This window comes from Coregonus lavaretus, assembly GCF_964263955.1.
Source record: "Coregonus lavaretus genome assembly, contig: HAP1_SCAFFOLD_1993, whole genome shotgun sequence".
NCBI lineage: Eukaryota > Metazoa > Chordata > Actinopteri > Salmoniformes > Salmonidae > Coregonus > Coregonus lavaretus.
This window is the reverse complement of record NW_028158413.1, coordinates 28,758-91,653: the sequence shown is the minus strand read 5'-3', so window position 1 is coordinate 91,653 and position 62,896 is coordinate 28,758. Positions and strand designations below refer to the sequence as shown.

Below are 62,896 nucleotides of genomic sequence, written 5' to 3'. Positions count from 1 at the left end.
GGAGATGGATGGAGAGAGAGGAGAGAGAGAGAGAGGAGATGGATGGAGAGAGAGGAGAGAGAGGGAGATGGATGGAGAGAGAGGAGAGAGAGGGAGATGGATGGAGAGAGAGGAGAGAGAGGGAGATGGATGGAGAGAGAGGAGAGAGAGGGAGATGGATGGAGAGAGAGGAGAGAGAGGGAGATGGATGGAGAGAGAGGAGAGAGAGGGAGATGGATGGAGAGAGGAGAGAGAGGGAGATGATGGAGAGAGAGGAGAGAGAGGGAGATGGATGGAGAGAGAGGAGAGATGGATGGAGAGAGAGGAGAGAGAGGGAGATGGATGGAGAGAGATGGATGGAGAGAGAGGAGAGAGAGGGAGATGGATGGAGAGAGAGGAGAGAGAGGAGATGGATGGAGAGAGAGGAGAGAGAGGGAGATGGATGGAGAGAGAGGAGAGAGAGGGAGATGGATGGAGAGAGAGGAGAGAGAGGGAGATGGATGGAGAGAGGAGAGAGAGGGAGATGGATGGAGAGAGAGGAGAGAGAGGGAGATGGATGGAGAGAGAGGAGAGAGAGGGAGATGGATGGAGAGAGAGGAGAGAGAGGGAGATGGATGGAGAGAGAGAGAGAGGAGAGAGGGAGATGGATGGAGAGAGAGGAGAGAGAGGGAGATGGATGGAGAGAGAGGAGAGAGAGGGAGATGGATGGAGAGAGAGGAGAGAGAGGAGGGAGATGGATGGAGAGAGAGGAGAGAGAGGGAGATGGATGGAGAGAGAGGAGAGAGAGGGAGATGGATGGAGAGAGAGGAGAGAGAGGGAGATGGATGGAGAGAGAGGAGAGAGAGGGAGATGGATGGAGAGAGAGGAGAGAGAGGGAGATGGATGGAGAGAGAGGAGAGAGAGGGAGATGGATGGAGAGAGAGGAGAGAGAGGAGATGGATGGAGAGAGAGGAGAGATGGATGGAGAGAGAGGAGAGAGAGGGAGATGGATGGAGAGAGAGGAGATGGATGGAGAGGAGAGAGAGGAGAGAGAGGGAGATGGATGGAGAGAGAGGAGAGAGAGGGAGATGGATGGAGAGAGAGGAGAGAGAGGGAGATGGATGGAGAGAGAGGAGAGAGAGGGAGATGGATGGAGAGAGAGGAGAGAGAGGGAGATGGATGGAGAGAGAGGAGAGAGAGGGAGATGGATGGAGAGAGAGGAGAGAGAGGGAGTGGATGGAGAGAGGAGAGAGAGGGAGATGGATGGAGAGAGAGGAGAGAGAGGGAGATGGATGGAGAGAGAGGAGAGAGAGGAGAGAGAGGGAGATGGATGGAGAGAGAGGAGAGAGAGGGAGATGGATGGAGAGAGAGGAGAGAGAGGGAGATGGATGGAGAGAGAGGAGAGAGAGAGGAGATGGATGGAGAGAGAGGAGAGAGAGGGAGATGGATGGAGAGAGAGGAGAGAGAGGGAGATGGATGGAGAGAGAGGAGAGAGAGGGAGATGGATGGAGAGAGAGGAGAGAGAGGGAGATGGATGGAGAGAGAGGAGAGAGAGGGAGATGGATGGAGAGAGAGGAGAGAGAGGGAGATGGATGGAGAGAGAGGAGAGAGAGGGAGATGGATGGAGAGAGAGGAGAGAGAGGGAGATGGATGGAGAGAGAGGAGAGAGAGGAGATGGATGGAGAGAGAGGAGAGAGAGGGAGATGGATGGAGAGAGAGGAGAGAGAGGGAGATGGATGGAGAGAGAGGAGAGAGAGGGAGATGGATGGAGAGAGAGGAGAGAGAGGGAGATGGATGGAGAGAGAGGAGAGAGAGGGAGATGGATGGAGAGAGAGGAGAGAGGGAGATGGATGGAGAGAGAGGAGAGAGAGGGAGATGGATGGAGAGAGAGGAGAGAGAGGGAGATGGATGGAGAGAGAGGAGAGAGAGGGAGATGGATGGAGAGAGAGGAGAGAGAGGGAGATGGATGGAGAGAGAGGAGAGAGAGGGAGATGGATGGAGAGAGAGGAGAGAGAGGGAGATGGATGGAGAGAGAGGAGAGAGAGGGAGATGGATGGAGAGAGAGGAGAGAGGGAGATGGATGGAGAGAGAGGAGATGGATGGAGAGGAGATGGATGGAGAGAGAGGAGAGAGGGAGATGGATGGATAGAGAGGAGAGAGAGGGAGATGGATGGAGAGAGAGGAGAGAGAGGGAGATGGAAGGGATAGAGAGGAGAGAGAGGGAGATGGATGGAGAGAGAGGAGAGAGAGGGAGATGGATGGAGAGAGCAGATGAAAGCAGATGGGAAGTGTTTGAACTCCAGAGGGAGAGAACAAGACGGAGACGAAGAGTTGGTCCTGTGTGGGAGGGGACACCGTATGTACCTACCCATCATGCATTGCGTCACCCCTATCAGCCCACTCATGGTTTTCGGGCCATCGCTGTTCTTATCACGTTACCATGGATATGATAAACCCCCATAAGAAACCAACAAAAGGTTACAGAGTTTTTTGGGGCGTGGAAACCAGTGGTAAAGTTATATAAATCCAAATTTGATATGACGGCATAGCTTGCCCAAAATTGAGATTATATATTGAGTAAGACACAATTTACACAGCACAGCGAAACGCCCTACAACCATGGTCTGGTGAAGGTTTTATAGTTTTCTCTGATGCACACTTTGCTCCCATGACAACATGCCAGAATACTGCCAGAATAGGAGTCATTTTAGGAATCACATTGAATTTAAGTTATATTATACAGTACAGAAACACCGGCTTCTCTGGCATTATCACTTAATTATACCATGGCATTGTTGAATACTCCTTTCTGATTAGCTTGTAGGACATTCTAGAGTGTGCATTATTTCCCTATAACGCACGGTATAGTTGCACGGTAGAATTCAATGGCTATAGTTAATTTGTACATGTTTTGTTTGAGCTGCTTTTGAAAGCAAAGGTAGAATTGAAAACAGTATTGGTATTGTTGAATTCGATTTTCATAATAGCAAGCTAGGACTGATGGTTACCACAGCAACTACTGTAGCTATCTAGTAAACTTGCTAGCTACGTCAGTGGATGTTGAACACATTTCTACTGGAAAATGAACATATTGCTAGTGGCAAATGTGTTAAATTATAGCCATGGTATAAAAGGGATAATCAACTCGGGGCTCTATGCGTTCTCTGGAAAATAATGCAACTCTGTGGAAGGTCAGTTCCACTCCACTAGCGCGTCGTGGAATACACCTTCCACGTCGTTCATTATTTTCTATAGAACGCATAGCCCCTCATTGATTATCCCTTACATGTAGTCCACAGAGAGACTTTCTTCAGGCTTTACTGTATATGAATTTCTATTCCTAATGTGATTAGGTGATTGCGGACCACAGGGATTCAGCCTGGAGGGCCTCGAGCTTAATGATGAGCTTGGAGGGTACTATGGTGTTGAATGCTGAGCTATAGTCAATAAACAGCATTCTTACATAGGTATTCCTCTTATCCAGATGGGCGGTGTGCAGTGTGATGGCGATTGCATCGTCTGTGGATCTATTGGGGTGGTAAGCAAATTGAAGTGGGTCTAGGGTGGCAGGTAAGGTAGAGGTGATATGATCTTTAACTAGCCTCTCAAAGCACTTCATGATGACAGAGGTGAGTGCTACGGGGCGATAGTCGTTTAGTTCAGTTACCTTTGCTTTCTTGGGTACAGGAACAATGGTGGCCATCTTGTAGCAGACTGGGATAGGGAGAGATTGAATATGTCCGTAAACACACCAGCCAGCTGGTCTGCGCATGCTCTGAGGACGCGGATAGGGATGCCGTCTGGGCCGGCAGCCTTGCGAGGGTTAACACGTTTAAATGTTTTACTCACGTCGGCCACGGAGAAGTAGAGCCCACAGTCCTTGGTAGCGGGCCCCGTCAGTGGCACTGTGTTATCCTCAAAGCGGGCGAAGAAGATGTTTAGCTTGTCCGGATTGTCTGTAGAGCCTGCCACATTCGTCTCGTGTCTGAGCCGTTGAATTGCGACTCCACTTTGTCTCTATACTGCCGTTTTGCTTGTTTGATTGCCTTGGGGAGTGAATAACTACAGTGTTTGTATTCTGCCATATTCCTAGTCACCTTGCCATGGTTAAATGCGGTGGTTCGCGCTTTCAGTTTCATATATCCACGGTTTCTGGTTAGGGTAGGTTTTAATAGTCACAGTGGGCACGACATCTCCTATACACTTCCTGATATACTCAATTACCATATCGGTGTGTTTGTCAAAATTATTTTTACAAGCAACCCGGAACATATCCCAGTCCGCGTGAGCAAAACAATCCAGAAGCGTGGATTCCAATTGGTCAGACCAGCGTTGAATAGTCCTTAGCACGGGTACTTCCTGTTTTGAGTTTCTGCTTATAGGAAGGGAGAAGCAAAATGGAGTCGTGGACAGATTTGCCGAAAGGAGGGCGGGGGAGGGCCTTGTAAGCATCGCAGAAGTTTGAATAACAGTGGTCCAGTGTTTTAGCAGAACGAGTAATACAGTCGATATGTTGATAGAACTTCGGCAGCCTAGTCCTCAAATTTGCTTTGTTAAAATCCCCAGCTACAATAAATGCAGCCTCAGGATATGTGGTTTCCAGTTAGCATAAAGTCCAGTGAAGTTCTTTGAGGGCCGTCGTATTATCGGCTTGATGCGGGATATAAACGGCCGTGGCTATAACGGAGGAAAATTGTCTTAGGAGATAATACGGTCTGCATTTTATGGTTGGTTTTGGCACTCCACCGTGATTGTCAATCTGTCCTGGTATTAACATACTTTAGTGTTTAAAAAAATAATAATGTATATATAGAGGGTGAAAGATAGGTTGGGTTAGGGGGTTGAGAGGTTTAGGGGGAGGCTGGTTGTACGAGAGGTGAAGTAGAGATGGAGTTCTCCCTCTCCAGGGGAGATGTGACAGGCAGACTGTGTTCGTGTTCCATGAAGACTGTCTGCTCTGCTCTGCTCTGACCTCTGTAGATTACTACACTATGAGGGGGATAGGGTAGTGGTTATTTGTGTGTAGTAGGGCTATATAATGGTTGACCTTGCATGCAGGTTCTGACACGTGAAGAGTTCATTCATGGACACACGCACACATGCACACATATTATCCTCAATACGGCAGGACACATGTGGACATGTTATCAGTAAGGGGGGTGTGTCTTGTGGTGTTCCTCTCTGGCTATAGCTGCTAAGGAAGAATGTTTAATTGCCAGGCTGACTGATGAACCAGCAGCTCTTAAAGTAAATCAAATATTTTACATTGTTGAACTTTGTTTTAGCTCCAAGTATCTTTGGGCAGAGTCTGTGTTTATCTTTGCCTTGGGTGGAGACAACAAAGTAATTGATTTAAAATGCTAATCCCCTCCTCTACAGTCTGTCCTATCGATATTCAATCCATCCCAACTGAGATAGATGGGTAGAGAGGCCATGAAGGACAAAACTCTCTCCATCTCTACTCACTTTTCATTTATTTCTCTCAGGCACTCTTATATTCTTCTCTAGTCAAGCACTACAGGACTATATCAAGTTAAATGTGCTTATGTAGTGGATGTGGATGACCTATTACCTATAGGCTTTAGCTCAATGGGCTAACATGGTCTTGAGGCCCACAGATGACCTAGGATTGATACCCAGTCTGTGACAGTTTCTCTACTTTTGGAGTGTCTTTTCATATTACCTCACGGGCAATTCTTACTCTGCCGTCATGGCTGTCTAAGCTAGTTCACTGAATCAACTTGACTGCAAATGACTCAATTCTTCTCTTTCTCCATTGATTGGACTGTGAAAGTGTAGCGGTTCACCTCTCCATCATCTCTCTCTCTCCTTCTTCTTTTTCTTCTTCTCTCTTTCTCTCTCTCCAGGGTGTATCATGTTTCAGTCCAAACATCAATTGTTCGGTCTGTGTTTGACTAGCGGGTGGCATGTCCTCAGCTCTGAGTGCCTGATATTCAATGACAATGGCTCTTTTTCTCCAGCCGTAGTGGAATGTTCGAAACACTGTCTTTGATACACTTCATCTTGTGTAAATATTGTTGAAGCTGTAGGATCTTCCCCTGTGTGTCATAGTCAGAATAGCTTTTAGAACAGACTCTGTTATACCACAGCATGTATGTCACGTTCGTTTAAGGATGGGTCACACCAAGGCGCAGCATGAAATGCGTACATGTTTATTTCACCGATAAACACACAAACAAAACAACAAACCAATGACACGTGAAGTCCTAAGGCTAAACACAATACAAGCCTAACACGGAACAAGATCCCACAACTAATGCATGCCAACAGGCTGCCTAAGTATGATCCCCAATCAGAGACAACGAGCGACAGCTGCCTCTGATTCCATGTACGTTGGTTGTATTTTTCAACCACAGTAATGTCCCCCTTTACTACTCTCTCCTTCATACTTCTTTATTTTCCTCTATTCTGTAGCTAAGGAATCCCAATTTGGGGCACTTTCCAAATCCATGTACATATATGTCTCATACTGTATATTGTTGCAATAGGAAAGTTTGACACAGTAGGAGAATATGGTACCACAACGGGAGAGTCCCAGTCAAACCAAGAGGGTTGTGTTGTGCCCCTCACCTTCGTTTTCCAGTTAATGGGACTTTAAAAGAAGCAACACTGCTCACAAGTCTGACACCACGAGCACTCCCTTCTGTCAACACACTAGCTACTTCCTCTTTCTTCAGACTACTGTGTGTGCACGTGCGTTTGTGTATTTGCGTGCGTGTGCATTGTATTTCAGGCATTTCATTCATTCTCTAGAGAGCAAACAGGGTGTTTGGGTAAGATCCTCTGACCCCACATGGGGGAGCAGCCTCAGATTGTAATGGAGGGGGAGATAGATTGTGATCTATAATAGGAGACATGATGTAATATAGATTGCTAGTGTAAATGATGATATGATATTGATTTGTAGTTTACTTTATAAGACACACACACACACATGCACACATACACGCGCGCATGCACACACACACGCACACGCACACACATAAACACACACATACACACACACACACAAACGCACACACACACATGAATGATGCACTATTGATTTCAGTCCTGTCTGGGGATAGACAGACACTCTTTCTCATAACAGCACACAGTACATTGGGTATTGTTGATGTATTAGAGAGTGTTATGTGTTATATTGCACATTTCTGACCACCCCTCACAATGGGGAGATGAACAGATGGAGAGAGGAGTGTAGAGGCGTTTAAAGGAGAGAGGATCCATGACAGATGCTTTCATCAGCAAGAGACAGTATGTGTACCTTCTTCTCTCTCTATAACTCTCTCACGCTCTCAAAATCACTCTCCTCTCCATACTCTCCTTCCCACTCACTCTTTCTTTTCTCACTTCCTCATGCAACAGTGGGGAGTAGCCCCCTGCCAAGTGAAAGCAGACCCAGTGTTTTCAGATGTTTGTATGAAACCATAATAAATAAGCGAGGACCGGACGATCTGACTGATGGAACTGAAACATGCTGTTGAATAGCCTCCAGAGCCTAGAGGATTCATGTTACAGACATACACCTACTGTACACACACACACACACATACACACACACCAAGAGGATTAGAATTTTGAGTTAGAATGTGAATTATAGAAAAGTAAATAGAATGGAATTCTCTTTGAGTTGGGTAGCAATGGTTCTTCGGCTGTCCCCATTGGACAACCCTTTTCGGTTCCAGGTAAAACCCTTTTTGGTTCAAGGTAGAACCATTTTGAGTTTCATGTAGAACCCTCTGTGGAAAGGGTTCTACTTGTAACCAAAAGGTTTCCACCTGGAACCAACAAGGGTTCTTCAAAGGGTTTTCCTATTGGGACAGCCGAAGGACCCGTTTAGGTTCTAGATAGAACCTTTTGTGTAGTGCTGCTCCTGAAAGGCACAATGTGTAAATTGTGTTGGTTGATTTGGTTGGTTAGTGAGCTAAGTGATCTGGCTCTGAAGTTAGGGTTATAGTTCATTTGGATGTCTCTCTCTCTCTCTCTCTCTCTCTCTCTCTCTCTCTCTCTCTCTCTCTCTCTCTCTCTCTCACTCACACAAACACACAAAAAGTAGAGAGAGAGAGAGAGAGAGAGAGAGAGAGAGAGAGAGAGAGAGAGAGAGAGAGAGAGAGAGAGAGAGAGAGAGAGAGAGAGAGAGAGAGAGAGAGAGAGAGAGAGAGAGAGAGAGAGAGAGAGAGAGAGAGACTGTTTCTCATTAGGACAGTAACCCTAGTCTATGTTTGTCTCATGTGATCCAACACAGGAAGTTAGGGGTCATCTTTCAGACATCCCCTAGCAGACTGGACTGCACTTTCATGTCTCTCTCTCCCGCACAAACACACACACACACACACAGACTTCTGTTTTAAGGTTCTCCTCCCCATACATGTGCCCCATATCATGGCCTTATTGGATTTCATGGCCCACAGTACCCTGCTAATTAATGTCAGAACCTTTCTCTTCTGTCTCCTCCCTCTCCTTCTCTCCATATTTCTCTACCCCTCACTAATATTCTACCTTTCTCTCACTCTTATTCTCCCTCTTAAGGACAAGACCACCAACACAAACATTGGCTGTGCACAGCAGTTGGCCGTCCTATCGCCTCTTGACCAAAGAACATTGGCCGTCAATTTATTTTAAGTTCCCAATGATTCTACATTTCGTCGACACACAGAAGATGATCTACTGCGCACGGACCGCTGATCCTGAACGCACGGCGACGTTCGCCATTTCTCTCTATGTCTGACACACAGACAGACTCACCGCTGTTACCCTGCTACAGAGGACAGTAATTGCATTAACCCTGCACCCCAAGAACCACAACACTTCATTTGTTCACTCAGCGAGATGCCAGATTGATTGACATGTTTCTGCTCTCCATCTCCTCCTCCCCTCTATCAAGCTCCCTCTGACCTCTAGCAGAACCCACAGACACAGACCGCTTTTAGAGTGACACGTACCTATAGGGGAGAGAGGGGAACAGTAGGACAATCAGTCAGTCAATCAACCAATCAATCCATCGATCAAGGACAATCAATCACATATAGAGATAGACAGAAGAGGGAATTTGATATTTAGCCGATTTCAATATGTAGAGTGTAACTGACTGGATTTTAAACCCTGGTCGCCAGTGTGACTCAAACTTGAGAGAAATTTCTACAACTGAATCCCGGCCTACACTGCAACAAAAAATTATATGTTGATTCAACATACAATTGTAAGGCAACCAGCTGCAATAGGATTGTATATTTGCTCAACATTTGGGCATGTATCTGAACCAACATCCATTCTCAAGTTGAAATTAATGTTCACTCAACTTAGAATTTTAGGTTGAGTGAACTTACAATTTAACTTGAGAATGTATTCTACCTTATTTGCAAATTTCGCAGTGTGCCTTGTCTTTGGAGTGAATTGTAGTTACCACCCATATTTTACTTGCACATGCTTCGTAAACAACAGGTGTAGACTAACAGTGAAATGCTTACTTACTGGTCATTTTCCAACAATGCAGAGTTAAAGATAAAGATAGAATTGTTAGGTTACAGCCTTATTCTAAAATTGATTAAATAGTTTTTTTCCCCTCATCAAACTACACACAATACCCCAAAATGACAAAGCAAAAACAGGTTTTTAGAAATGTTTGCTAATTTAGTCTTTTTGGAAGGTGAACCTTCGCCCCAGTCTGAGGTCCTGAGCACTCTGGAGCAGGTTTTCATCAAAGATCTCTTTGTACTTTGCTCCGTTCATCTTTCCCTCGATCCACAGCATGATTCTGCCACCCCCATGCTTCACCGTAGGGATGGTGCCATGTTTCCTCCAGATGTGACGATTGGCATTCAGGCCAAAGAGTTAAATCTTGTTTTCATCAGACCAGATAATCTTGTTTCTCATGGTCTGAGAGTCTTTAGGTGCCTTTTGGCAAACTCCAAGCTGGCTGTCATGTGCCTTTTACTGAGGAGTGGCTTCCGTCTGGCCACTCTACCACAAAGGCCTGATTGGTGGAGTGCTGCAGAGATGGTTGTTCTTCTGGAAGTTTCTCCCATCTCCACAGAGGAACTCTAGAGCTCTGTCAGAGTGACCATCGGGTTCTTGGTCACCTCCCTGATCAAGGCCCTTCTCCCCCGGGCGGCCAGCTCTAGGAAGAGTCTAGGTGGTTCCAAACTTCTTCCATTTAAGAATGATGGAGGCCACTGTGTTCTTGGGGACCTTCAATGCTGCAGAAATGTTTTGGTACCCTTCCCCAGATCTGTGCCTTGACACAATCCTGTCTCGAAGCCCTACGGACAATTCCTTTGACTTCATGGCTTGGTTTTTGCTCTGACATGCACTGTCAACTGTGGGATCTTATATAGACAGGTGTGTGCCTTTCCAAATCATGTCCAATCAATTGAATTTACCACAGGGGGACTCCAATCAAGTTGTAGAAACATCTCAAGGATTATCAATGGAACCTGAGCTCAATTTAGAGTCTCATAGCAAAGGGTCTGGATACTTACAGTTGAAGTCGGAAGTTTACATACACCTTAGCCAAATACATTTAAACTCAGTTTTTCACAATTTCACATTTAGTCCTAGTAAAAATTCCCTGTCTTAGGTCAGTTAGGATCACCACTTTATTTTAAGAATGTGAAATGTCAGAATAATAGCAGAGATAATTATTTATTTAAGCTTTTATTTCTTTTATCACATTCACAGTGGGTCAGAAGTTTACATAGACTCAATTAGTATTTGGTAGCATTGCCTTTAAATTGTTTAACTTGGGTCAAAAGTTTTGGGTAGCCTTCCACAAGCTTCCCACAATAAGTTGGGTGAATTTTGGCCCATTCCTCCTGACAGAGCTGGTGTAACTGAGTCAAGTTTGTAGGCCTCCTTGCTCGCACACGCTTTTTCAGTTCTGCCCACAACTTTTCTATAGGATTGAGGTCAGGGCTTTGTGATGGCCACTCCAATACCTTGACTTTGTTGTCCTTAAGCCATTTTGCCACAACTTTGGAAGTATGCTTGGGGTCATTGTCCATTTGGAAGACCCATTTGCGACCAAGCTTTAACTTCCTGACTGATGTCTTGAGATGTTGCTTCAATATATCCACATAATTTTCCTTCCTCATGATGCCATCTATTTTGTGAAGTGCACCAGTCCCTCCTGCAGCAAAGCACCCCCACAGCATGATGCTGCCACCCCTGTGCTTCACGGTTGGGATGGTGTTCTTCAGCTTGCAAGCATCCCCCTTTTTCCTCCAAACATAACGATGGTCATTATGGCCAAACAGTTCTATTTTTGTTTAATCAGACCAGAGGATATTTCTCAAAAAAGTACGATCTTTGTCCCCATGTGCAGTTGCAAACCGTAGTCTGGCTTTTTTATGGAGTAGTGGGTTCTTCCTTGCTGAGCGGCCTTTCAGGTTATGACGATATAGGACTCGTTTTACTGTGGATATAGATACTTTTGTACCTGTTTCCTCCAGCATCTTGTTGTTCTGGGATTGATTCGCACCAAAGTACGTTCATCTCTAGGAGACAGAACGCGTCTCCTTCCTGAGCGGTATGACAGCTGCGTGGTCCCATGGTGTTTATACTTACGTACTATTGTTTGTACAGATGAACGTGGTACCTTCAGGCATTTGGAAATTGCTCCCAAGGATGAACCAGACTTGTGGAGGTCTACAAATTTTTTTCTGAGGTCTTGGCTGATTTCTTTTGATTTTCCCATGACGTCAAGCAAAGAGGCAGTGAGTTTGAAGGTAGGCCTTGAAATACATCCACAGGTACACCTCCAATTGACTCAAACGATGTCAATTAGCCTATCAGAAGCTTCTAAAGCCATGACATCATTTTCTGGAATTTTCCAAGCTGTTTAAAGGCACAGTCAACTTAGTGTCATGTGTCATGCACAAAGTAGATGTCCTAACCGACTTGCCAAAACTATAGTTTGTTAACAAGACATTTGTGGAGTGGTTGAAAAACGAGTTTTAATGACTCCAACCTAAGTGTATGTAAACTTCCGACTTCAACTGTATGTAAATAAGGTATTTCTGTTTTTCTTTTTTAATACATTTGCAAAGATTTCTACAAACCTGTTTTCGCTTTGTCATTATGGGGTATTTTGTGTAGATTGCTGAGAATTTTTATTTATTTAATCCATTTTAGAATAAGGCTGTAACGCAACAACATTTTGAAAAAGTAAAGGGGTCTGAATACCTTCCGAATGCACTGTACGTATGGTCACTGTTGGGATGACGTCGTCGGTGCACTTATTAATGAAGCCGGTGACTGATGTGGTAAACTTCTCCCGGAACATATTCCAGTCTGTGCTAGTGAAACAGTCCTGTAGTTTAGCATCCGCTTCATCGGACCCTTTCTGTATAGAGCGCGGCACAGGTACTTCCTGTTTGAGTTTTTGCTTGTAAGCAGGAAGTAGGATGATGGATTTATGGTCTGATTTGCCAAAGGGAGGGTGAGGGAGGGCCTTGTATGCATTTCTGTGTGTGGAATTAAAGTGATCTAGAGTTTTGTAAAACGGATTTCAGTTTCCCTGCAGTAAAATCACCGTCTACGAGAAACGGCGCCTCTGGATGTGTATTTGTTAGCGACAGAGACATGGTTGTTGTATTCAATGGCTTTCAGTCCTCTAGCCTTTACCAAATGAGTGTCTAAGTGAATATGTTATCATTAAAATGTAACTCTTTATGACAAAACATTACATTCAGTATAAGGCCTAGTTACAGGGCAATTCCATGACAACGTAGGCAGAAAATATTATTGGTATCTCAGATTATTCTGGCAACTCTCACATAGAAACTTAATTGTGAGGAAGAATGTTTGACATGCTATTTGCATTAAATCACAAACAATGTTTTTGAAAATCATTGATGAAAGTGGACATTTTAGGCCCTTTTTAGACCTATACATGCCACCTTTAAGACCTTATAATCTGTGAACAGTATACAGACAACATCTTGGTGTCATTATACTCCTTATATTATCCTCTAAATCCAACTACTAACAGATTAAATGAGTTTAGAAAAATGTATCTTATTTATGTGTGGCATAAGATTAATCAACCAATCAATGTACAGTGAGGGAAAAAAGTATTTGATCCCCTGCTGATTTTGTACGTTTGCCCACTGACAAAGAAATGATCAGTCTATAATTTTAATGGTAGGTTTATTTGAATATTGAGAGACAAAATAACAACCAAAAAATCCTGAAAACCGCATGTCAAAAATGTTATGAATTGATTTGCATTTTAATGAGGGAAATAAGTATTTGACCCCCTCTCAATCAGAAAGATTTCTGGCTCCCAGGTGTCTACTATACAGGTAACGAGCTGAGATTAGGAGCACACTCTTAAAGGGAGTGCTCCTAATCTCAGTTTGTTACCTGTATAAAAGACACCTGTCCACAGAAGCAATCAATCAATCAGATTCCAAACTCTCCACCATGGCCAAGAACAAAGAGCTCTCCAAGGATGTCAGGGACAAGATTGTAGACCCACACAAGGCTGGAATGGGCTACAAGACCATCGCCAAGCAGCTTGGTGAGAAGGTGACAACAGTTGGTGCGATTATTCGCAAATGGAAGAAACACAAAAGACCTGTCAATCTCCCTCGGCCTGGGGCTCTATGCAAGATCTCACCTCGTGGAGTTGCAATGATCATGAGAACGGTGAGGAATCAGCCCAGAACTACACGGGAGGATCTTGTCAATGATCCCAAGGCAGCTGGGACCATAGTCACCAAGAAAACATTTGGTAACACACTACGCCGTGAAGGACTGAAATCCTGCAGCGCCCGCAAGGTCCCCCTGCTCAAGAAAGCACATATACAGGCCTGTCTGAAGTTTGCCAATGAACATCTGAATGATTCAGAGGAGAAATGGGTGAAAGTGTTGTGGTCAGATGAGACCAAAATCGAGCTCTTTGGCATCAACTCAACTCACCGTGTTTGGAGGAGGAATGCTGCCTATGACCCCAAGAACACCATCCCCACCATTACACATGGAGGTGGAAACATTATGCTTTGGGGGTGTTTTTCTGCTAAGGGGACAGGACAACTTCACCGCATCAAAGGGACGATGGACGGGGCCATGTACCATCAAATCTTGGGTGAGAACCTCCTTCCCTCAGCCAGGGCATTGAAAATGGGTTGTGGATGGGTATTCCAGCATGACAATGACCCAAAACACACGGCCAAGGCAACAAAGGAGTGGCTCAAGAAGAAGCACATTAAGGACCTGGAGTGGCCTAGCCAGTCTCCAGACCTTAATCCCATAGAAAATCTGTGGAGGGAGCTGAAGGTTCGAGTTGCCAAACGTCAGCCTCGAAACCTTAATGACTTGGAGAAGATCTGCAAAGAGGAGTGGGACAAAATCCCTCCTGAGATGTGTGCAAACCTGGTGGCCATCTACAAGAAACGTCTGACCTCTGTGGTTGCCAACAAGGGTTTTGCCACCAAGTACTAAGTCATGTTTTGCGGAGGGGTCGAATACTTATTTCCCTCATTAAAATGCAAATCAATTTATAACATTTTTTACATGCGTTTTTCTGGATTTCTTTGTTGTTATTCTGTCTCTCACTGTTCAAATAAACCTACCATTAAAATTATAGACTGATCATGTCTTTGTCAGTGGGCAAACGTACAAAATCAGCAGGGGATCAAAAACTTTTTTCCCTCACTGTACATACACAAACACAGGTATTGAAACAAACAATTCTGAAAAGCAACCTGCAATAGAGCATAGTGGGAAATATGATAATGATGGGCATAGTTTAGAGTGGTTTTGAGCAAACATGAATTTGTAGTTTTAAATTCAGTTCACTTTGAGCTTGTTCAATAAACAAACTTTAACAAATTAGCTCAAATTCTTGTCCATTTGAAGTCCAGTCAACTCACAGAATAACCCATAACTCTATACTCCTGATAGAGTCACTTCTATGCTCGCTTCGAGGCAAGCAACACTGAAGCATGCATGTGATCACGCTCTCTGTAGCCGATGTGAGTAAGACTTTTAAGGAGGTCAACATTCACAAGGCCACAGGGCCAGACGGATTACCAGGACATGTACTCCGAGCATGCACTGACCAACTGGCAAGTGTCTTCACTGACATTTTCAACATGTCCCTGACTGAGTCTGTAATACCAACATGTTTCAAGCAGACCACCATAGTCCCTGTGCCCAAGAACACTAAGATAACCTGCCTGAATGACTACCGACCGTCTGTAGCCATGAAGTGCTTTGAAAGGCTGGTCATGGCTCACATCAACACCAGTATCCCAGAAACCCTAGACCCACTCCAATTTGCATACCGCCCCAACAGATCCAAAGATGATGCAATCTCTATTGCACTCCACACTGCCCTTTCCCACCTGGACAAGAGCAACACCTACGTGGGAATGCTATTCATTGACTACAGCTCAGCGTTCAACAACATAGTGCCCTCAAAGCTCATCACTAAGCTAAGGACCCTGGGACTAAACACCTCCCTCTGCAACTGGATCCTGGACTTCCTGACGGCCGCCCCCAGGTGGTAAGGGTAGGTAACAACACATCTGCCACGCTGACCCTCAGGGGTGCGTGCTCAGTCCCCTCCTGTACTCCCTGTTCACCCATGACTGCATGGCCAGGCACGACTCCAACACCATCATTAAGTTTGCCGACGACACAACAGTGGTAGGCCTGATCACCGACAATGATGAGACAGCCTATAGGGAGGAGGTCAGAGACCTGGCCGTGAAGTGCCAGGATAACAACCTCTCCATCAACGTGACCAAGACAAAGGAGATGATTGTGGACTACAGGGAAAAAAAGAGGACTGAACACGCCCCCATTCTCATCGACGGGGCTGTAGTGGAGCAGGTTGAGAGCTTCAAGTTCCTTGGTGTCCACATCACCAACAAACTATCATGGTCCAAACACACCAAGACAGTCGTGAAGAGGGCACGACAAAGCCTAGTCCCCCTCAGGAGACTGAAAAGATTTGGAATGGGTCCTCAGATCCTCAAAAAGTTATACAGCTGCACCATCGAGAGCATCCTGACTGGTTCCATCACTGCCTGGTATGGCAACTGCTCGGCCTCCGATGCAAGGCACTACAGACGGTAGTGCGTACGGCCCAGTACATCACTGGGGCCAAGCTTCCTGCCATCCAGGACCTCTATACCAGGCGGTGTCAGAGGAAGGCCCTCAAAATTATCAAAGACTCCAGCCACCCTAGTCATAGACTGTTCTCTCTGCTACCCGCACGGCAAGCGGTACCGGAGCGCCAAGTCTAGGTCCAAAAGGCTTCTTAACAGCTTCTACCCCCAAGCCATAAGACTCCTGAACAGCTAATCATGGCTACCCAGACTATTTGCATTGCCCCCCCACCCCACCCCAACCCCAACACCAACCCCAACACCAACCTCCTCTTTTACGCTGCTGCTACTCTGTCTATTATTCATGCATAGTCACTTTAACTCTACCCACATGTACATATGACCTCGACTAACCGGTGCCCCTGCACATTGACTCTGTACCGGTACCCCCTGTATATAACCTCCCTACTGTTCTTTTATTTTACTGCTGCTCTTTAATTATTTGCCATTTTTACTTTTTTCTTGAAAACTGCATTGTTGGTTAAGGGCTTGTAAGTAAGCATTTCACTGTAATGTCTACACCTGTTGTATTCGGCGCATGTGGCAAATACAATTTGCTGTGATTTGATTTGATTTGATTAAGTAATTGGTTAAGTTGGCTTTTTTACAGTGTACAGTTCTATTAGCCTGTTAGCAGTTGGCTCACAGAGGACACAGACAACAAAGAATAGAAGACTCACACACAATTAGGACACTACACACACACGCACGCACACACGCACATACACACACACACACACACACACACAATGGAGGGGTGTATCTGGTGGCAGATGGGGAGCAGTCTGGTACCTTGGCAGGTCAGGAGAGAGAACCCAAATTTCTCTACCAGAATCAGTGGACACACTCACGGACAGAGGGAGAAGGAGAGAGAGAAGGAGAGGAGGAACCTGCACTGTATCATTGTGCACTGGACCGGACAAATACAATACAGAGTCAGCAGCATCTCAAATCAAATCAAATTACATTTTATTTGTCACATGCCTCCAGGGGTGAAAATATAATTCATTTCTTCCCGGTACGGGACCTCCTATATCAAATCAAATCAAATCAAATTTTATGTTTAGCAGATGTTATTGCGGTTGTAGCGAAATGCTTGTGTTTCTAGCTCCAACAGTGCACGCAATTGTGTGATTACATATAGAATCCCTATTAATTAAATCAATGTATTACCTTTTATTGTGGCATAAACACAACCAGTCATGCTGTTTTCATCTGATTGTCAAATAATCACTTCAAAGGGCTCATTTACTAGGCTACTAGCGCACGTTCATCTACTTGTAACATACAGTGCATTCAGAAAGTATTCATACCCCTTGACTTAATCCACATTTTGTTGTGTTACAGCCTGAATTCCAAATGGATAAACTATTTCACCCATCTACACACAATAACCCATAATGACAAAGTGCAAACATGTTTTTAGACGTTTTTGCAAATGTATTGAAAATGAAATACAGTATTTACACCCCTGTTAGAATCACCTTTGGCAGCGATTACAGCTGTGAGTATTTCTGGGTAAGTCTCTAAGGGCTTTGCACACCTGGATTGTACAATATTTGCAATTTTTCTTTTTTAATTATTCAAGCTCAGTCAAGTTGGTTGTTGAGCATTGCTAGACAGCCATTTTCAAGTCATGTCATAGATTTTTAAGCCGATCAAAACTGAAACTAGGCCACTCAGGAACTTTCAATGTCGTCTTGGTAAGCGACTCCAGTGTATACTTGGCCTTAAGTTTTAGGTTATTATACTGCTGAAAGGTGAATTTTCTTCCCAGTGTCTGGTGGAAAGCAGACTGAACCAGGTTTTACTCTGTGGTTTTGCCTGTGCTTAGCTCTATTCCATTTATTTTATCCTCAAAAACTGTATTAAGGACATAGAGTAAATTACTTTAGTGCCTTATTGCAAACAGAATGCATGTTTTGGAATATTTTTATTCTGTACAGGCTTCCTTCTTTTCACTCTGTCATTTGGGTTAGTATTGTGGAGTAATTACAATGTTGTTGATCCATTCTCAGTTTTCTCCTATCACAGCCATTAAACTCTATAACTGATTTAACGTCACCATTGGCCTCATGGTGAAATCCCTGAGCAGTTTCCTTCCTCTCCGACAACTGAGTTGGGAAGGACACCTGTATCTTTGTAGTGACTGGGTGTATTGATATACCATCCAAAGTGTAATTAATAACTTCACCATGCTCAAAGGGATATTCACTGTCTGCTTTTTTACGCATCTACCAACAGCTTCCCTTCTTTGTGAGGCATTGGAAAACCTCCCAGGTCTTTGTGGTTGAATCTGTGTTTGAAATTCGCTGTTCGACTGAGGGACCTTACAGATAATTGTACATGATATGTACAAAGGTATGTGGACACCCCTTCAAATTAGTGGATTCGGCTAGTTCTGCCACACCCGTTGCTGACAGGCAGAGATGTTCACAAGTCTTTGGGGTAGAGTCCAAGTCAAGTCTCAAGTCTTTTAGGGCCAAGTCTAAGTCAAGTCTCAAGTCTTTTAGGGCCAAGTCTAAGTCAAGTCTCAAGTCCCTTTTGGTAATGGCTTTCTGCTTGCTGTGGGTTAGGTCTATAAACCTTGTAAATTATTTGAAGGGACTCCCTTCATTAGTCCATACTTGTATGAAAGAAAGCACATCAGGCACTATTTAAATCAAAATAAATTTCCTTTTAAAATGTAGACAGTTTACATGAATAAAAGTAACTGTACCAGATATAAAAAAAAGCTAACATAACATTTTAAAGTGCATGGTATTTTGTGGCAGACATTGTCTATATTTCACTTCATTCTGTCACACAAACAGAACATCTGGAGGTGAGGGAAGATAAATGACAAGTATAAATGTAAACTAAAATGACTGACAGATGTTCAATAACTGCACTACTGAAGTGTTCTATATACCTAAAATATACTTACTGACCTGGACACTTAACAACAGAAACACAATTTCCTGTAACAAGTAGCAAATTACATCCTGTGCCCTAAAACAGAGAACATTTCTGTTGCAGACAGGTTACATTTCAGAAAGATCAAGTTTGTCAGCGTTCTTGCACTGAGCCTGGCACGATGAGGGCACATGATGAGGCCTCCATGACTAAACACTCTCTCCACTGGGGCACTGGTGGCAGGCACAGCCAACACTGTCATTGCTACCTGCTTGAGCCTTGGAAAGTCTTTCGCATGGATTCTCCAAAAATCCAAGCAATCAACTTCATTTTCATCAGAAGATACTTGAATGTAACGAATAATCTCTGCTCTGACAGATGACTTTATGTCTCCTTTCTTCTTGCTGATCTTGTTGCGGTAGACAGAGAACAGTCTGGAGGTTTTGGCAGGTGGTTGTTCTTCTTCTTCTCCACTACTGCTCTCCATAACGGTGACTTTCCGTGCCTCAGCGAAAACAAGGTCTGAAAAAAATTCATAAAATGATGTATATAATCAAGAATATAACAGGATACATTATACATGAAAACAAATCATTATTATTTGAATGCAAGTGGCATAGAGAATGTTGCATGTTGCAATGCATTGTACCTACCAATCAGACTCTCCTTCAATTCAGCTTTATCTTCATGTGGTATGAGGACATCATGATCAAGCCAGAACAGGCAGAAAGATGGGTCCAGCAGTGCAGCCATTATGTACACATTGTCACCAAATGGATGTTTTGTTGCCTGTTCATCCGAGTGCTCCATTCTGACAGTCACAAACACCCCCTGGAATCGGTGTTTGAGGGACTGCTGCAGTGCTTTTACTAGACTGACTAGGTGACGACTTGTGCTCAGTATACTTTGCAGATGATAGTTGAGTGACAGTACACAAGGAAGGGCAGCACTGAGAGTCACCACTTTCTCCCCCTGAGTAAGGTCGGTGGCCTGGACAAAAGGGTCCAAAATGTCCACTAGCTCCAATAGCTGGCTCCATTCCCTTGGTGATAAGCAGAGCTCCTTGTGTCCTTGGGCCTCAAGTAGAGTATTGAGGCTTTGTTGATTCAGATTGGTGACTGCTTTAACAAGCCGGAGGATGGAATTCCATCTGGTAGACACAGCAGCAGGGATACTACGATTGGCTCCGAACTCAGCTTCAAATGCTTCTTTCAGACCACAGGTAGTATGTAGTAAGCTGCAAAGTTTAGTTACCTTAGCCATCACACTGTTTATGATTTTTGTTTCCTTTAGTCCATCTCTAATCACCAGTTGTAATGAATGGGCAAAGCACTGTAAGCGCTGTTGCCTGCAGTTGGTTTGGATAGCTTCAACATCAGCATTGTACTCTTCACCAAATTCTTCCCATAGGCTGGGGTTATCCACATCATCATCATCATCATCATGATCATTGCTTGCTTTGGGGAAACAAACTGTGAAGGCCTTTTTCATATTAACAGCGTTATCACATATGATATAATCTAATTTATGTTTTATGCCAAAATTATCACATATCACTGATTCTTTCCCCAGTGTGGGACCCTGTGAATCTATCACAGCTCAACAGAACTGACTCCAGTCTGGGAGTTCTTTTCTCTTCCATGGCCATGTAATGGGCCGTTACTCCCATGAAGCCCCTCGTGGTCCTGTCAGTCCATATATCTACAGTGACAGACACTGATTCTGTCTTCTCTAGGGCACTTTTGATTGTAGCCTCTTTGTTCAGTGTTAAGTCATGCAGGCGCCTGGTCAACATGGGCCTACTTACTGGTCTATATTTGTCATCTACCACTGACATGAAATGCCTAAAGTGAGGGTTGTCCACTAAGGACATAGGCAGGTTGCAGGAAATGATCAGGTCTTGCAGTATAGCCTCTGTTATGGCCTTCTGCCTGGGGTGGCACTGGCTGTACACATTGACACCTGTGGTGGTCAAGAATGAGTCAATGCTGCTCTGTCCTTCTGTCCCTGCGCTGGCCACCTTTGCTTTGCAGAATTCAGTGAACCTGCAGATGAACAACATGATGGACAGTTGTTGCTGACTTGAGATGGAAGTACAAGGACACAAACAAATATATATGGTCTATGGGATTTTTCAGCAGAAATGTCCAAGAAGTTGCATGCTTTGAACTCTCGTTTTATGCTAAGTTACTTCCTAGGACCAGGCTACAACAGAAGGTATATTAAATCCCATAATGATATGCATAGCGCTGAGATGTAATTTAATAATCTCTGCTAACAAGTAGGCCTAGCTATCTGACAACCCACCTCTTAACCTTTCGAGAAATATTCGACAGTAATACATTTCCAGTTAGCTAACAGATGACAAACATAAAGCTAACTATATCAAGCTGGCATCTGCTAAACAGGCTATTATTAGTCTAACCACATTGTAACGTTGTTAGCTAGCTAGCCTAACTGACCTTTCGCGGTGAGTTTTCAAATGTCAGATGAAGTTAGATGTAGTTGCGCCAACATCTTTAATGATAATTCGACAAGTTTTGCAAACAGCATTTCGTTTTTTGCCACTGGCATTATACTGCAGGTTCTTGTAACCAAATTGAATAATGAAAGCCTCACCACCTGATGACATTGTTGCTGATTACAATTGTTTAGCTGTAGAACTACAGTAACGTACAAATGACGCAGCCGTTCTAGAATGCTTTTCAGCCCTCTGTATTAAACTACTTTCTCTGTGTTACAATGCTGCCTGTTCCATGTTATCTGACAGAATGCACAACAAAAACGTATCCCAGTACTGACTTGCATTGTTCACGAGTCTCTCATCTAGAGTCCAAGTCAAGTCACAAGTCATTTTCTTTGCGATTTAAGTGCAACTCGAGTCCGAGTCTCAGACTCGAGTTTCCATCTCTGCTGACAGGTGTATAAAATCGAGCACACAGTCATGCAATCGCCATAGAAAAACATTGGAAGTAGAATGGCCTTACTGAAGAGCTCAGTGACTTTCAACGTGGCACCATCATAGGATGTCACCTTTCCAACAAGTCAGTTCGTCAAATTTCTGCCCTGCTAGAGCAACCCCGGTCAACTGTAATTGCTGTTATTGTGAAGTGGAAACGTCTTGGAGCAACAATAGGCTCAGCCATGAAGTGGTAGGCCACACAAGCTTACAGAACGGGACCGCCGAGTGCTGAAGCACGTAGGGTGTAAAAATTGTCTGTCCTCTGTTGCAACACTCACTCCAGAGTCCAAACTGCCTCTGGAAGCAACGTCAGCACAATAACTGTTTGTAGGGAGCTTCATGAAATGGGTTTCCATGGCTGAGCAGCCGCACACAAGCCTAAGATCACCATGCACAATGCCAAGTGTCGGCTGGAGTAGTGTAAAGCTCGCCGCCATTGGACTCTGGAGCAGTGAAAACACGTTCTCTGGAGTGATAAATCACGCTTCACCATCCAGCAGTCCAACGGACAAATCTGGGTTTGGAGGATGCCAGGAGAACGCTACCTGCCCCAATGCATAGTTCCAACTGTACAGTTTGGTGGAGGAGGAATAATGGCCTGGGGCTGTTTTTCATCGTTCAGGCCCCTTAGTTCCAGTGAAGGGAAATCTTAATGCTACAGCATACAATTACATTCTAGACGATTCTGTGCGTCCAACTTTGTGGCAACAGTTTGGGGAAGGCCCTTTCCTGTTTCAGCATGACAATGCCACCGTGCACAAAGCGAGGTCCATACAGAAATTGTTTGTCAAGATCGGTGTGGAAGAACTTGACTGGCCTGCACAGAGCCCTGACCTCAACCCCTTGGAACACCTTTGGGATGAATTGGAATGCCGACTGCGAGCCAAGCCTAATCGCCCCCAAAATCAGTGCCAGACCTCACTAATGCTCTTGTGGCTGAATGGAAGCAAGTCCCGCAGCAGTGTTCCAACATCTAGTGGAAAGCCTTCCCAGAAGAGTGGAGGCTGTTATAGCAGCAAAGGGGGGACCAACTCCATATTAATGCCCATGATTTTGGAATGAGATGGTGTCCACGTACTTTTGGTCATGTAGTGTATGTGTGGAGTACAGAGATGAGGTAGTCATTCAAAAATCATCCTAAACACAATTATTGACTTGTTAAGCACATTTTTACCCCTGAACTTATTTAGGCTTACCATAACAAAGGGTTTGAATACTTATTGACTCAAGACATTTCAGCTTTTCATTATTATTTTTTTTTTTTTAATGTCTAAAAAACATAATTCCACTTTAACATTATAGGGTATTGTGTTTATGCCAGTGACACAAAATATACATTTACTCCATTTTAAATTCAGGCTGTAACACAACAAAATGTGGAAAAAGTCAAAGTGTGTGAATACTTTCTGAAGGTACTGTATTTCCAGCCTCCAAACAGTGGTGAATGGGAAGAGAGATCTGTTACACAAAACACCAAAAAGTGCAATGACATTTGGCGATTGTCATTAGGCCAGAATGTATGCGTCCGCTGCTGTCCGCGCACGTCTCGGAGTCGGCCACTCATCTCTGCCTTGGCAAAATGTTGGTGTTCTCGTCGAACCACATCGCATTGTGGAGCATAGGCTATACCACCCATTTTCAAATCATTTTCATTGCCTCTGACATGCGGTAGTTATAAAAAGTGTTGTAGTAGCCGACAGTTTTCTTGACATTCTGTTTAAATTATTGTGATAGGCTGATGTTTTGCCGATACGGTGTACCCCCACTCTATCTTTTGCCGGAACGCCGTACCGGACTGTACCACTTTACTTTCACCCGGTATGCGCCGAATACAACTGGTGTAGACTTTACCGTGAAATGCTTGCTTACGAACCCGTCCCAACGATGTAGAGTTTAAAATAGTAACACAAGAGGAAAAAAAAGTAATACACAAGAATGGAGTTATGTACAGGGAGTGTCAGTACCAGATCAAGGTGCAGAGGTATGAGGTATCTGAGGTAGATATGTACAGTACATGAAGGCAGGGTAAAGTGACTAGGCATCAGGATAGATAATAATACAAGTCAAATAGAGAACAGAGTAGCAGCAGCAAATTATGAGAGTAAAAGTGAGTGTGAATGTGTAATGTGTAATGTTGTGTGTTTGTGTTGTGTCGGTATGCATGTGTGTGTGTGTGTATATGTAGTGTATGTGAATGTGTGTGGGTTTTGTGTTGGAGTGTCATTGTAGTGTGTGTGAGTGAGTGTGTATACATAGTCTAGTATGTGTGCGTAGAGTCAGTGCAAATAGTTTGGGTACCATTCATTGGCTATTTAGCAGTCTGGCTATTTAGCAGTCTTATGGCTTGGGGGTAGAAACTGTCACAGAGCCCGTTGGTCCGAGAGCCAAAGCTCCAGTATCATTTGCCGGACGGTAGCAGAGTGAACAGTCTATGGCTTGGGTGGCTGGAGTCTTTGTTAATTTTTCAGGCCATCCCCTGACACCGCCTGGTATAGAGGTCCTGGATGGCAGGGAGCTACCACCGTCGTGTGGTTGAACAGGGAGTACAGGAGGGGACTAAGCACACACCCCTGAGGGGCCCCCGTGTTGAGGGTCAGCATGGCAGAGGTGTTGTTGCCTACCCTCACCACCTGGGGCCGGCCCATCAGGAAGTCCAGGATCCAGCTGCAGAGGGAGGTGATAAGTCCCAGGGTCCCTAGCTTGGTGATGAGCTTGGAGGGGACTTTGGTGTTGAACGCTGAGCTGTAGTCTATGAACAGCATTCTCACATAGTTATTTCCCCTCTTGTCCAGGTGGGAGAGGGCAGTGTGAAGTGCAATTAAGATTGCGTTATCTGTGGATCTGTTGAGGTGGAATGCAAATTGGAGTGGGTCTACGATGTCTGGGATGATGGTCTTGATGTGTGTCCAGCCGTTCAAAGCACTTCATAATTACAGATGAGTGCTACAGGACGATAGTCATTTAGGCAGGTTACCTTGGAGCTCTTGGGAACAGGGACAATGGTGGTCAGTTTGAAATATGTTGGGATTAAATCAAATCAAATCAAATCAAATAGTATTTGCCACATGTGCCGAATACAACAGGTGTAGACATTACCGTGAAATGCTTACTTACAGCCCTTAACCAACAATGCATTTTTTTATAAAAAAGTAAAAAAAATGTAAAATAAAACAACAACAAAAAAGTGTTGAGAAAAAAAAGAGCAGAAGTAAAATAAAATAACAGTAGGGAGGCTATATACAGGGGGGTACCGGTGCAGAGTCAATGTGCGGGGGCACCGGCTAGTTGAGGTAGTAGAGGTAATATGTACATGTGGGTAGAGTTAAAGTGACTATGCAAAATAATTAACAGAGTAGCAGCAGCGTAAAAAGATGGGGTGGGGGTGCAAATAGTCCGGGTAGCCATGATTAGCTGTTCAGGAGTCTTATGGCTTGGTGGTAGAAGCTGTTGAGAAGCCTTTTGGACCTAGACTTGGCGCTCCGGTACCGCTTGCCGTGCGGTAGCAGAGAGAACAGTCTATGACTAGGGTGGCTGGAGTCTTTGACAATTTTGAGGGCCTTCCTCTGACACCGCCTGGTATAGAGGTCCTGGATGGCAGGAAACTTGGCCCCAGTGATGTACTGGGCCGTACGCACTACCCTCTGTAGTGCCTTGCAGTCGGAGGCCGAGCAGTTGCCATACCAGGCGGTGATGCAACCAGTCAGGATGCTCTCGATGGTGCAGCTGTATAACTTTTTGAGGATCTGAGGACCCATGCCAAATCTTTTCAGTCTCCTGAGGGGGAATAGGCTTTGTCGTGCCCTCTTCACTGTCTTGGTGTGTTTGGACCATGATAGTTAGTTGGTGATGTGGACACCAAGGAACTTGAAGCTCTGAACCTGTTCCACTACAACCATGTCGATGAGAATGGGGGCGTGCTCAGTCCTCTTTTTTTTCCTGTAGTCCACAATCATCTCCTTTGTCTTGGTCACGTTGAGGGAGAGGTTGTTATCCTGGCACCACACGACCAGGTCTCTGACCTCCTCGCTATAGGCTGTCTCATCATTGTCAGTGATCAGGCCTACCACTGTTGTGTCGTCTGCAAACTTAATGATGGTGTTGGAGTCATGCTTGGCCATGCAGTCATGGGTGAACAGGGAGTACAGGAGGGGACTGAGCACACCCCCCTGAGGGGCCCCCGTGTTGAGGATCAGCGTGGCAGATGTGTTGTTACCTACCCTTATCACCTGGGGGTGGCCCGTCAGGAAGTCCAGGATCCAGTTGCAGAGGGAGGTGTTTAGTCCCAGGATCCTTAGCTTAGTGATGAGCTTTGAGGGCACTATGGTGTTGAAAGCTGAGCTGTAGTCAATGAATAGCATTGACTATTACAGACTAGGACAAGGAGAGATTGAAAATGTCAGTGAAGACACTTGCCAGCTGGTCTGCGCATGCTTTGAGAACGCGCCCTGGTATTCTGTCTGGCCCGGCGGCCTTGTGAATGTTAACCTGTTTAAATGTTTTGCTCACATCGGCCACGGAGGGCAAGATCACACAGTCATCTAGAAAAACATGGGCTTTCACGCAAGGCACAGAGCTATAATCCTCGAAGCGAGCATAAAAGGCATTTAGCTCGTTTGGGAGTTCTGCATCGCTGGGCAACTCATGGCTGGGTTTCCCTTTGTAATCCATTATCGTTTGCAAGCCCTGTGACATACAACGAGTGTCGGAGCTGGTGAAATAGGATCCCACTTTCCTCCTATATTGTCCTTTTGCATGTTTCATGTCTCGTTGGAGATCGTAGTGGGCTTTCTTGTATGTGTCAATGTCCGTGTCTGTTTCCTTGTAAGCGGTAGCTCTAGCCTTTAGCCCATTGTGGATATTGCCTGTAATCCATGGTTTTTGATTTGTATACATTCTTATAGTCACGATGGGGACGACATCGTCTATGCACTTATTGATGAAGCCTGTGACTGTTGTGGTAAACTCCTCAATGCTATCGGATGAATCCTGGAACATATCGCAATCTGTGCTAAAAAAACAGTCTTGTAGCCTTGCGTCTTCTTTATCCAACCACTTCCGTATTGAGCTCATCACCGGTACTTCCCGTTTGAGCTTTTGTTTCTAACCCGGGAGCAGGAGAATGGAGTCATGGTCAGATTTGCCAAAAGGAGGACGAGGGAGGGCCTTGTACGTGTTTCTGTGGGTAGAATAAAGTGGCTTAGGAGACGTGTTGGTAGAAGTGAGGCAGGACGGTTTTAAGTCTCCGTGCGTTAAAGTCTCCGCCCACTAGAAACGCTGCCTCTGGGTGAGTGGTTTCCTGATTGTTTATGGCCCCAGTTTACAGTTTGTTGAGTGCCAGAGTGGTGTTGGCTTGTGGAGGGATGTAGACAGCTGTGATAATTATGGATAAGGACTCTCTTAGTAGATAAAAGGGTCTGCAGCTTACCATGAGGTATTCTATATCAGGTGGGCAAAAACTTGAGATTTCCTTCACACTCCACCTCTTTTCGACTTCTCCGAAGCCGCCGTCCGATCTTGCCGCTGCATGGAGAATCCACTGAGTACTACATGCATAGCATCATCTCTGTAGCTCAATTGGTAGAGCATGGCGCTTGTAAAGCCTAAGTAATGGGTTCGATCCCCGGGACCACCCATACGTAAAAATGTATGCACACATGACTGTAAGTCGCTTTGGATAAAAGCGTCTGCTAAATGGCATATTATTATATTATTAATATCCAGCCATGTTTCAGTAAGACATATAATATTGCAGCTTTTCAAGTCTCTCTGATAGACATATACAGTTGAAGTCGGAAGTTTACATACACCTTAGCCAAATACATTTAAACTCAGTTTTTCACAATTCCTGACATTTAATCCTAGTAGAAATTCCCTGTTTTAGGTCAGTTAGGATCACCACTTTATTTTAAGAATGTGAAATGTCAGAATAATAGTAGAGAGAATGATTTATTTCAGCTTTTATTTCTTTCATCACATTCCCAGTGGGTCAGAAGTTTACATACACTCAATTAGTATTTGGTAGCATTGCCTTTAAATTGTTTAACTTGGGTCAAACGTTTCGGGTAGCCTTCCACAAGCTTCCCACAATAAGTTGGGTGAATTTTGGCCAATTCCTCCTGACAGAGCTGGTGCAACTGAATCAGGTTTGTTGGCCTCCTTGCTCGCACACGCTTTTTCAGTTCTGCCCACAACTTTTCTATAGGATTGAGGTCAGGGCTTTGTGATGGCCACTCCAATACCTTGACTTTGTTGTCCTTAAGCCATTTTGCCACAACTTTGGAAGTATGCTTGGGGTCATTGTCCATTTGGAAGACCCATTTACGACCAAGCTTTAACTTCCTGACTGATGTCTTGAGATGTTGCTTCAATATATCCACATAATTTTCCTTCCTCGTGATGCCATCTATTTTGTGAAGTGCACCAGTCCCTCCTGCAGCAAAGCACCCCCACAGCATGATGCTGCCACCCCCGTGCTTCACGGTTGGGATGGTGTTCTTCGGCTTGCAAGCAACCCCCTTTTTCCTCCAAACATAACAATGGTTATTATGGCCAAACAGTTATATTTTTGTTTCATCAGACCAGAGGACATTTCTCCAAAAAGTACGATCTTTGTCCCAATGTGCAGTTGCAAATCGTAGTCTGGCTTTTATTTGGCGGTTTTGGAGCAGTGGCTTCTTCCTTGCTGAGCGGCCTTTCAGGTTATGTCGATAAAGGACTCATTTTACAGTGGATATAGATACTTTTGTACCTGTTTCCTCCAGCATCTTCACAATGTCCTTTGCTGTTGTTCTGGGATTGATTTGCACTTTTCACACCAAAGTACATTCATCTCTAGGAGACAGAATGCATCTCCTTCCTGAGTGGAATGATGGCTGCTTGGTCCCATGGTGTTTATACTTGCGTACTATTGTTTGTACAGATGAACGTGGTACCTTCAGGTGTTTGGAAATTGCTCCCAAGGATGAACCAGTTTTTTTCTGAGATCTTGGCTGATTTCTTTTCATTTACCCATGATGTCAAGCAAAGAGGCACTGAGTTTGAAGGTACGCCTTGAAATACATCCACAGGTACACCTCCAATTGACTCAAATAATGTCAATTAGCCTATCAGAAGCCTCTAAAGCCATGACATCATTTTCTGGAATATTCCAAGCTGTTCAAAGGCACAGTCAACTTAGTGTACGTAAACTTCTGACCCACTGGAATTGTGATGCAGTGAATTATAAGTGAAATAATCAGTCTGCAAACAATTGTTGGAAAAATTACTTGTGTCATGCACAAAGTAGATGTCCTAACCGACTTGTCAAAACTTTAGTTTGTTAACAAGAAATTTGTGGAGTGGTTGAAAAAATGAGTTTTAATGACTCCAACCTAAGTGTATATAAACTTCTAACTTCAACTGTACATACATACACATACATATACACATACATACATATATATACATATTCTTTAAAAAAAAATATTTCCCTTTATTACTTTCCAACCCCACCACCCCTTCCCTAATTGGAGTAAACTAGTGAACAACAACGCGTAGGCCTCTACTTCCAGCTTATACATACTATATACATTTTATGGACACAGTACATTTTACAATAATTCTATTTTGTTTGTTTTTACTCCTGAACTTCCTAAACCCTCAACCTTTCTTATAATTTTCATGATGTCCATCCAGTTTGCTTCTATATGCCATATCTTTCTAACAGTGCTCTTTCACAAAAGCTCTCAACCCATAACCTATATACTTATTATGGACACAGTATGCTTTACATTAGTTCTCTTGTTGTTATTAGTTGTTGTTAGTTGTTATTAGTCCCATCCTTCAGCTCCATTCAACACCTCCCATCTATCTCTTAATACCATCCATATTGGATTTCTATTTGCCATATATTTTTCAACTGTACTGTGATGTTTCACAAAAGTTCTGAACTCTTCTATTCTCATTGTTTCTACAGATTGTAAATTGAAAATAAACATTTTTGCTAAAAGTATTATTATATTATTGATCGATTGACTATTACTTTTCAGATCACCCCAGTAGTGCTATCTGCAGGGTTAGCTCCAGGTAAATATTGCAATCCTTCAGCCATTCCCGGACCTGTGACCAAAAACAAGCTACAAATGGACAGTACCAAAAGAAATGATCTAATGATTCTGTCTCTTCGCAGCAAAATCTGCAGAGCTGGGAAGATTGTATCCCCCATATAAATAACATTCTATTGGTAGCAATAATTTTGTATAATAATTTAAATTGAAAAATTCTACGTTTTGAATCCGTTGTCGTTTTGCATATCAGTTCATAAACACTATGGCATGGAATCGGTACGTCAAAAATCTCTTCCCAACTTTTTTGCAATCTATATGGGACGGCTTTCAATCTTTTGGTCCTTAAATTAAACTGGTATCTGATGTCCAGAAGTGCTTAGTGGTCATGTGTGATAATAGTATGAACTTTCTGTACAAAACAAGGATAAACACGATAAAAGTCACTATATTGCAAAGTTGGGGTTTAACTTGTAAGATGTCGCCCTTCTCTGTCGGCGCCATCTTCATGAGGTGCTGCTGTATCTCTCAACTCTCTCTCGCTCTCTCGCTCTCTCCCTCTCTCTCTTTCTCTCTGTATGCGTGCATGGGTGCGTGCATCTTAAAGATAATATTTTTGGGTTGGGGACTGGGGCTTGTAGTCTGTAAATATGACTGGCAATTGGTGGTCCTAGTGTAAAGTTGTAATGGGGGACGAGGTTGAGGAGGTTTTGTAGAGAACAGCAGGATTAGTGTTAATCACACTGGTATTCCCCAAGGAGATCGTGAATAGACAATGACAAAGACATGGGAGGTCTGCTGACCACCCCCTCCATCCCCCGACCCCGAGAACTACCCCCTCAGTGACCCCTCTATGACCTCTAGACCAGGACTCCTCAACTCTGGGTACATCTAGGATCAGGTCCCCCCTGTCAATGTATTAATTATGATCAGCATTATATCAGCATTTCTACTCTGAGACTCTGTGTGTTGGTTTTCATTATGGCCACTTACTCTCATTGACAAGACTCCATTAAATGGCTGTCGCTATTTGAAGTATTCCAGATAACTATTCGGCAGAAAAGTAAGAAGTCGTAGAGCTATTACACAACTGCCTGAACTGTTTTTAGGGTGAAAGGTGCTGTAGTAAGATGCCACATCAGACTCATTAATTGGCTGCTAATGTCTGTCTCAGACTCATTAGTCAGCTTTTAATGTCTGTCAGATGTTACCTGTCTACTGGCAGCGGGGGAGATGGATCACATGACTCGAGTCAGTGGCTTCAGTAATAAGGGGAGCACAGGTTGCCAAATTGGACAGGTGGCTACACCAGGAGAGAGAGGGAGAAAAAAAAGAGGGACTAGGTATTGCTGTATACACCGAGTGTACAAAATATTAAGAACACCTTCCTAATATTGAGTTGCACCCCCCCTTTTTTGCCTTCAGAACAGCCTCAATTCGTCAGGGCATGGGTGCTTCCCACAGTTGTGTCACATTGGCTGGTGGTGGACCATTCTTGATAAACACGGGAAACTGTTGAGCGTGAAAAACCTAGCAGCATTGCAATTCTTGACACAAACCGGTGCGCCTCGCACCTACCACCATACCCGTTCAAAGGCACTTAAATATTTTGTCTTGCCCATTCACCCTCTGAATGGTACACATACACAATCCATGTCTCAATTGTCTCAAGGCTTAAAAAGCATTATTTAACCTGTCTCCTCCCCTTCATCTACACTGATTGAAGTGGATTTAACAAGTGACATCAATAAGGGATCATAGCTTTCACCTGGATTCACCTGGTCAGTCTATGTCATGGAAAAGCAGGTGTTCTTAATGTTTTGTATACTCAGTGTAAGCTAATTTACGCTGGGGGGACTGCCTGTCACCTCTCTACCAGTACCGGGAACACAAACTTGCATGCACGTACACACACAAAACACGCACACTAGGGTTACCGTGGGAATGCCTCTGGCATTGCGTTGGTCAATGAGGTGATGCATTTAAATGGAAATCCTGAAAGAAATGTAAACCCTGGCTGTGTGTGTGTGTGTGCGTGCATGCATGCCACTGTGTGTGTGTTTGTATGTCTAAACCCTGTCTCTCTCCACCCAGTCACACACACATTAGGGTACGGTTGGCTGGGTATTAAAGACACCCCACTGCCACTCCCCTGTATAAGACCAGCCGAGATTAGCTAGTTCTATTACCACACTAATCTAGTGACCAAAAGACCACAATGACACCCTACAGAGAGAGGGAGAGAGAGAGGGAGACAGAGGGGAGAATGATTGAACTTAAGCATTAATTCTAACAGGGATTCCATTCTCTTAACATGGTATCTTCAGTGGCAGCCTGCAGAGACAGACGGACAGATTAAGAACTGGTGTCTAGCTTCGTGCTCCAGTCTCCCTCAAACTCTATTAGAATGGGCGAGTGGGTGCACATGTATCTATATGACAGTGTGTTTTGTGTGAGAGGGTTAGTCTGTGGGAGAGAGGAGTGTGTCTAACGCCGTTAACAGGATCAACTCTTCAAAAAGACTGTCCCAGCATATCTGCCCCACACCCCTATCCCACAGGGCAGCTTTGTGTTGGTGTGTGTGCCTATCTCAGATCATAGGCAAAACCCTTGTGTAGAATGTCCACGGTGATTTGCCTGTTGCCTGCAGCTGGCAAGATTTGTATTTAATCCAAAATCAAATATCCCTGATTTGAATGTGAAATTGAGGTTTGGTTTTGTGCAAGCATTTGCTAAAGTGACATATCCCTGAGTACACACTGTGTTGTGCTACTATAGATGATATACTCCATCTTAGTCCCGTCCTTCACCTATGCTGTTCATGTGTGTGCCCGAAGTTCTCTCCTGCTGTGTGAATGTGTGTGTGACAAAGTGTGTATGTGTGTCTCAGTGTGAATGTGTGTGTGACAAAGTGTGTATGTGTGTCTCCGTGTGTGTTTAGCAGATGGCTCTCTCCACACCACAGAACGTTTTAACAGAACGCCTCCAGCACCCTTCACTTTAATCCACCTGGCTTTGCCGCCGGTCAGACCACACCAGTGCACACACTTCCCTTCGTTACACACACACACACACACGTCATACACACACTTCCCAGTCGCACACTCTCCCGCGTCAGCAGCAAAAATATGTTCAGACAGAACTTGCCCATCTCAGTTTGGACATTTATTACAATGCAATATGGCAGTCAGTCATTTTCAATATTCCTATTTTACAATGTACAACCTAGATAATAAGAAGACCATAAATAGAATGAAATGTTTTGTGTACCTGATTTTTTTTCAAACAATAACATTACAAAGACATGTAATACCTACAGTATATGTTAATCGTTGACTAGAAAAAACTAGCTAATACCATTGTTAATGTGTTCATTCTAAATAAAAAGCCATTAAGAGCTTAGCACACATACATTCTATCCTCCCCATATTTCTGGCTTTGCATATCTAAAACCGGTCCTCAAAGACAAGCACGCACACCAGGGTTGAGGTCAATTCCATTTAAATTCCAGTCTATTCAGAAAGTAAACCAAATTCCAATTCCACATTTTCCTCATTGAAAAGCATCGTAAGAGAATTGGAGTTGGAATTTCATTGTACTTTCTGAATTGACAAATTTTAATGGAATTGACCCCAACCCTGACACACACACAACTGTGTGATGCTTCAGAACTACACTTTCTCAGCTCGTCCATTAAGTTGTCGACTTCCAGACGTCCTTCAAATCTTTCAGATCGAACCCAGAGGCCCAAAGCTGTGAAAACAGCCCTTCTGTTCCAGCTGCAGATTTGAAGGCTTTCTGTCACTGTTCCGATGTGATAAACAGCACATTTATACAACAAAAATTACAAAATAGTGACTATCATAGTCATATCAAATGCCTTAGGCCACACTTGGTGGACATTCAATTTGTCCTGTTTTTATTCGTTGAACTATGCTTCACTATTAACTTACAAGTCCTTGTTGATGAATAGATGTAGCACTCATTAGTCCTTGTCTACAAAGCTCAATGGATGGATTACTTCTTAGTGGGAATGGGAGTTGGAGTCCTTCTGGTATAAAGATAAATGGGTAGTGTAGTCCTGAGATGCATATGAGGCAAACTGGAGGTGTCTATTCCGTTTTGAAATGTGTACTGGAGAGAAAACAGTGTCTAAACAGAAAACAATGGCACCACTCTGAACGAGCTACAGACACGTTTCGCGCATGACACAAAATCAATAACAAAAAAAATTGAAAAAAAATCAAGAGCAGATGAAACGTTATTTACACAGACACGTATGTACAAAAAGTAAACAAAAAAGGGGCAAAATGTTCCGTTGGTTCTACTGCAACACTGAGGAAACATCTTCAGCAGCTTCTTCAGCCTCAGGTCAAACCTCAGATCATAGTTCAAAGGTCAAAGGTTATAGGGTTTATAAAAGTGCTGCTTTTCTCTCCTCCGTTCATATTTTCTGTTGTAGTTTTTTGTATGTTGATGTTATTCCTTGTGAAAATCTCATTCTAAAGTGCATGGATAAGGTAAATGGAAATCATAAAAAACAAATTGTTTCAGTTTTGTATCCATTCACTGGCTCAGACAGGAACCATACTGTCTGGCATCTGTTCCTGTATTTGTTGCATGTGGGACAGCAATACCTGCTGCACACTGGCAAGGATCTGGTCCTGGTGGGATCGTGTGATGATTCCTATACTGGCCATGTCCCTGGAAACATGGAATAATTCAATTAGACATGAAGAAGACCATGCATACACCCACACAGAAAGAAAGAAAGAGACAGACAGACAGACAGACAGACAGAGAGGGGGATAGAGGGAGAGAAACAGAGAGAGCGATAGTGATATATATAGAGAGGGGGGGGGGGGATAGAGACAGAGAGATAGACAGAGAGAAAGAGATAGCGAGAGACAGACAGAGAGAGAGACTCACTGGTGTGTGAGGGTTAGCAGGCTGTCAGGGCTGGTGTATCCAGCAGCAGTGAGGGTGTCTCTGTACATGCCCATCCCTATAGCCTGGAGACAGTCTTCTACTGACCACACTGACACAAACTCTGGACCTACTACAGGCTCCAACAGACTGGGAACAGGTCTGCACAGAGAGATAAAGAAAGAGGATGAGATAGTTATGGTGAGTGAATGTTATGCTGAAAGCACATTGAAAGAGCTTGCAATGAAAGACATTGTGTCCTGTGTGTGTGTGTGTACCGGTCTCCTCCTGTCCTCAGAGTGGTGGTCGGGTTGCGGATGAGTTTATCCAGCATGTTGAGGATCTGTGTGAAGCTGGGTCTGTGTGTTCTCTCTCTCTGCCAGCAGTCTAACATCAGCTGGTGTAAACACACAGGACAGTCCATTGGAGGGGGCAGACGGTAGCCCTCATCTATTGCTTTTATCACCTGGAGAGAGGGGGAGGGAGAGAGAAGAGGGTATAGAGAAAGAGGGTAAGAAAGCATGTTTAACTAACTTAGTCTACAGTGAATACATTTGAAAACATTTCTAAAAACCTGTTTTCACTTTGTCATTATGGGGTATTGTGTGAAGACTGATGAGGGAAAAAAATATTTAATCAATTTTAGAATAAGGCTGTAACGTAACAAAATGTGGAAAAAGTCAAGGGGTCTGAATACTTTCCGAATGCACTATAACTGTCTAACTTTGCTTCAGTCCACATGAAAAATATTGCACTTTCAGGGGAAAATCCAGTTGAGTTATTGCATAGAAAACACACTTACATCCTGGTTACTCATGTCCCAATATGGTCTCTCTCCATAGGACATCACCTCCCACATGACCACGCCGTAGCTCCAGGTGTCAGAGGATGGGGTGAACTTCCTGTAGGCGATGGCCTCTGGAGAGGTCCATCTGATGGGGATCTTCCCCCCTGGAGAGTGGTATGTCCCAGTCACCTCCTGTAACACATGGGAAGAAAATGAGGAATGCTTTATTTGGATCCACAGTCTAGCATTATAGTGCTAATAAGGACCCACATTTCAAAGGTGAGTGATCTTACAATCATTAAAACATGAACATATCTTACATACTAAATCATTACCCCAGAGTAATAGGCATGTTTGTGTTCTATGTTCTTCCCTGTGTTTCTGTGTTCTTACCCGTGTAGTGTAGGCATTCTCAGGGTCCTCTTGGAGTACTCGTGACAGGCCGAAGTCAGACACCTTACACACCAGGTTGCTGTTGACCAGGATGTTGCGGGCAGCCAGGTCTCGGTGAACGTAGCTCATGTCAGACAGGTACTTCATGCCCGATGCGATGCCACGCAGCATGCCCACCAACTGGATCACTGTGAACTGACCGTCATGTTTCTAATGGAGAGAGAGAGAGAGAGACTTTAGAACACGTGTCAAACTCATTCCACGGAGGGCTGAGTGTCTACGGGTTTTCATCCTCCCTTGTACTTGATTGATGAATTAAGGTCACTGATTAGTAAGGAACTCCCCTCATCTGGTTTTCTAGGTCTTAATTGAAAGGAAAAACCAAAAACACCCCTGCTTTAGAACATAACACGCAGTACAAAGACTGACAGACAGACACAGACAGACCTTCTTTCTCTCTCTTACCCTGAGGAAGGCGTCGAGAGATCCATTCTCCATGTACTCTGTGATGATCATCACTGGTTTACCTGCACAGGAGTCAAACAAGCAGTGATTAAGACAGGGGGGTGTTCCACAAGGATCAGTTTCGGGTCCTCTGCTTTTTTGTATCTATATAAATGCAGACAGAACCTGTCAATCTCTGCTTGGATTGGTCAAAGTAGCTGTCAATCACTCACAGCGTGTGACCACACCCTCCAGTCGGATGATGTTCGGGTTGTCGAACTGTCCCATGATGCTGGCCTCAGAGAGGAAGTCCTGCCTCTGTTTGTTGGAGTATGCTGCCTTCAGACTCTTTATGGCCACGTAGATCTCCCTCTTTCCCTGGAGACGCAGACGGCCGCTACACACCTCCCCAAACTCCCCTACAACACACAGCATTAGTATCACACACACCTTCAAACCTCGATGATTTACTGTGAGTTTGTGTGTGTGTGTGTGTGTGTGAATGTGTGTCAGGCTCCCTTACCGATGCCAATGACCTTCTCTATGTGTATGTTGGAGGCGTCAATCTCTTTGGCAAACTCATGAACCGCCTGGTCCGGGTCCTCATAGGTGAACGGGTCCACGTATATCCTCACATCTACAGATGGAGAAAGGGAAGATGATGGGTTGAGAAAATGAGTTTGAAGGGATGGAGACACAGAATAGAATGGAGTGTGAGTGTGTGTGTGTGTGCATGTGTGGTCTTACCTGGGTTTAGGTGTTTCTCCTCCTCTGAGTCTTGCTTGGCTTGGCTGTATTTGCCCCTCCTGAAAGAAGAGAGGTAGAGGAAGAAGTAGTGAGTGGCACAGAACACACAATGTGAGTGATTGACAGCTACTTTGACCAATCCAAGCAGAGATTGGCTATTTAAGACGAGTAGAAGGGAAGAAGGAGAAGGGGGGATGGAGGGTGGGAAGGAGAGAGAATAGTGCCTCGGGTAATATAGGAAGAAAGGTGTGTTCTTACAGAACCTGTCTGTAACACTACCCATTGTGTCTTTAAGCAGTGTGTCATACCTTGAGAGCCACTCTCAGTAAAAGAGAGTGGCTAACACTACCCATTGTGTCTTTAAGCAGTGTGGTCCTCTGTAGCTCAGCTGGTAGAGCACGGCGCTTGTAACGCCAAGGTAGTGGATTCGATCCCCGGGACCACCCATACACCCAAAAAAATTATGCACGCATGACTGTAAGTTGCTTTGGATAAAAGCGTCTGCTAAATGGCATATTAATTATTAATAGTAAAAAGAGGCCTCAAGGGAGAGGTTGTGTGTGAGTGTTTGGAGGCCAGGGGGAAGCCGATACAGTGGCTGTGTTGTTATGGAGACACTAATGATAAATCAGGGACAAGGGGATTACCAGGTGAGCAATCAGTCCTTTAGAAGGACACACTGTCTCCTCTCTAATCCCCCTCCAAAGCCCCAGGTGATACACACACACAGATGTGTGTGTGTTTCTGAGGCTGTGCGTGTTTGTACCTGCGGCTGATGATGAAGACTGCGGTGGAGATGAGCAGTAGAATCACACCTCCGCTGATTGACAGAAGGAGCAGGGTGGAGTTAGCGGCATCACCAATCAGAGGCAAGGGATCTGTCAGGGGGAGGAGACAACAGGTTACAAACAAGGATGTTTTCATTCAAAAACAGGTTACAAAAAATGCAATATCCCTTGCTCAAAAACAGCCGAACAGAATAGAATAGAATACATGTGTTCTACCTGAGTTGGTGGAAAACTCAAAGGGGGCGCTGAACTCTCCGTATCCGGCGGCTGTGCGAGCGCGCACCTGAAACAAGTACACAGTAAGCGGGCTCAGCCCAGTGATGTCAGCACTGCGAGACGCCGTCTTCATGATGCGGTAGGAGCTCTCCTTCTGATCCTGATTGGATGAGAGACAGGAAGAGAGAAACGGGAGGAATGTGTCAATGCCTGAGCAGAAATCTGTGGTCAAATATATGAACCTTTCCAAAATACAGCATAACTTAAATACACCTCATTTTAATTGGCAAGTGTAAAGAAAAGGGGTAACGGATGAGGTCATGATCCTAAAATGTAACTTGAAGTTGTAGAACAATGTTATCTGTGTGGATCTGGAGTGAAATACCTCTCCCTGTGGACTCTAGGTCTATAATCACAAAACAAGACAAGCAAGGACACAAACTGTAGCCACACAATTACAGATCACTCCCGTCTATCTTTCTCTCTGTTTCTCTCCCAACTCCCACTAAAATGTTTTTATCATGTTATCTCCATTTCTCCCTCTCTCTTTTTCCGTGTCAAACACAAGGAATGCTTTGAAGATTGTTTATTGGTTGTTTCATAGGTCTATTGATACCAGTTTAAGCAGATAGCATGTGAACACTCACAAACATGTATAGATACACATAACATAACAGGAAAAAAAAAGTGCTATCTAGAACCTAAAAGGGTTCTTTGGCTGTCCCCATAGGAGAACCCTTTGAAGAACCCTTTTTGGTTCCAGGTTGAACCCTTTTGGGTTCCATGTAGAACCCTTTCCACAGAGGGTTCTACCTGGAACCCAAACTGGTTCTCCTATGGGGACAGCCGAATAACTATTTTGGAACCCTTTTTTCTAAGAGTGTAGAATATCTGATTTCTGAACCGCGGTTCCCATGAGGCATCTCACCTTCTCGTAGTACTTGACCTCATACTCCAGGATGACCCCATTGGGACGGTCGGGCTGTTGCCATGCCAATGACACACCATGCCTGGTGACATCACCGGCCTGGATGGATGTAACTGGGGAGGGAGCTGAGTGAGTGAGAGAGGTACACAAGTTGAAGAACTACGACAGAACAAGATATATCATGGCTTCTATGTTTGTGTATTGAATCTCTTGAATATTTCACCAGAAAATAATGCATAAGACGCAATGGCATAACATCCGCATAACACATTTTGAGTTATAAAAAAACAATTTCCCTGAACGTTTGATGGCAATCACAATGACCCAATTCACCACAGCTGAGTCCTGGCTGACACTTTTACCTTTTCTCTGGGGAACAGGCCACGACCTGTCTCACCTCTTTTCATCCTGTCTTTCTATCCCTTTATCCTTGTCTTTCCCACTTCCGTTCTATCCCTTTATCCTTGTCTTTCCCACTTCCTTTCTATCCCTTTATCATTGTCTTTCCCACTTCCTTTCTATCCCTTTATCATTGTCTTTCCCACTTCCTTTCTATCCCTTTATCCTTGTCTTTCCCACTTCCTTTCTATCCCTTTATCATTGTCTTTCCCACTTCCTTTCTATCCCTTTATCATTGTCTTTCCCACTTCCTTCTATCCCTTTATCCTTGTCTTTCCCACTTCCTTTCTATCCCTTTATCATTGTCTTTCCCACTTCCTTTCTATCCCTTTATCATCGTCTTTCCCACTTCCTTTCTATCCCTTTATCATTGTCTTTCCCACTTCCTTTCTATCCCTTTATCATTGTCTTTCCCACTTCCTTTCTATCCCTTTATCATTGTATTTCCCACTTCCTTTCTATCCCTTTATCCTTGTCTTTCCCACTTCCTTTCTATCCCTTTATCCTAGTCTTTCCCACTTCCTTTCTATCCCTTTATCATTGTCTTTCCCACTTCCTTTCTATCCCTTTATCATTGTCTTTCGCACTTCCTTTCTACCCCTTTATCATTGTCTTTCCCACTTCCTTTCTATCCCTCTATCCTTGTCTTTCCCACTTCCTTTCTATCCCTTTATCCTTGTCTTTCCCACTTCCTTTCTATCCCTTTATCATTGTCTTTCCCACTTCCTTTCTATCCCTTTATCATTGTCTTTCCCACTTCCCTTCTATCCCTTTATCATTGTCTTTCCCACTTCCTTTCTATCCCTTTATCCTTGTCTTTCCCACTTCCTTTCTATCCCTTTATCCTTGTCTTTCCCACTTCCTTTCTATCCCTTTATCCTTGTCTTTCCCACTTCCTTTCTATCCCTTTATCCTTGTCTTTCCCACTTCCTTTCTATCCCTCTAATATAGTCTTCATCTTTCTTTTATGTCCCTGTATTATTGTGATAATCCCTCTGACATCCTGAATGTCAGGAGAAGAGGGTTTAGTCTATGTGATTGTATGGATACAGTATATGATGCTTACTCACTAAAGAGAAAATAGTTATTTCAGAGTGTATGAGTATTGAATGACAACACTGTTTTGCCTTTGAGTAATAGTTCCCAGCCTTCTCATTTTGCACCCAGTAGGTGTCATTACGCTACACAAGGAGACAACACACTTCCCAGGTAGTTAGAGCAGCCACTATCTGTGACTCAGAGGCTGCGTTTAGACAGGCAGCCAAATCTGATCTTTTTTTTTTTCACTCATTGATATTTTGACCAATCAGATCAGCTCTGAAAAAGATCTGATGTGAAAAGATCTGATGTGATTGGTCAAAAGATAAATTAGTGGAAAATATATCAGAATTGGGCTTCCTGTGTAAACGCAGCCAAAGACATTGTAAAGATACTAGAGTGAGTGGGCTGTGGTACAGTTCACATACAGTAAACCACACGAAAAAAAGACATACATAAGCACACACCCCATCTGACTCACACTCCCCGAAGAAGCTAAAATGCAACACCTCGTAAAACTATACAGACATCCTGAATGTAGAGGTGACCAAACGAGCAGACTTTCTCCCCGCAAGCACGCACACGCAATCTAAACATCAACATAAACCAATAAGATGATGACATCACTGTGGCATTCTGTTTATGTCACTGAGACAAGTAACTCCTTGAGAGTTTGACATAAACACACTCAGACACGCACACACATAACTCCCATGTACAGTGCCTTCAGAATGTATTCATACCCCTTAACTTATTCCACATTGTGTTACAGCCTGAATTAAAAATGGATTACATGCAAATTTATCGAAAATGAAATACAGAAATATCTCATTTACATAAGTATTCACACGTCTGAGTCAATACTTTGTAGAAACACCTTTGGCAACGATTACAGCTTTAAGTCGTCTTGGGTATGTCTGTATTATGGACGGCAGGTAGCTTAGTGGTTAAGAGCGTTGTGCCAGTAACTGAAAGGTTGCTGGTTCTAATCCCCGAGCTGACTAGGTGAAAAATCTGTTGCTCCAGTAAGTTGCTCTGGATAAGAGCGTCTGCTAAATGACTAAAATGTAAATATTAGCTTTGCACATCTGGATTTGGGGATTTTCTTCCATTTTCTCAAGCTCTGTTAAGTTAGATGGGGATCAGCGCTGAACAGCAATCTTCAAGTCTTTCCACAGATTTTCAGTGGGATTCAAGTCTGGCCTTTGGCTGGTCCACTCAAGGACTTTCACATTCTTGTTCTGAAGCCATTCTAGCCATGCTTTGGCTGTATACTTGGGGTCATTGTCCTGTTGGAACGTCCATTCATTGTTCCCTGTATCCTTACCATTCATCCACATAGCATGATGCTTCACGGTAGGGATGGTGTTAGACGGGTGATGTACTGTGCCTGGTTTTATCCAGACATAGCGCTTTGTATTCAGGCCAAAGTGTTTTATCTCATCTCATCAGACCACAGAATCTTTGGCCTTATGCTCTGAGTCTTTCACGTGCCTTTTTGCAAACTCCAGGCGTGCGGTCATGTGACTTTTTCTCAGGAGTGGCTTCCGTCTGGCCACTCTACCATAAAGCCCAGATTGGTGAAGTGCTGTAAAGACGGTTGTTCTTCTGGCAGGTTCTCCCATCTCAGCCAAGGAACTCTGTAGTTCTGTCAGAGTGGTCATTGGGTTCTTGGTCAAGGTCCTTCTTGCCCGGTTGCTCAGTTTGGTCGGACGGCCAGCTCTAGGCAGAGTCTGGGTAGTTCAATTATTTTCCAATTTCCCAATGATGGAGACCACTGTGCTCTTGGAAACTTTCAACACTGTAGAAATTGTTTTATACCCTTCCCCAAATATATGCTTAATCTCGGAGATGTACGGACAGTTCCTTGGAATTCATGGTATAGTTTCTGCTCTGACATGCGCTTCTATAGACAGGGGTGTTTCTTTCTAGATCATGTCCAAACAATTTAATTGGACACATGTGGACTCCAATCAAGTTGTACTGACATCTAAAGGATGATCAAACGAAATTGGATGCACCTGAGCTCAATTTCGAGTGTCATAGCAAAGGGGTGTGAATACTTATGTAAATGTGTTCGTTCTGTATTTAATTTTTAATAAAACAATTTTTTTCTAAAAACACCTTTTCCCTTTATGGGGTATTTAATCAATTTTGAATTCAGGCTGTAACTGAATACTTTCTGAAGGCACTGTATAGACACACACCACTAGGCACACAAACTTCTTCAAACTTAATCCAATTCACATTCCCACATTAAAGGCTACCTGCTTCACAGACATTCTCACACACACTCGCAAGCACCCCTCAATCCCCCACACCCCATGCAATGGACAGCCTGTGCTTGGCCCCTGAAAACACACAAACTCCCCACCTTACTTACATACTCCTTCACACATAAACTCACCGGCCTGGTTGGTGGTGAGAGTGACAGACACACTCTGTCCTGCCCCTGCAGTGTGGCCCTGGGAGACCCCGTTGCGGGCGCGGATGGTGAAGGTGTAGCGTGTGTGTGCCTGCAGCTCGCTCACACACACTCTGGTGGCCCTTAGGCCACTCTGCTGGGGGGAGAACAGGACGTCTTGACTGCAGGGCAGGCAGAGCTGGGCCCCAAGAGGCTCCTTAAGACCCCCAAGGCTACCAGCTTCTCCAAGTTGACTCCCCATCGGAGTTTGATTCCCGGTTTGACCCTCAGGTCCGTGGCAAAGCAGGCAGTCCACACTGTAGCTGATATCACGTCTCCCTCCGAGCCTGAGGGGGGTGCTCCACTCCAGAACCACTGATGTCTCGTTGACCTCGGAGATCAGCTGCTGCGGAGCAGATGGGGGTTCTGGGATAAATAGCACAGGGAGGTTGAGTTAGAAAATATATTGTGGTTATGGTTAAATATACTTTCCTCTGTGGTACAGTTTTCCGTTATGTTTTGTGTGTGTTGTCTGTTTTCTCAGGCTGACTGGCTGAACCATGTGCTGTATATAGGCATAATTAAGTTTACGACAAACAGACCAAGGTCTCAGTCAGATCACAGTTGCTGAGAGAGAGAGAGAGAGAGAGAGAGAGAGAGAGAGAGAGAGAGAGAGAGAGAGAGAGAGAGAGAGAGAGAGAGAGAGAGAGAGAGAGAGAGAGAGAGAGAGAGAGAGAGAGAGAGAGAGAGAGAGAGAGAGAGAGAGAGAGAGAGAGAGAGAGAGAGAGAGAGAGAGAGAGAGAGAGAGAGAGAGAGAGAGAGAGAGGCAGAAAGTGACATGTAACTGAGGCTGAGCCTGAGGATTATTCATTTGATCGCAATGCCTTATCTCCCATCCAGGACATGGTGGATTAGTCATAAGTCATTGGATCAGTACAGAGGGAGGACTAAGATGAAAGAGACAGAGGGCAAAAAAAGGAAAGAGGAAGGACAAAAGAGAGAAGAGGAATAGAGAGGAGAAAGAGTACAGATGTGTAGACTGATCGATTGATCGACCCCCTGGGGGAAATTGTGTGTGTGTGTGTTTTTACGTGTGCAGGGCATAGATGCAGGGTCACTCTCAGAACGGTAGTATCCCTGGTTGCATTCACAGACAGTAGCCCCCTCCTTCTCTGAGTGACTGTGTGGAGGACACTTAGAACATGCTCCGTCTGTAGTTACAGCTCTGTTGAAACCAACCTTACATGCTACAGAGAGAGGTGGGATTCCATTAATTTTCATTCATTTACAATCAACAAAGGACAAATGCATTGACATGACAATACTTAGTTTGACATATTCAGAGTGCCCAACCCCCATAGTTGCCAACCCATTAATTAAATACTTAACAACTCTTCTAGAAGTAATTATGTTATTAACTCCTCCTATTTCATTTCCGGGGATGACCAAGTCATCGCAGTGTTAGTGGTTCAGAATGTGGGAATGACAGAGTGTGTGTAGGGGAGGGGTGGGAGGGTGACAGAGTTTGTGTGTGAAAATGGGGGATGACAGTGTGTGTGTGTGTGTGTGTGTGTGTGTGTGTGTGTGTGTGTGTGTGTGTGTGTGTGTGTGTGTGTGTGTGTATGACAGAGTGTTTTATGACACTCAACAGTAGAGGAAGTCTTCCCATAGGAATGTCCCGTCTCTGTAATCAACGCTGTCCTAACCATCACTCTCCTTCTGGGAGGCTCTACCTCGCTCACACACTTTCTTTCTCACGCTCTCTCTCTATATTCCTTACCATCTCTCTCTTCTGCCTCTCACACACTCTTCCTTACATTTTCTCTCTCTCTCTCTCTCTCTCTCTCTCTCTCTCTCTCTCTCTCTCTTCTCTCTCTCAAACACAAAGGAATGCTTTGAAGATTGTTATTGTTTTTTTTATAGCTCAATCGATACCAGTTCAAACACTGATAGCATAAGAACATGCACACACACACACAGATAGGAGCCATTCATATCCGTTAACACTGCTTTTATGGCTGTATGTCAAACACTTTACAGCTGTAGGCCTTGATGTCTACATTTTACATTTGAGTCATTTAGCTAGCAGACGCTCTTTTACAGAACGACTTACAGTAAGTGCATTCATCTTAAGATAGCTAGGTGAGACAGCAACATAAAACAGTCGTAGTAAGTACATTTTTCCTCGATAAAGAAGTTCTCTGAAAGTCAGTGCTAGTAAGAAAAGAAAAGTACATGTATTTCTTTGACTGAGCCCAGCTATCAATGAGTGAGTGTATAGGCTACATGCCAAGTTCCGGGTATTATAATATTGTCAGTAGAGGCCTTGGTGTGTGTGTGTGTGTGTGTGTGTGTGTGTGTGTGTGTGACACCACAAGGTCATAAACTGTTGAGGGTGGTGGTCTTTGTGAGGGTGCGACAGAGGGGAAAGAGGAGTGGAGAGAAGGAGAGAGAGAGAGAGCGAGCGAGAAAGAGAGCAGCAGTCTACTATAGCCCTCTCTTATGTAGGGTTAATGACACCTTCATAATACCCTTATGAGCTGTCATTCCAGGTCAACGCTCACTCTCCCTTTTCAGCACAAACACACATCATGACACACACAAGCCTTTTCACTTCAGAGAGAGGAATGATGAAAAATCGAGAATATCAGAGACGGAATGAGAAGAGAGAAGGACAGAAAAAAGAAAGAAAGAGTGACGTGAAAAGACTAAGGAGTGTTTATGGCCACTCTCCCTCCCTTTCTTATTCTCCTTCTCTCTCTCTCTCTCTCTCTCTCTCTATCTCTCTCTCTCTCCCTCTCTTTCTTTCACCTTCCCTCTGTTCATTGTGGAGAAAAGGGAGAAAGGCTGGGTGGGATGGAGACAAAGCCAGCTCACAGCATTGAGTCTTGTCCTCCTGCTACAGCTCAATAGCTCACAGTGTGCCAAAATATATGTGCCAGTATGGTTGTATGTGTGCCAGTGTGTTTGTGCATGTGTGTGAGAGAGACAATGTGTGTGTGTTCATGTCAACGGGAGGTCAGGTATCGCGTGTCTCTTTGATGGACAGCCCCTGGGTCATCCATCAGACTCAGAGAGACAGGAGTCCCGCCCCCTGCAGGGCAGGACAGGAATACACACAGTAGGAGTGTGTGTGTGTGAGGGCAGGTGACAGAGGAGGAAGGACAGTAGGACACACACACAAACACACACACTGTAAACAGTCAGATTCTTGGCTTTTGTCTCCAATCTCCTGATGAGAGCAGCTGAAGCTGCTAGCCAAACCCAGCAGGTAGAAGGTAGACAACTCACATTACTCTCTATTATTTCTAAACTCTGTGTGTGTGTGTGTGTGTGTGTGTGCGAGAGATCCCTCTCCACTTCTATAGTTTCTCCTTCCCCTTCGCTCTTCATTTTACAGAAAATGCTGAGTTGGGTAGAGTGAGTAAATGAGTGTAGCCTACTACAAACTCTGTGAGAGAGAGAGAGAGAGAGAGAGAGAGAGAGAGAGAGAGAGAGAGAGAGAGAGAGAGAGAGAGAGAGAGAGAGAGAGAGAGAGAGAGAGAGAGAGAGAGAGAGAGAGAGAGAGAGAGAGAGAGAGAGAGAGAGAGAGAGAGAGAAAAAAAAGGGGGTAATTGTTGCAGGGGGCTTTTGACATGCTAATATTCTCACTGTCAGTTCCAACCGCCCCTCCCCCAGCATGAGCCTACACACACTAAACACTGTGTGAATGCGAAACTAAATCCACCTAGCCTAGTATGTAACTAGCAGGTCTGGGTGACTGATGGAGGAAGAGGAGAGATGAACTCAAAGACGACAAGTGTCAACACCTTCACAGAGACAAATGCATTACACATACAAACACACAGGGCTGTGTGCGTGCGGTGGTGAGGTAGGAGCTAATCCTGGTTTACCCTAAGGGGAAGCCAGGCTGACAGGCTGACATCTCACTCACTCAGAGGAGCCATTTATAATATCTAACTCGACTCTCATACAGATGTCCTGTTGTGTCTAACTACACCACACACTGTGCGTCACTGCAGAGGTGACACACATCTCCTTTGAGGATAATCATAGTTCATCTGGTTTTGTTCACAAACCACAAGAGGTAGTACCGGAACACAAGAGGGATTACGTAATCAGACTAGGTTGCAAAGTTTAAGTAGCTACATTCCGTTACAATTCAGAAGAGCCCCTTGATCACAGAGCAGTGATTGGGACAGCCTTGGGGTCACTACTCTACAATGGTTAACTCTGAAAAACTCATCTCGTTTTCCCCAGGTCTATCGGGCACCCATAACTCCCTCTGATGTCCATCCATGCCTCTCATTTATCACTCCATCCATCCATCACTCCGTCCCTCCCTCTATCCATCACCTAGACAGCTGACAGCTGACACACTGGAACGGTCAGGGGCACTTCTGACTCAGACAGACAGACAAGAGAGCGAGAGAGAGGACAACAGGACAGGGTCATAGAGAAACACACACACACAGGCAGGCACACACACACACTGTATGTAATGAGATGGATTTGCATTTTATCCGGATTTGCATTTGCGCAAAAAATTGAATATGTAAATGACTCGTTCTCCCTTCACCCATCTCATCTCTCTCTCTCTCTCTATCGGACTCACTCGTCTCTCTCGCTCTCTCTCGCTTGCTCTCTTCTCTTCTCTTTCAGTAGACAGGTGATGATCATGTATTCAGTATTCTCCCACAGAGAGAGAGGCAGACAGGATATGAATATTCAGACTGTCAATACCTTTGTTTTACAGAGACAGAAGGAGAAGCAACACCCACAGCAAAGCACTGTGATCACACACACACACACATTTCCAAAAGGAGTCATGTTTTTTTCACGGGACCTTCTATGTGTGTTTTTTTATGGGTTTTATAGTAAAGACGTTATTTAACTGTAAAAATGTATTAGATTTTAATGTGGCATGAACACAACCAGTCATGATATTTTCAACTAATTGTCAAACAAATCACTTCAAAACGTAGGTTACCTTCGCATGTTCGTCCAAAATAATTTCAGCATCCAAACAGTGCACTTGCCAACTTGCCTTCAATTCGTAAGTGGCTGAAGTTATGGCATTTTCGCAATAATGCTAGCTAACTCCTCCGTCACTGTCCGCCCCTCGGCTACTTTTGAAAAAGGTCAAAGGTAATCGAGGAGAGGTGGTGAGGAGAGTGACTTGGACGAAAATGTGCTTGTATGAAATGAGACAGTCCTTCTCCACTCAGAAGTCATTAGGCAAATGACGTTTACAGGAGTGGATAAATGGGTGGATCCCAAAATAAATGTGTAAAGTGATCAAATCTAATGAAGTTAGTTGTGCATAGGGCTGTTGCGGTGACCGTATTACCGCCACACCGACGGTCACGAGTCATGAAGGCAGTCAAATTCCACGTGACCATTTAGTCACGGTAATTAGGCTTCTCCAAGCTCTGATGCTGCTGATGGTCATTAGTAGCCTACCAAACTTGCTAACTGCCTGGTACTCAGCACTCTATTGTCCCTCTGATCACTCTGACTTCAATGCAAATGTAATCGAAAATCTAATCAAACACTTCACGAGAGCCCATGAGCTCATGTTGCGCAACATTTCTATAGGCTATGCAAGACAAACAGAGTGATGGCCTCTACTAAAAAGAGGAGGATCCCCATCAGCTTTCTATAGGCTAGGCCTACTATATTTATTTCTCAACTTTCCTAATATTAAGCACATTGCTTATCTTTACAACAGAAGTATAGCCTACCTGGCTGGCATGAAAATTAACCACGGGAAAAGCGTCCTCCATTCGCTATTTAAGTCCATAGATGACATGTATTTTTTCCCCTGCCCCTGTTTCGAGACAGGTGCATGATAATGGTTTATTCTAAATCAAAACAAATTTCACACATATATTATTTAGTATATGTAAAGACAAGATTAAATCAAGAATGGTCTGACGGGTGACAATATTAACCTATCACTTGTGAATTATATATTATCACTTGTGAATGATGCCCAGTGTAAGGCAAGAAACATTGCCTTTTTTTGGCGATTTTTTAAAATCATAGTCGCACACCTCATGTAGCCTAGCCCATAGGCCTATATGTTTTGATAAGGTTTGTATCACAACTAAAGTGGCCAAATAACTTCTTAAAATTAAGCACATTAATCCGCCTTACAAGGGGTGTAGAGCCTAACTGGCGTACATAAGCAGTACGTGAGTTTCAAGTTTGGGGAAGATCATTTTTCACCATAGAATTGCACCTTTAAAATAAAAGCATTACATTCATAAATCGCATTTGCGGTCACTTTTGATAATGGTGTTTTTGTCCGCTAATGGAACATTTGCGCTTAAAGCCTACTGCTGTATGTGCATTGCTGCGCTTATAATGTGAAGAAATAGCCTAAAAGTTTATCAACATGTTAAGCTAAACGTTCTGATCGGTTGCGTCAGCCACATTGCGTAAATAATGTTTTTTGATGCTAGTGGTTGTATTAATTTTAGCTCTATCGCATCCCACAACTGACCAAGACCATGTTTGGAATATGTATTTCTCACACAGAATAGGTCAACTTTTGTACTATGGGGGATAGAATTTTGACATAGGCTAGTGCTTTTGCTGTTCATTAGGCCTACTCATCTTGTTGGCTGACGAAAAGTACATGTGGACAGTTCTTCCTATATCTTCAATATGCACCTCGGAATTGGATAAGGACGAGCGCAGTTGCGTCCCCGATGTGTCTGTCTTCACTTGTAGCCTGTGAGAAAAACCTGATCATGTGAGGGAGAGCCATGTGAGTGAGAGGTGCTTCTGAACACGCAGCACTCAGGGAGAAGGGCACAACGCAGCACTCCGGGCCAAGGGCACAACAGCCACTGGCCACTGGTGAAAACCTGCTCCAGAGCACTCAGGACCTCAGACTGGGGCGAAGGTTCACCTTCCAACAGGACAACGACCCTAAGCACACAATGACCCTAAGCCAAGACAACGCAGGAGTGGCTTCGGAACAAGTCTCTGAATGTCCTTGAGTGGCCCAGCCAGAGCCTGGACTTGAACCCAATCTAACATCTCTGGAAAGACCTGAAAATAGCTGTGCAGCAACGCTCCCCATCCAACCTGACAGAGCTTGAGAGGATCTGCAGTGAGGAATGGGTGAAACTCACCAAATACAGGTGTGCCAAGCTTGTAGCGTCACACAGACTCGAGGCTGTAATCGCTGCCAAAGGTGCTTCAACAAAGTACTGAGTAAAGGGTCTGAATACTTATGTAAATGTGATATTTCATTTTTTTTATTTTTAATACATTTGCAAAAAATGTCTAAAAACCAGTTTTTGGGGGGCATTATGGGGTATTGTGTGTAGATTGATGAGGGAAAAAAATGATTTAATCAATTTTAGAATAGGGCTGTAACAAAATGTGGAAAAAGTCAAGGGGTCTGAATACTTTCCGAATGCACTGTATATCACATACAAACACATATACACACTGCAGTAGATAACGCCCACATCCAAACACAGTAACAGCAGCAGATGAGTAACCACAACTGAACAGGCCCTCTACAAAGGCGGCGTCAAACCTCAAACAAAACTCAAAACAAAACTCGAACAAAACGCAGAGATCCTTTTTCATTCCGGAGTCTGGCTGTCCCATTCACATTTAAACCCCCTCTGCTGTCTCTACTCTCCTTCTCTGTCCCTCCCTTGCTTCCTCTCCTCCAAGCCGAATCACAGCTGTCAGAGTTTTGACGTCTTCATCAACCTCGGTCATGACCCTGCCCTTCACAACTTAACAGTGTGTATTTGTGTGTGTGTGTTTGTGAGTGTCTGTCAAAGTTTATGACGGCTTCATCAAGCCTGGTCATGACCCTTCTCTTAAAGGTGTGAATGTGTGTGTGTGTGTGTGTGTGTGTGTGTGTGTGTTTGTGTGTGTGTGTGTGTGGGGGGGGGGTAACCTCTCTTATGCTTGTGTTCTCGACCCCGTGTGAGCTCACTGCACCCCCTCTAACACCCCGACATAGCAACAATTGGGGGGCTGGGCTATCATTGATGCCTTATGCCGTAAATGGCCTCCTTATAGAACCCTTTCTCCATTCACAAACAAATCCCTCCTTCCTCTCCGCCCCCTCTCTCTCCAATCTTCCACCTCTCTCCACCCCTCCTCACCACTTAGCATGCCCACATTGAAGATGAACGCGTCTGCGCTTCCCACTATCCACCTTGTATCCTATCCAATGGCACGCAAGGCTGGGAGAGAGGAGCACCTTTTGAACTCTTCCATGGTGGAGGAGGAGGGGGCCGGCATCTCTCTGCATTTCTCTATTTCGCTCTCTGTCTCTTTATAGCACTCTATAGTGCTATAAAGTCTTCTTATCATTCACTGCCTCACTCTGTCTCCGTTTCTCTCTCCATATTGGTCACTCGTCCATTGTTTGCAGTCCGCTAATTGATATGATGGTAAGATTTAACATTGGGTCCAATCGGATGTCAAGCCTGACAGTGCTATGGCAAATCACTAGAGTACTCCAGTCCTGAGTGGGCTGTGTCGACTTAGAGTGGGGCAAAGGAAATACTTAAAAAGAGCTAGTCCTTCACTTCAGTTCAAAGGTGATCAGAGTCAAGGGTCTAGTTAAATCTTGTTAAAGAAAACAGTCTTTAGATGTCATTAACTCTGCTATGGAGAAAGAGAGGTAGGTATGGATGGATGGAGAGAGAGGGATGGAGAGGAAGAGAGAGGGAGGGAGAGAACCTGGTGTCTGTCACATATATAAAAGTTTGATAGCTAGCCCTTTCACTACTATCACACACACACCCTCTGTTCTGTCCGCAGGCCTTTAAAAGTTTTAGCCGTTTGTTATGTAATTAGCCTGCTGGAATGGCCATCATAAATACAATTGTGAGAATAGACCCACAGCTGTATATCATTCCCTACTGAAGCACTGACGCTCAACTGGTGTGTGTGTTGAATAGAGACTCTATTCAGAGAGAGTAATGGCGTGCTATAAAACTGTCGTCAGAACGTCTGTTCTCTCCAGTCTCTCCTATTTCCCTCCCTCGATCTTCCAGAGGTCCAAGAGCTGAGGACTTAACTTTAGCTCAGTCGACTAAGTTCATGTGCCCGGGGTTCGATACAATTTCGAAGAAAATGTGGTCATTAAATTAAAAGTAAATCAAATGCCTTACCCTGACAGGCGCCGCCTTTCTCCTCGTATCCCGGGTTACAGGCACACCCACCAATGGGAACCAGCCATTCCCCATCTGCGCCACAATACATCTTGGGCTCCTCCCTCTCCTCTGATTGGTTCACGCACGACCCTCTGACCTCCACTAATGAGGAAGTGTCAGCCCCGGTGTTGGTATCTGGGAAGGTTGCTAAGTTGCGGACAGTGAGGGGGCAGGTTTTGTAGAAGACACGTACAGAAACCAGAGCGATGCAGGCGCCAACATCCTGGAACGCCAGGTAGAAACCCTTCCGGGTTGTGACCTTTACATCACGCACCTCCGTGTTCAGCTTCATGATGCGGTCCCCAATGTCCACCTAATCATCATAATAATAACATAATTACTGATAATAAATAGCGATAAGAACACAACAATGTTACCTCATTGTAATTTTCACATTGAAAAAACATCATCAACACACCGTCAGATCTTAAAATTTAACAAAGAGAGTAAAAACAAACCAAGAGTCCTAACCTGAGTGAAGCTCTCATCGGCTGCCACGGTGTCGATCTTGAGAAAGTTGCTCTCTCTGATGTAGTGCTCTCTGTCGTTGTTAGACTCATAGTAGTAGAGGTTGAAGGTCTCCTTACAGGTGCCGGTGACTCCAGGCAGGCTGTTACAGTCCCGGAGAGTGAACTTGATCTCGACGTAGATGCGTTGCGCTCCAGACCGAGGGATCCAGTCGGTTCTAAGCCAGTTGCTCTGGCTGGGTTCCATCACGTTACACACCTGGTACGTTCTGATGGGGACGTTCTTCTCATCCATGATGCTCACCTCCTCCCACTGGGAACACACACATTCTGATCATTAGACCAAAGTCATTTCTAGTCAATAATCAGCTTCAGTGACTACAAAACCTTCCATGCGTTTATCTTGGATAGTTTATCAAGGACGTTTTATGGAGTTGTATGGTGACCTTGCCAAACTATGGCATCTTATTACCATGGAATAATAATGTGGTTCCCACTCCCTGCTGGTGAGAGCTTTAGACATAACGAGCCAGAGAGTGTGTGTGTGTGTAGAGGAGGGGAGATGTTCTATAGGAGCTGTCATAGAGTATGACTCCAAGTTTTATTCCCTCCTTTGGAGTCTTTGTTGCAGGACAGAAATCACAGCTGTCACAGTCATTAAGCTGTACACTGGCCCCGACTGTGATGTGGAGAGGGGTGTGTGTGTGTGGGTGTGTGTGTGTGTGTGTAATGGGTAGGGGGGGGGGGGGTATGCTGGCAATCAAAAGGCTCAGTGCGTGGGGACCAGGACCTTGTCAATCAAGCAGTTCAGTAAAAGAAGTGAGCGCAGGGAGACTGGAGGAGTCAAGGTCACCAATAACTCTTAAACTAACAAAGAGGTTGGAGAGAGTGAAAGTGAGAGTGAGAGAGAGTGAGCATTCAAGAAAGAGGGAGATGGAGACTGCAGTAGAATGCAGTCTAGCTTGGACTATACAGTATTTTAAAAAATACTCACCCATAGTATACCTGTGTACACCCATGCATTGCAAACACACATTCTCACTGAAGCAGGACCACTCACCCCTCCTTCTGTTGGACTGGCCGCCCATTTCAGCTCGCCAGGAACTGTCCTTGTGTCCAGTAATGTCTCTGAAACACAGTTACACACAGGTAAGGAAGGTGATTTCCCATTTCCATTGGCAATACATGGAAATGATTCAACCTTCAACTACTCTTGGGCTCAACAAGAGTCCATACATACTGTATTCATTCAGATGCAGATATGGCAAGATAATTATAAGATCGATAAAATATCACAAACAGACAGACTATCTCAAATATACTGGAACGAATGTATAGATTTTGGCCTACACGTTGTACATATAGCTCGCTCATGACACTGGGTTGGGATTTGGGATAAAACCCGTAGCGCAAAGGCCGTAAATCACAGAACGCTGCTTAAAACGGCACTGTTTAACTTGTCAGAAATTTGAAATGTGTCAGAATATTGAGGTTTAATTTGTGCCCCTGTTCAAATTGCTATAGGCTGAGTAGGCTACTGCCTGCATGAAATTGAAATTCAGCTAAAACGAAACTGTAAAAGACTGAACCTGATAAAGAAAGATAGTATGGGGGGCAACCGCATACATTTTTTGATTGCAGTGATTGCGATGATCATTCATCATTCTAGGCTTGTGATTAAATTGTTGGATAAAAGTCAAATAAAAGAGGAAAAACTGTGCTTTCCTGGCAGCGGTTAGGAACTCCAATTATGTATTCGCGAAATAAGAAATATCAGTTTCCAATAGTGGTCGAATTTGAAGGGAAAAACTGACCCTCAATTAAGAAGGCACGTTAAGTAGCCTAACAAAATATTTCGGAGAACCGTACCCTCCCTTAAGTTAAGGCAAAACAATTCCAAAACACGTATTTCCTTACCTTCGTTAGGTGGATATACTCGAGCGGCTGAAATAACTGTAAACATCCATATAAACGCACAAGTTGTTCTGCAAAAACTCGCAGCCATTTGTGCTGTATTGAAGTGTCTCGGTTTAGCTCCGCGCATCCCTGTTGGAAAACCGTGTGTGTGTGGGAATGATACTCCGAACGCTGTGAGCAAAAGGCAGTCTCTCGCGCTCTTTCTGACGCAGTTGTAGGTATCTTCTCTTCTCTGGTCAGTGGTATCTCGCTGGCATAGGGTGTAAGTGTTTGTAAACGTGTGAGTTGTTGTTTGTCATATGTGTAGATTATGTTGTAATGTCTGCATGTTTTTACTGTGTTACCTGTGTTCCTGGCAATTAAGTCATTTACAGTAGTGTGACAACGTCACACTAAGCCTGCGTCATTGATTCATCATGATGAGCCAATATAACGTGATCGGTTCGATAAATCAACAGTCGAGCTTTTAAGGGAAATTATGAATTATGTGACAAATAATAACCTTTTTTGTTTGGGATTGAATAGGACTAATTTAGGTTATTTAAGTGCTTATTGGTTCAAACAAAAGTGATAGATGAAATATTGTGCTGTTGGCTATTTATTGTCGTTATGGAACTGTGAACACATCAAATATGAAGACCTCTTCCCACTGGTAAAAAAATGGTTGAATCAACATTGTTTCCACATTATTTCAACCCCCAAAATATATGTGATGACGTTTAATCAACGGTGTAAAACTGTTTCGATTTGCTAAAAGTAATCATTCAACTTTTAAACTAAATTCAATGACATGGTGACCTTTTTTTGTTGATTTCACGTTGAATTCATGTTAGTTGAAATGTAAATCAAAACTAGACGTTGAACTGACATTCTTCCCAGTCAGTAGGTTGCTTGTTGCTTGCTGAATACAATGCCTCACTGAAAAGGGTGGAGGAAAAACATGAGGGAGATAGCGCCCCCTGTCGTTAGCTCATATCTAGCTCTACCTGACGCACTTTCATTGGTGATGGTGATGAATCTCAATAGCCTAAGGCTATGACAACTAACAAATAAGAACTGTGACACTGTCAACATAAAAAGCCAGAGTGGGCTCTTGAACCAGCAACTTTGCTGTTATGGGACAAACGCACTACTGTGCCATAACGATCCAGACCTCTTTGCAAAGGTCATACAATGCTTACATTGACCGTATACAGGTAGTCCACTGAGGCAAGCACGCCACAGCCACTATACACATTCTGTTCTAAAAAAGTCAGACTCCATCCTGTGCAGGCTCTAAAAGCGTAGAGGAAGAACAAAGAGAAGGATTTGCGTCCACCCACACCTTCTCTCAATGGAGCAGCTGCACAAAGAGACTCAATGGATATCTCTTAAGGGGAAAGACACAGGTCCTTTACTACAGTCTGTTCTAGCTGTTTATCCCACCCAACTTTGAAGTCTACTATCTTTAATTCCATACTATCTACGTCTAATATTGCTTTCAATAGGGTCACACATGTTTGATGTGTTTTGTTTAGAGCTTTACCTAGAGAGCTTGAGATTAGAGGTATTTTAGAGAGTGTGAGAATGTGTGACTTTTATGTGTGTTTGATGTGTAAGTATTGACCTCAATTTAGAGACAGAGGGAGAATGTATCGTGTGTGAGACCTGTATGTGAATTGTATGTGTGTTCGCCATACACTCTCCATCCCAGTGTATGGGGCCATTCTCAGGTCCGGGCGGGGCCCTTAGTACAGGGTGCTGTGTGTGTGTCTCCAGGGTCCTGTTCTGAACGTCTTTGTGTCATTTCGGTTGCTCAGGCGAAACTATCCCGTCCCCCATAATGCACCATAATGGACCCAGGAAGAGCATCTGTCGCTTTGAGACCGAAACCCATCGCCTCACATCGACCTGTCACTCACCGCCGCCGACCATAATGTCGTTTTCACCACCTTATTTCCCTCCAAACCCACGACAGACTGCGCAATCACAAAGACCCAATTAGCCGAGAGCGGGCGGCAGCTTCGCTCTGGAGCCGGTGTCCAATCACATCAAGCTTTGGAGGGCAGGGTCCTATCGAACGCGGGCGCCAGTGGGCGGACCCTCGCCACGGGGCGGAGGTGACACAGTGACATTATGGAGTCGCAGGCTGTTGTTTAGGCTCGTTTGTGTCAGTGTAGTTTTGATTGATGACCGTCGTGATGGTGTTCCCATTCTCCTGTGGGATTCCCAGGTCTGAAGAGTGAACTCCCACTGCGGCCTCGAGCCTTCGGCCCCCACACACATGTTTTGTTCCCATAGGGCCCCAGATGGCTCCTACTGCCCACACATCTATATTGTGTGTGTGTGTGTGAGAGAGAGAGTGTGTATGTGTTTGTGTGTGTGTGAGCATCCTTCACCCCCCAGGGATACTCTAGCTTCCTTTAATTACTAGAAAGCCTAAACCCACCAAACCCACTAACCCCCAGAAGAGCTCCTGAAGCCACAGTGAAGTAATCTTGGCCCTCTCCAAACCCCCTCCTCAAATCACCAACTAACTCCTCATGCCTCCCACAGACACACACACCATCAGGTACTCCTAATAGAAGTAGTGGTAAAAGAAATAGTGGAGAGAAGTTCACCGAAGGGCCCTTTAATATTGTGACAAATATAATCAAAGTCTAACTGCTTTGTAGACACATTGCTGAGAAGGATAGGGGGACGCATGTGTATGGAGAGATATTGGACGTGTTGTGTGTGTGTAAGGAGCTCGGGCAAGGAGATATTTTCAAATAGCATGTCTCCCTCTCGCGCCCTCTCTCTCTCTCTCTCTCTCTCTCTCTCTCTCTCTGTTAGAAACACGACGGTCAGTTCACAGTGATCCAGTTGGTGGGCGTGCTGCATGGCATCGTGTTGTGTATGAAGTACCTGTTTGATATGAGCTACGTTCACCGAGACCTGGCTGCCCGCAACATCCTGGTCAACAGCAATCTGGTCTCTCTCTCTCTCTCTCTCTCTCTCTCTCTCTCTCTCTCTCGCTCTCACTCTCTATGTATGTATGAGCTGCAGGTCTGGTAAAGAAAAGGCTCCAGGGATATAAAATATATGTGGGTGGTTAAGACAGAAGAACAAAGGAAGAGAAGAAGAGGATAGAAGTGTTGCTAGTGGAGCTTCTGTATGGGGCTTTCAAAAAACCTCCTCCTATGTCACGCACACTCCATGAACAAGAGTATGGGTTAATTGACTACACAATTTGTGCTATTATATTGGGGCTCAAACATAGAAAGAGGGTAGTAGATATTTGCAGTTGTGTGTGTATGTTCATGTGTGTGACCAGACCCCACAGTTAACGGAGCATCATTAACATGCCTGAGGCGTAGTGGCGAGACCTAGCGCTCGCTAGCATCTGTCACACCACTCTGAGGGAGCACAGACACACACACACACACACATAAATGTGATTCCACTGAGCTTCCGGCTGCTCTGAGGGAGTGCTGGGGGAGAGTTGGCTGAATAAGACTCCAGGTGCATCAAGTTTCATATGGTGGTCCTCTCCTCTCTTTTCCTTCATATGCTCTGATGAAAGAACTAAAGAGGTCAAAATCACCTTGCAATCTTCTGTCATAATGTATCTGCTGGCATTTGTCTGTTAAGCGTTTGTGTGTGTGTGTAAAAAGGTTTACCATGCCAACAGAGGAAGAAGAGAGCAGCAGGTGTCGTCAATAAACCCAGGAGGAGTGTGTCCTTTTATATGTTTGCTCACTTTGATGCTAAAAGACCACAGACAGGAACCTCTCCCCTCTTTTATTCGCCCTCTCTCCCCCCTCCCTCTCTTTCTATTGCTGTCTTTTCTTATTAGTGTGTGGTAGAAAGATAACTTTTTAAGTGTTAATCTATGTGTGGGTATCTGTGAGTGTGTGAGTCAGTGTGTGTGGTTATGTAAAGTGAAGAGATATGATGCAGAACACGTTTGTTCTCTCCATCCATCCATCTGTTGTGCTGGCGTCTTGTTGTCGGCTTGCTCCTCAGGAACATGGGAACACTTTCTCCCTCTCTCCAACTGGTACACTAAGACAGAATGAACAGATCACTGCAGTCCCAAGGGAAAGAGAGAGACGGGTAGAGTGAGTGAGAAAAATAGAGAGAGAGGCAGTGAGTGACTGAGAAAGAAAGATAGGAAAAAGAGAGAGAGTTGGGGATGGTGGTAGATTCCGTGGTGGTCTTGGTTGTGTCTGTCTGTCAGCACAGTCTGTGATGGCACACCCTCAGGTCACCTGGTGACCCCACAGGCTCCATCCTGCCTCTCACCCCACGTGTATGTGTGTGCGTGTTTGTATGTGTGTGTATGTTTGACCAAACCACATGAAAACTGAAAATACACCTCTCAACATCTCCCTCTCTCGCACACCCTGAGGTCTCCAACACAACTCAAATGGTTGTGTATAACCAACCACTAATACTTCCAAAGTGTGTGTGTCTTGGGTGCGTGTTTGTGTGTGTCCTTACTTCCAGAGGGAATGTACTGTGATTCCCATCTGTCTTGGTAGTTTGTGTCAGTCTGTTGATGGATAATATGTATCAAGGAGAAAGGCTTAGGGCTAGCTACTATTCAACAGCCATTAATTATGTCAGTCAAGAGGATGCTCCGCTGTATGTGTGTGACATTCTAGAATAAGAATCATTGTAATCTAATATCTAAATCTTTGCTGGTAATTCACGCTTAATGACACAGTACTTATTTAATTGGAGAGGAACACAAGCTTCCACTGAAAGTTTAAGACAACGCCTTTGCAGCTTACGTTGCCCCACAGCCCATGCAGGAGAGAGGTGACCAGAGGGCACAGTGTGTGGGTGGACAACTCAAAGGGACCCCCTCCCTCCCGCCTTCCACCATTTTGGGAGGGCGAGTGGGAGAGAGGCCCAAGGCGATACATATGTGGATAGGGAAGACTTTCTTTCTTGCTCACACACACACGTGTTTGCTTGTGCAAACATTTAGCTCTTTTGTGTTGGACATCATTCACGCTGAACTCAAACACACACACACACACACATTACCACTCACATGCCACTGTATGGGAGCACCACAAAATAAACACAGACTCACTTGCCACTGTTACTGAAAACAAACACATGATTACAGGGCACAAGGGCCACAATAAATCAAAGTGCTAGAGGAGGTGGGGAAAGAGGAGGGGAGAAAGAGAGAAAGAGGAAGAGTGAGTGAGCAAAAGAGACAGAGAAAGAGAGAGGGGGTTAAAGGTGTCTTCTCAGAGAAGGTTCTCTCTGTACATCTCTCTGAGTGAGCACAGGGAAGGAAATGAAGTGAACTGTGTTATGAGGTAGATTACTAGGGGATTAGACGTAAACAGATGATTGCACATATCAGGCCCTTGTTGCACTGATGAGACGGGACAGACACACGTGCACACACACGCACGCACACGCACACGCACGCACGCACGCACGCACGCACGCACGCACGCACGCACGCACGCACGCACGCACGCACGCACGCACACACACACACACACACACACACACACACACACACACACACACACACACACACACACACACACACACACACACACTACAAAGCAGCTCTACACCAGCCCTCTGATAACAAAGCCTTAACTTGGGTACTACATAACAAAGCTTTGAGAGCAGAAAGGAGGGACGAGAACAGTAGACTCTTCCAAAAGGAAGTTGGTTTTGAGATCCGTCACTCGTCACCTTTGACTTCCTGTCTCTGTCTGTCGACAGCCCCCTCCGCCATGTTTGTTCTTTCACATCAAACTAACAACACTCACTCACATACAGGAGGGGGTGAAGGAGGGAAGTGTCAGATAACCAATCATCACTTCTTTCTTTGCCTTATTTATCTCTCCGTTCTTCAAGGATGAGAGGACAACAAGACCCTGTGTTTTGCATGGCAGAGAGAGAGAGACAAGGAGAGACAGACACAAAGATAGACCAACTCACGTAGAGTTCTTCTGAACCTGCTTGATCCATTTGACTTTCTATAGGTATTATTCACCATCTTCTACTGGCTGATTCTACCCCAAACTTGGGAGCTCTGGGTTCAAGGTTATGTCTATTGGTTTGTGCTACACTTATACCTCCCCACCATGTTTTCCTCTCTTCTCTCTCCGCCTAAACTGAGGATGATCAAAGCATGGGGCAGACCACCAGATCTCCAAGACTGGGCTCATCAAAGTCACTGATGGTCTACAGATCAGCTAGGAGGCTTGCTCTGATGCCATTGCATTCGGGAGATAGGGTTTATCAGTCCATACCAGGGTTAGAGATAACTGACTGGAGTATACCAAAGGACTCCAGGGGGAGGAGGATGCACAAGGTCAAAGACTGCTGGAAAATGAACACCAGAGCCAGTTAAAGACTGCTGGACAATGAACACTAGAGCCTGTCAGTGCAGATATGACACAGACAGACATGAGAGGGTCAGACAGAGACCAAGAACTTATGTGCCTACCAATGATTTATATATATATACACTACATGACTGCCACCGCGCCTCCATTTTACTACTCCCCCCACCGTTGTAAAAAATATTTTGGAAGCTATAGAAATGCATTTATTAATGTCTACATTCATTTTTACCACGTTTATTCTGTTACAGACCCCTTAACGCGTCAATACTTATAAATTATATTATGTGAGCTAAATACAACAACAACAAAAATATATATATATACACTACCGGTCAAAAGTTTTAGGGGTTCAAGGGTTTTTCTTTATTTTTACTATTTTCTACATTGTAGAATAATAGTGAAGACATTAAAACTATGAAATAAAACATATGGAATCATGTAGTAAGTAAAAAAGTGTTAAACAAATCAAAATATATTTTATATTTGAGATTCTTCAAATAGCCACCGCCTTGCTGACAGCTTTGCACACTCTAGGCATTCTCTCAACCAGCTTCATGAGGTAGTCACCTGGAATGCTTTCCTTTATCTTGGCCACGTGCTGTAGTGCCAGTACGAGTGCACAGCCCTGTACGTCCTGTGCTGATGCTTCACACAGAGTGTGTGGAAATAGGCATTCAGCCAGGACGGGTTGTGTCAGCTCTCCGCTCCAGACCTCCAGTCCGTCTCCACAGTCCAGTCCAGCCTGTTCCTGCTCACCGCACCAAGCCTGTGGTGCGCGTCGCCAGCCCGGTCCGGCCTGTTCCTGCTCCCCGCACCAAGCCTGTGGTGCGCGTCGCCAGCCCGGCCCGGCCTGTTCCTGCCCCTCGCACCAAGCCTGTGGTGCGCGTCGCCAGCCCGGTCCGGCCTGTTCCTGTCCCCCGCACCAAGCCTGTGGTGCGCGTCGCCAGTCCGGCCCGGCCTGTTCCTGCTCCTCGCACCAAGCCTGTGGTGCGCGTCGCCAGCCCGGTCCGGCCTGTTCCTGCTCCCCGCACCAAGCCAGTGGTGCGCGTCGTCAGCCCGGTCCGGCCTGTTCCTGCTCCCCGCACCAAGCCAGTGGTGCGCGTCGTCAGCCCGGTCCGGCCCGTTCCTGCTCCCCGCACCAAGCCAGTGGTGCGCGTCGTCAGCCCGGTCCGGCCCGTTCCTGCTCCCCGCACCAAGCCAGTGGTGTGCGTCGTCAGCCCGGTCCGGCCCGTTCCTGCTCCCCGCACCAAGCCAGTGGTGCGCGTCGCCAGCCCGGTCCGGCCCGTTCCTGCTCCCCGCACCAAGCCAGTGGTGCGCTTCGTCAGTCCGGCACGGTCCGTGCCTGTTCCACCGGTGCCTGGTCCGGCACCGGTCGCTGCTCCACTCCGGAGCCAGAGCAATCCGCTCCATCGGTGTCCAGTCCAGCTCCGGCCAGCGGGGCCAGACCAGACCAGGGGCGCTACGGGGGGGGGGGGGGGGTAGAAGGAGAGTGGTGGTCACGCCCGGAGCCGGATCCGCCTCCGAGGCGGAATGCCCACCCGGCCCCTCCCCTGTTGTGTTTGGTTGGCGCGGTCGCAGTCCGCGCCTTTGGGGGGGGGGGGGGGGGGGTACTGTCACGCCCTGGCTCTGGGGACTCTTAAATGTTGAGCCAGGGTGTGGACTTGTTATGTTTAGTTTTCTATGGGTTTTGTTCTAGATCGTTTATTTCTATGTTGGCCAGGGTGGTTCCCAATCAGAGACAGCTGTAGCTCGTTGTCTCTGATTGGGGCCCATACTTAGGCAGCCTTTTGGCATTTTAGTTTTGTGGGATCTTGTTCCGTAGGGTTTGTTGTATGACCTAGGACTTCACGTATCGTTTTGTTGTTTTGGTTCGTGTGTACACTTCAATAAAGT

The 62,896-nt window shown here is 44.8% G+C and overlaps 1 protein-coding gene across 1 annotated transcript; it reads right to left on the bottom strand.

Moving 5' to 3' along the window:
• Positions 1-33,144: 33,144 nt before the first annotated feature.
• LOC311124033 (ephrin type-A receptor 4-like) lies at positions 33,145-54,855 on the bottom strand. Its single transcript, XM_084198247.1, has 18 exons — positions 54,651-54,855; positions 53,794-53,861; positions 52,738-53,046; positions 52,225-52,579; positions 44,155-44,310; positions 43,067-43,489; positions 39,223-39,347; positions 38,295-38,454; positions 38,057-38,168; positions 37,291-37,349; positions 37,067-37,180; positions 36,777-36,962; positions 36,565-36,626; positions 36,100-36,309; positions 35,722-35,898; positions 35,198-35,385; positions 34,923-35,081; positions 33,145-34,697 (listed from the first exon to the last, which is right to left on the bottom strand). Exons 1-18 carry the CDS (start codon positions 54,775-54,777, stop codon positions 34,568-34,570), a joined length of 3,120 nt encoding a protein of 1,039 aa, XP_084054373.1. The 5' UTR covers positions 54,778-54,855; the 3' UTR covers positions 33,145-34,567.
• Positions 54,856-62,896: the final 8,041 nt, after the last annotated feature.

Bases quoted from the DNA above. Each gene is read 5' to 3' on its own strand.
- LOC311124033 (XM_084198247.1), bottom strand. From the start codon at position 54,777: ATGCGCGGAGCTAAACCGAGACACTTCAATACAGCACAAATGGCTGCG. The intron at 52,580-52,737 runs GTTAGGACTCTT...TATGATGATTAG, and splicing joins CCGATGAGAGCTTCACTCAG to GTGGACATTGGGGACCGCAT. The intron at 36,627-36,776 runs GTGAGTGATTGA...ACTCCTGTGCAG, and splicing joins GGAGGGTGTGGTCACACGCT to GTAAACCAGTGATGATCATC.